The 72,089-nt window shown below is 39.0% G+C and overlaps 4 protein-coding genes across 4 annotated transcripts; 2 read left to right on the top strand and 2 right to left on the bottom strand.

Moving 5' to 3' along the window:
- Positions 1-19,390: 19,390 nt before the first annotated feature.
- LOC139708349 (spermatogenesis-associated protein 20-like) lies at positions 19,391-39,605 on the bottom strand. Its single transcript, XM_071620306.1, has 16 exons — positions 39,574-39,605; positions 38,723-38,867; positions 37,394-37,513; positions 36,864-36,928; positions 35,307-35,461; positions 34,450-34,593; positions 33,511-33,709; positions 27,865-27,995; positions 26,908-27,012; positions 25,371-25,445; positions 24,527-24,736; positions 23,762-23,954; positions 22,978-23,146; positions 21,990-22,198; positions 21,248-21,447; positions 19,391-20,287 (listed from the first exon to the last, which is right to left on the bottom strand). The coding sequence occupies exons 2-16, from the start codon at positions 38,830-38,832 to the stop codon at positions 20,036-20,038; spliced, it is 2,337 nt and encodes a 778-aa protein (XP_071476407.1). The 5' UTR covers positions 38,833-38,867; positions 39,574-39,605; the 3' UTR covers positions 19,391-20,035.
- On the top strand, positions 28,742-30,253 carry LOC139708354 (uncharacterized). The gene is given in 4 exon segments (XM_071620312.1): positions 28,742-28,760; positions 29,363-29,671; positions 29,674-29,957; positions 29,960-30,253. Coding segments are annotated over 4 exon segments (906 nt in total).
- Positions 39,606-41,890: 2,285 nt separating the features above from the next.
- On the top strand, positions 41,891-45,650 carry LOC139708348 (THUMP domain-containing protein 1-like). The gene is made up of 5 exons (XM_071620305.1): positions 41,891-42,005; positions 42,607-42,739; positions 43,352-43,488; positions 43,971-44,198; positions 44,699-45,650. Exons 1-5 carry the CDS (start codon positions 41,901-41,903, stop codon positions 45,263-45,265), a joined length of 1,170 nt encoding a protein of 389 aa, XP_071476406.1. The 5' UTR covers positions 41,891-41,900; the 3' UTR covers positions 45,266-45,650.
- A 7,673-nt stretch (positions 45,651-53,323) lies between these two features.
- Positions 53,324-69,026, bottom strand: LOC139708347 (methionine-R-sulfoxide reductase B1-A-like). Its single transcript, XM_071620304.1, has 4 exons — positions 68,698-69,026; positions 60,756-60,898; positions 54,363-54,501; positions 53,324-53,754 (listed from the first exon to the last, which is right to left on the bottom strand). The coding sequence occupies exons 1-4, from the start codon at positions 68,750-68,752 to the stop codon at positions 53,723-53,725; spliced, it is 369 nt and encodes a 122-aa protein (XP_071476405.1). The 5' UTR covers positions 68,753-69,026; the 3' UTR covers positions 53,324-53,722.
- Positions 69,027-72,089: the final 3,063 nt, after the last annotated feature.

Raw genomic sequence — 72,089 nt, 5'->3', positions numbered from 1 at the left:
GGCAGACTTGCTGGGAGCATGACGACGACGAATCTGAGATCAAAATATATCATCAGTGAAAAGACATATTCAAGTTATACACTACTTGACCTGTTATCATATTACTTTTTATTCCTTTATCATTTCATTAGTTTATCACTATCATTTACAAGAAAGTGTTCATCATGCAGTAATGTCAATATGAAGTCTGGAGATATCTATTTTTCCAGCATCAAGACAACACTTTATTTATAAATCGTTTGAACACTTTTTGTTAAATTCATAGGGGTATTATTTAACTTTACACACACGCCTCCGTTTTCAACGAGATGGAAAAGTTTTCACTAAGATCCCTCTATGTTTAGGGATTGTACTACATACTAGTAACCTACCTCTCCGGCAATCTGGGAACTCTCCTTTTCAACCCCATGGCCAGGTCCCGCTCCCACAAACTTTTGACCAATCAGAGGAAAGTCCCAGGACACACCCCCAGAGCTGACTCGGAAGGCGGACATGCTCTTACTTCGCCTGTTCAAACCAACCTCCTTTAAGCCGGCGTCCTTGACAGCTGGTCGGTCAATGGCCTTAGAAAGAGCAGGAGGAGGAGAAGGGGGAGGAGGAGGTGGTGATGGCGGAGGACACGTTGCCATGCAAGTCTCTTTGTTGCGAGGTCGAATCTTTTCATTAGAGGTTCTTGCGGAATTAACCTGTTTTGAGGTGTAAAAGTTTCAAAAAGCAGGTATCACTTTCATGTAAAGAAGAAAAAACTTACTTTTCCTTGCATCATGTGCATGGTGCCGAGAAATATGGCAATGCAAATAACAGCACCGTACAATCAGCGATATCCAAAGAGGAATAATGGTCATATCATTAAAGCTTCATCCACTCTCGAATGTGCCATTAATTTTGAGGTGGATTTGAAAATAAGCATAATAATACACCTATGCTTGCTTTCCTATCAAGCTGAGCAGGATGACATTGATCATGCTGCATAAGAAAGAAACTATCAGCGGTAAAAACAACGTAACAATATATATAGATGTTTCTAATTGATACGTTTTATTTTAGGGAAAAGGTTTCAGATATACGTTACCGTTTATCTTCTAACTTTTTTTTAATGGGGGGGGGGTATGGAGGTGGTAGTTAATGCGTTATAAATATGACGTGAATGCCGCATGAATATCATTGCAAAAATCTCACCTCTACTTGGATCTGATATCTCAAAGACTCGAGTCTCGTCAGTTGATGTGCATCTCTCGAAGCCTTCCATTCGATGTAGGCGTCGGAAAGCTTGTAGTTTCGCGCTGTCCCGAGCGCGGACAGCTCATCCTCAAACAGGTGGAAGGAAACGCCCCCAGCGGTCACCTTGAAATTCGACAGACTCTTGTCCTTGTCTGCCGACAATGGACATTTTGCTTCATCCTCTGAGGCCTTGGTCACCTTCACCTGTAAAGTGATGAGGAGTAATTCCATCAAATATTAGTATATGTAATATGTACCGTATTATTGAAATGTGAAGGGGTTTCACAATGAAAGCTTAGTGATTGAATAAATCGTGACCCCCTTCACAAAGAAAATGGAATTAGTTACAAGTTTGATTTACAATGTTTTTAGCAAAATATAAGGATAAAACAAATCAATATGAAGATACGTTACAAAAAAAAACGAAAATAAGGAAGTAATATAAATGAAAAAAAAATAAAACTCTTTTTGATAGAAAAATGGAAAGACATGTACATGTGGCATAATCAGTAGACACCAACAGACACATTGTTTGTCACCAGTCAAAAACAGTGAGTCTGATGCCTCAAATCACATTCCATTCTAGATGTATGCAAAGGAAAATTTCATCGCACGCGTACCTCTGGTTTCAAGGGATCCCCCACTCTCTTCTGACTGCAAATCGATGCCATTCTAGGTGGCGCCCTTTTCAGCCTCTGTCCAGGTTCGAAGATATCGAACGCCATTCCTCCGGAGCGGACCTTAATTGGAGACACGCCTCCAGACTCTCGACCGTGAATCTCGGCCATTGTCTCGAGTGCTTTTGCCGGGGTTTCGCTGGCGAGCTGCACCGGAAGAAGGTATCTTGAAGTAGAGAGGGTGTCAAGCGAAGCTCCAAGCATGTCTGTCCGCTCCAACGGTAACACGTGACACGTCTGAGAAGAGTGCTCACACCAGTCGCTGTTGTCAGTCTGAGAGGAGGCCTGAGAAAGATAATTTTCCAGAGTTTAGCGTAAAATGGTTTCACCTCCATGGTTGAGGCAATTATAAGTCTCTCATTATCTATCTATACCATATTATAGTAAACAAAGTTTACATGGTAGGAACATGTATATTTTCATCGAGTTTTGGTAATGATCACGTATGAAGTGAAAAACAATTATTTCCACGGCGTTTTTAGGTTTCAGTTTTTCACATATACGCTCGGGTATACATGGGAGATTAATTCGGGGCTTATATTTACGTCGATGAAGGGCAGTTGTCAATCAGTTGCAATAAAAAGCATCTCGACGGAAGGATTTCATGAATTTGAAAAACAGTGACATTGTCCTTACGTCCAGATAAATGGCAGCTGATGTAGTTTTCGAAGCATCTGGAGGAGAGCGCGAGAAGACGGTCAAGTCTGCCTGGGTGGATTGATCCTTGCTTCTACTGGTCTCCACCACTGAGGATGGCTGGGGATGCAGTTTTAAAACAAGGAAGAAATAGGCACATTTGTCTCTCTCATATTCATTGAAGGTAATATAAATTACGTTAATGGTTTTCTTTCAAAAGTTTATATCATGATAATCCCCACAGCACTAAATAGTGTTTGACAAGTTCTAGTAACTAATGTTCATTTGTTGTTCCATTCCTTGTTGTATATATAAGTCTATAAAATGAGCAGCATATACGTATAGGCAAAACACTCTAAGAAGCTGTGTTCAATCTGCAGAATCCGTTTGAATGATGTGAACACTTAAAATTGCGCTTTAAAACTGTTCTCATGTAGACGTCCACATGTGGCGGCTATATATACCAACCAGGAAAGTTTCAAACGATTTATTCACTCTACGAATCACTCCATCTTCTCTACTGACGCACATCCATTATGTGACTACGGCCTAACTTGCTAAGTACTCTCGAAACTGAGGAGACTGACATTTAGACTCAGTCGATTCCACCTTGTCGTGGCAGAACGCAAAATAATCTGATTTGAATGAAGCGATTACCTTGTCATAACTGACGTCCTGTAAAAGTCTCTCATCCATGGATCTTTGGACCAGCTGCAGGCCAGTCAAGGTTTTGATGACTACCCGGATTATTTGATCCTCCTTCGCTGCGCTGGTCTCCGTCTGGGACGCCTCCTGTCAAATTTATCATTTGGTGAGGTTAACGGGATGTCACAGTTTCAGTTGAGATGTGTTTTTTAAGGATTTTTTTGTATGGACATAATGAGAAACCTCATGAAATATGAAAGACCATATAGTTCTAAGAGGAACTCAAAGTTTATTTAATGAAAATTGGCTTTGAAATGGCTGCAATGTCCAAAACAAAGTGACCCTGATAAAAGCTGGGACCTACCTTTCATTAGGATCGCTTTGTTTTATTTTGTTTTTTGATATCTCAGCCATTTCAAACCGATTTTCAGCAAGTAAACTTTTAATTCCTCTTAGAATCTTAGACTTCTTAACATTTCATAAAGTGGTTTCTAAATAACTCGCAAAAAGTTAAAAGCTGAATTCTCACCTCAACAATTCTATACCATAACTTAAGCATGTGCCGTTTGATAAATTCTGCTCAACTACAATTATCATGAATCTACCAATCACAGAATGTGCATCCTATTCTATATCAATCTGATGGCGTAAGACACGCGTCTGTTATGCGCATGTACTCCATATTTGAGAAGAAGCTATTCGAGGTGAGGCAGCTCACAGTCATGTAAGAACTTTTTCCATGCACATACCATGACCTACGAATGTAGATATCGACGGAGTAAGCAATCAACATTATGGTTCATTACTTCCATATTTACGTGGTGCAGTTGGCGTGGGTAAATGTTAGCACACCTGTTTAAATGATTTGAACGTGTGGGTTTTTTTTTTTCAACGTATGCGCCATAAAATCTAAAGAAGTCAATCAGAATTTCTACATCTATTAGGTAGGAGCAAATGTGAAGAGACAAGATTGGCGCTTCAATATGGACATTTTGCAGGAGTGAGAATTTACTATATTCCACGAAGAGTTGTCTCAGGTTCAGATAGGGCATATACCCCCAAACCTTATAGTTGCGAGTATAAAACAGCCAATTAACAAATCGTCATTATTGACGAAAAAACATGCTTCCAGGATAACACTGACATGAAAACAGATACAAAAAAGTAGACAATATACTTGACTCTACCTCTTTGAAGAACCTGGGAATGCAAGTCTTGCAAGGATCCGCTCGCTGGTAATGTGGTTCCTGGCAATGTGCGAGGACTGTGTCTGAGATAAGATTGATATTCAATCCCCGCCCCTTCGAGACCTCGATCTTCTCGGTCGATCTGATGGCGTCAACCTTGAGGGTGCGGCTGACCACGCCCTTGTCCTCCGGTGCCACAGCCTTGCTGGATGGTTTCCGGCGGAAGTCCTTCTGCAGCTCTTCGGCGAGCTTTCCGATCTCCTCGATGTTCCGGAGAACGGAATCCGTCTGTCTGGTGGCTCGCTCCCGCAAAGCTGTGAACGAATCTGACGATGGTGACGGAAATAGGAATCATTTGAAACATTAAATGCAACTCAATCCCTGCATTCTTTATGCGTTCAATCAAAAGAGGTTCGGCGATATAATAATATGTTGCCTAACAGATACAAATCAAAACCTAATGTGTAGTTCATTTAAAACACGTCATAATATTATTCTATACAAGAGTCCGCGAAGTCAAGATAGGGAGGTATCGATTGTGTTTAGTTTACTTTCTCTTCAAATCATTCGTTGGACTACGTAACGCTACGCGTCTTTTTTTTTTTTTTTTTTTTTAGATTTACAAACCTTCATTGTGATTAATGTTTGTTTCATTCCAAGTAATTTTTGACAGCTTCTATTGAGTGCTATGATATGAAGTTTCTACATGATGACGAAACATGGACGGACAAATTAGACTCAAAACAGTGGCGGATCCATGGGGGGGGGGGGACCTGAAGAGCACCCGCGCGCCCCCTTTAATATTGTTTTCTTCTTGTTTAGATTAAAGTATGTATGAAATTGCACGAGAACAGGGCAGATTGCGTGGAAGCTTTTTTTTCTTTTTGCTTGTCAGCTGATGAAACCCAGAAGTCGCTCCCTTGCTTTGCGCTCCCCTCTCCCCTTTTACAGAATTCCTGGATCCGTCCCTGCGGAAGAGATTATCATTATGTATGTCACTTTGCGTTCTACCTTTCACTACAGAAGTGGCATGAGACGGGGGATTAGTTGGTCTTGGTCTGTTGATGAAGTCATCAATGCTCCAAGATGAACTCTCCTCTGTTGGGGGGACTCCCTCTGGACCCTCCGTCTTCGACACGTCCAGTACTGGGGCACCGAGTGCTGGGTCCGGTACCTGACCGGGCAAGTAAAACTTGACACCGGCCTCTGGACGAGCTGGATTACCATATTCTGAAGCGATAATGAAAAAAAAGGGGGGAGACATACAGATTACTATTACTTCTCCAATGAAAATAATGATAATAATAATGATAATAATAATGACAATAATAATAATAATAATAATAATAATTATTATTATTATTATTATCATCATCATCATTATTATCATCATCATTATCATTATCATTGTCAGCAGTATCATCTTTATTACTCACACTCGTTCCCTAAAGAAGTTAAAGTATTTTTTTTTTATGGGGCATTTTTATTTTGCTGGTTAGTTGGTTGGTTTTCTTTTACATATGCTGCTCTGATACAGCCAGAATGGGTCTTTCGCAAGTACTCTGTACATTATGCTAAATGCTTTGATCGAGAGTCATTATGAGAAATCATATCACCTACCAATGACATGGAAGGAATTCTCAGTAGCGTCTGATCTTAGCACGCTGGATGTGTGCGTGAAGTTTCCGCGGCGAACGCCTTCTGAACCAGCCCAAGCCTCGTACACCTCTGGCGCCTCTCCGGGCCTTTCATTGGTGGAAAGTTTTTCCGGCCGACCAATGACGGTTGAGGTTATAGCCGGGCTGTCAGAGGAGCAAGGTGCGGTTCCGCGCCGAGCTTCAGAGATCTTGTCGCTCAGTGTCAGGAAGTACGCACACTCGTGGTATGTTTCACTCATACCAGTGGGGCTGGACGTGAACCAGGCTGGGTCAACCTGAATAATCATGCATAACATGAATATTCATATTCATATAACAAAGTTTGCTCGGGTCCATCCCAACATTGTACGTTTTGTTTTTCTTTGAATCTGAACCGATAACAAACATATGTTATTGGAAATAAGATTTCGTTTGAATTCAATTGAATTGAACTGAATAAAGGATAGAGAAAGAGTGTGTGTGGGTGTGTGGGTGTGTGGGTGACAGAGACAGACAGACAGACAGACAGACAGACAGGCAGACACAGAGAGATACAAACAGCTGAATTTTACTTTTCCATTTCTCTCGCGTCCCTGCCAAGACGTGATTAGGGACCAATAGCTAGCTGCGTGTCTGCATGCATTTGATAAACTCAGGTGCAATTTTTCTTCAGCGTAAATGTTAGGTAGAAGTGCAAATAAGACAAACTTAGCCCCAGAATATGGTTGAGCTGGTGAAAGTCTGTAATTTCAGGAATATTTGGAGGGCTATGGTAACATTTTATAGCGGAGAAATTGCCATTTCTGTTCTCACAACTCCGGAAGCCAATGAAGAAATATATCGCGCGCGCAACACACACACACACACACACACACACATACACACACACACACACACACACAAGCAAACAAACAACAAACTAATTAATTTATATTCAGACAACAAAACATGAAAGGAAATGGTAAAGAAGAAGAAAGCAGGACAAGCTGAAATCAAATCTTAGCAACGTTCTACAAATATTCCCGTCATATTGCTGCATGCAGACTAAACCATAACATAAGTCACAAGAAAAAAAAAGTTATTATAGCCTATAGCAAGTGAAACAAAAATAACTTAGATCACCCTAAGGAAGCATCCATGAATTTAAATATATGGTGAAGTTCCCTAATTACGACTTCAGTATAACCACTGGTGTTATAGAAATAAAAAAAAAAACCCAAACAAACCTTTAAAGCAAAGACAAACAAAAACTACGTCATTAAAAAAACCAGCTTTAATATTTGCATAAACCACAACAGCAAACAGGTACAATAAAAATATTTCATCTGAGTTTGATATTCATTTCAGTATTTGTGTTCGCATGTACATCCGACAAACATTTCATAAACAAGCATTGTTTGTCATCAAGATTTCCAACCATGTACTATATTTCAGACTTATTGAATTAAGTTCTATTTCTATCAAATTTGTTTGTCAATGTCGTGTACTCTTAACCATTTACAAGTATTCATTATTTCTATTCATTCGTTCATATATTTTGTATCAAACTTTATGATTTTTATTTCTTGCAAATTGTTAGCAATACTATTTATTAAATGTATCATTTGGATATGTATTTCTTGCAGACTGTTAGTAATACGATCTATTAAAGGTATACAGTGTACTTCGAATTTGTGATCACCTTTTATTGGGTGGAAATAAACCACAATTGAATTGAATTCAATTGAATTGAACTTACCCGATTTCTCCGCCTTGTAAACAGGCGACTGGTTCGCCGTGCTTGTTGTCTGTCAGCACTACGCGGCCCACTGAAAAACGAGGAAACTTTGGACAATTTTCCACCCATATTGATAACAATATGCTGTTTCAAACTCAAAATCAGTGAAAACTCTGATGACTCAGTAGTAACACACTGTTTTCTCGATGAACGCTATCGGTGAAAATGATCACTATAGTACGCACAACGGGTCTACTGTTGTAATTGGTGTTGTTAAGCGCAGGTGAATGCGCGCAAGGTATCTTTGACGTCATGAATAGCTGCGCGCGAGGTGTATATGATGTCATTAATGGTTGCGCGTTCTCTTATGGTAACCTTTTATAATCTGACATACATATGAAGAGTTTTATCGCAAAACGAGCTAATTCCATCCTTGTTGAGATATTTGTGATTAAAGCTGCCAAAAAAGAGAGAAAATAATAAAATATGGATTGTTTTTTTCTTTATCATAACTTCTAGAATATTCCTTATGTTACAAGTGAGGTATCACAGGAAAGGTTTTAGGTTGCTCTGTCTGACGATGAACATACTTTAAAGTGTTTAAAACGGCGCTTAGCCCATTTTGCGATGAAATTCTTTCATATACTAACGATGTTCTCTAGCATAATGAATACTGGTACATAATATATCTGTATGCAGGGATCTCGCCAGCGTATATCACCCTTGTCGGCCCCGACAAGCGTGCGGTTTGAAGAAGCAATTGCCGACAAGGGTAAAACTTGCCGACAAGGGTAACACCACGCGTGAACTTGCCGACAAGGGTAACTTGCTTGACGAGCTAAGTTCGGACCAATTTCTCGCCTTTTTCAGTCTTTATTATCCGGCTAGAAAAGAAGCTAGATGTTGAAAGCAGCTGCAGTTTACATACTTATACAAGCGCAAAAATTTACCCACGCAGTCACCAACAACGCGGCTCAACAGAGCGACGTACAAGCCGATACCAGGGAGGTCTCACCTCCCTGCTGATACACAACACATCACATACTTGCTCACTCACATGCGCTCTGATTTGGGATCCACACACACATGCACAAGCACCCAGCCGGCCACTTATCCAGCCGCCTGCGTGTACAACGCTACAGTGTATTGTGAGAGGGAGAGAGAGGACGGGAAGAGAGGGTCGGAGGCCGAGCGAGGCTGAGGAAGGCTGACACGTGCTCGCTTGTTGTCACGCTTGTTGTCGGGTTACGCAAAAAACAAACGATATTAAATGCATGCCCCCCTCCGCCAAAGGTTGTATTTTTTTTTTTTTTGGCTGCTTTGGTTTGTTTGTTAGTTTGTCTGCCTGTCTGTCTCTCTATTCGCAAAATAAGTCAAAATTTGGGAACAGATTAGGATGAAATTTTCAGGAACAGTTGGTTGGTAAAATGGCGCAAGGAATAGATGATTAAATTTTGATAGTGAGCAGGATTTATAATACCACCGAAATTCACCGCCAGGATCCAGGATCTTTAGACTGTTTCGTATATTTGAAAGGATTCGTATCAATTCTTTAGGAAGCTGGCCATCGGCAATGACGCAAAATTAGATGCGTTCAAAGCATTGCCGCAGAGAGAAAATTAACTCCATTTTTCGTTAAAAAAAAGAAAAGAAAAAAAGAACGTGCGATGGAGTAAGCAAATGCAAATTGTTATTAAGGTTTTGGTAGTTTCAGTGGGTTATTTTTTTTAAATCTAAAAAGCCATGCGTTCCATTTTAGCCTTTTCAATTTCTATGGATTTGTAAACGTCATTCGTGAATATTCCATTTTCCTTCTCCGGGCCGAAATTTATAGTAATTCTGTCATGATGGTCTTTCAAGTTCAACGTATACGTAATGCTCCACGTGCTTCTGGCTTGGTTTGTTAAAAGGTGGGTTAGGGGGCCTTCATGGGCAGAAAATAAATGATGATCATTCATCCATGTTCCCAGTTGGTTTACATGCTATGTACACGCTGTTTACGACCACTGAAGCAAGGTGGCAGTACGCGCGACATTCTTTATCTGACACCTGGCTTTCGTGGAAATATCATGGAAATTTCCACAAGCCATGATATCAAGTTTCCCCACTGCTTGAGGTCGTGCTTTTTTTTATTATTCTTCATTACGAACATCAATTTGTTCAACTTGAAAAGTGTAGATAATTTGCTTTGAGGGGTGTTTCTTTCTTTTTTTTTCATTGCAGCATCGGTAACATTTTGTTTTGTTCATCGTCCGTGCATGGCAGGGGTTCATGGGAGGAGAACGATAGGAATGACTGGGGAGAAAATAAACTGCAAAGAAGGAAGCATCTTTTGAGCGAGCTGTCTTTGTTTTTCTCTACACCAGCATCAGTTATCGCCACCAGGATTCATTTTTTTTTCGTTACTCCGCCAGATTAATGATAAAATGATGCTAGATTCTTTATTCTGAAGTTAATCCAAGAATGATTAAGAAAAAATGTCCGTTCATTTCACGACGAAATCAGTTTTGTTATTTCGAACGTTCTGCCAGTGAAATTTCGGAATAAAACGACGGCACAAAACAGCGTGTTTTCGTACTCTAAGGGTCTGTTATTCCGACAGAAGTAGTAATGATGAAATAATAAATTGTAGATTCTTTATTCTGAAAGTTCGTTAACCGAAAATTGAATAAAGAAAAATGTCCGTAAATTTCAAAACGAAATCAGTGCGTCATTTCAAACGTTTTGCCAGTGAAATTTTGGAATAAAACGACTGCCCCAAAACAGTTGCAGTTTTCTTACTCTGAGGGTTCGTTACTCCGACAGATTAATGATAAAATAATGCTAGATTCCCTATTCTGAAGGTTCCTTAATCCAAAAAATGATTAGAAAAAATGTCCGTTCATTTCACAACGAAATCAGTTTTGTTATTTCGAACGTTTCTGTCAGTGAAATTTCGGAATAAAACGACGGCACAAAACAGCGTGTTTTCGTACTCTATAAGGGTCTGTTATTCCGACAGAAGTAGTAATGATGAAATAATAATAGATTCTTTATTCTGAAGGTTCGTTAACCGAAAATTGAATAAAGAAAAATGTCCGTAAATTTCAAAACGAAATCAGTGCGTCATTTCGAACGTTTTGCCAGTGAAATTTGGAATAAAACTGCCCAAAAACAGTTGCACTTTTCTTACTCTTAGGGTTCGTTACTCCGACAGATTAATGAAAAAATAATACTATATTCCTTATTCTGAAGGTTCGTTAATCCAAAAATGATTTTAAAAAATGTCCGTTCATTTCACAATGAAATCAGTTTTGTTATTTCGAACGTTTCCGTCATTGAAATTTCAGAATAAAACGACGGCCCCAAAACGGTTACAGTTTTCTTTTACTCTGAAGGTTCGTTACTGCGAAAGAATAACGATATAATACTTTAGATTCTTAATTCTGAACGATCGTTAATCGGAAAACGATAAAGAAGAAATGAAAACGGTTACAGTTTTCTTACCCTCAGGGTTCGTTACTCCGAAAGAATAATGGCAAAATAATACTCTACATTCTTAATTCTGAATGATCGTTAATAGAAAAATTATAAAGGAGAAAATATTCGTTTATATCCAAACGAAATCAGTTTTGTTATTTCGAATGTTCTGCCATTTCGGAATACAACAACGGCCCCAAAAGGGTGTTTTCTTATTCTGAAGGTTTGTTATTCTGAAACAATAACGATGATAGATGATAGATTCCTTTCTGAAGGTTCGTTGATCGGAAAATAATAAAGAAAAAATGCTTGTTAATCTTCGAACGAAATCAGTTTTATTTTGAACATTCATCTGTAGTACCGACCTTTGGTGTTGTTGTTGTTTTCGATTACAAACCTTCGAAGTACTCAGTAATGAATCGTTTCATTTTTTAAACCTTCGGAATAATGACCATCATTACATTTTTGTATGATATCTCTTTGATGTCACGGCCAAACTACCGCAGTATACCCAGAAATGAAAGTGCAACGATGTCCCGAAAGTTCTCGATCGCTTCTCGCGCATCTGCATGCAATAGGCCTACCACGTGGTCGAGCAGACGGCGAGAAAGCAACACGGCGCGCGTTGTTGCGATGCAGAGGCGGCTAATTATTATAACAGTGAAACAGGAAAGGCCTAAAAGAAATCGGAACCTCCACCATCGGCACCTACTTCTCTTTCATTTATTATTTAGGAACTGCCGCTAACAAACTAAAGGTATGGAGTTTCTGCATTGTTTCTGTGAGAATATGCCCCTCACAACGTTCATTGCATCTCCGTGAAAATGTCGCATTTAGTGGCATTTTAGCGGCGATTTATCTGTGTTGTATCGAGAATTAGCGAAGGCTTCCGCGCTTCGCGCGGGAGGGGGAACCCCCCTCCCGTACCCACCCCCAGAACAGCGTGCATAAATGCCGACAAGCGTGAAGAAATTCCTGGCGAGAACCCTGGTATGTTTCGTTCACAGCAATTGAAATAATGTATTATCGCAAGTATAAGGGGTGCGGGACTGGGATTTAAAAAAAAAAAGTGGGGGAGGGGGGACTATACAAACAAAAGCAAGAAAGACCAATGACTTTTGCCGTCAACAGGGGGAGGTACACTAGCGGGCGGAAGGTGCAGTAACCCATGACCCAACCAACCTCAAGCACTACCTCCCCCCCCCCCCCCCCTCCACACACACGTACACACAAACACGCCAAAAACAAACAAGAAAAAAACCACACAAACACAAAGTAAAATGTTCCGCTGCCCATGTGTACATTTCACGTAGGTAATTAGCAGATTCGAGTAGTAATCAGAACATGAAGATAATGCACAATCTTGTTTCAAAGAATTTCGTTGCGTAATATATCCTTGCATTCAAATCTTCTCAAACCATGTCAGTGTCCTGCCGATTATTTAAGACATCATGTTCTTGTGGTGATTTAAAAGAAACATGATTTGATCAATTTTAATAACTTATCTTCTGAATCGCTACGACGTAGCAGGTATTCTGAACAACTCACAATTAATGGTTCATGTTTTCAATGTCATTTCAACACCAAGAAAATTAGGCAAACTTTCACAGTCTAAAGATTCTCGCGTATGTATCAGTTATCACATGATTTCTCCTGTCAGGGGTACAATGGGTTTTCCAATAATGGGTCAGGGGTTTTTCAAGCAAACTACGGCAAACAAGCAAGCAGACAGATTCACACATAATCACATACACACAGACACTCATGACCAGGCAATTCCATGCTCGGTTTTTTTTTTTTTTTTTTTTTTTTTTGTCTTTTTAATGAATCCAGTATACTTCTTGAAATTAATACAGTCCACTGGTTTGGTTGAACTGAACTGAAAGATTTATTGGCAGTCAAAGTGTACATACTACATGATTTCATGGCAGAGGTTACATAAAAAAAAAATGCCAGCCTGTACAGCTTGCTACTAAAACATAGCATGATCAACTATTTGCTGTTGCACCTCTTTTTTCTATTAGTTATCTCCCTCTAGAATAAAACGGAAGAAGCAACACAATAATCTTTGTGAAAAATCTTTGTGAAAACAATAATGGCAAGTGCTGTAGGACTTTTGCTGCATATCTTAATTCTATATTAGTAGCCAATTACCCTTTAACATTGAGATTTAAACAGATTTTGCAGGAAGATTAATCTAAAGAACTAAAAAAAAAAAAAAAGGTCAACACATACAGTGTAGTAGGGACAATGGCTTCCGGTAGCGGAAAATAGCAGTCAAAATTTTGATTCCTTTTTTTTTTTTAAAGATTTGATTCCATTTTTTTATTCTTCTGACACCTGTAAGCATCTTCTCTGTTGCTATGAGGGAAAAAGAAAGCTTACACAGTATGTGCAACATTCACCAATTATTAATCAATAATGAGGGAAATGGTAACTTTTCAAGCTAGCATTTCAAGTTGAAAAATGAGATAGAGAGAGAGCAGCATCAATCAATGAAATCTTGAATACTAGTGACATCATGACATGCTGAAGGACTGGTGGGGCATGATTTCCTTCCAAACTGGCTCAAAAAAATATACAAGAATAATGCTTAACGGCATAATTTACCATTTGCAGATGAAACAAAAACCCAGCATTATTGCTTTAAAATAGCTCTAAAATGTGAGTTAGGGATACAAATAACCGCTGTAAAAATTTGAATCCCTATAATCGATGTTAAGTATTGTTAAATACACAAAATGTGAACAATATTTATAATAAAAATGTTTCCAGACTAAACTGTCTACAGTTATGGTTTATTGAGAAAAATACTGATATCTCCTTATATTTTAGGCACTATTGCAAAAATTTTATATGGTAGGATGTTTTGTGATACAACAGACCTACACATATGCATGAAATGTGATATCTTGAATATTTTTGAAATCACTGCTCCCAAAGGTCAACAGGACCTTTAATGTATTAAGTTTCCTTTCATGTCATAGAAGGCATAACAAAATATAAAAACATATGAAATAAAATAATATTGTGTAATAGCCTGCTGTTTCATGCCACAAGAGTTCCTCTGTCAAACTTCAGTGATCTGGATTTGTCTGATTGATTTAAAACAAACCAATGTCAGTCTAGAAGACAATGATGACACAGTACAAAGGAGTAATACAGTATGTATGCTTTGCATGTTAACACCAAGTCACACTCATTTCAATTCAAGCAACTTTACATGCACAAAGACAAATCAAATCTAAGCATGTTTGATATTACCTCTGTGGAGAGCACAAACAATTCTTCCAGCCTGTCTTGCAATATCTTAGACCTCACTGAAAAGCAATGATTATCCTACTACAATCGGTAAGTGTCCAGTTTGATATACTTGACATCAGGCATCATATTTCTTTCCATCAGTGTGCTCTACTTACAACGGCACCCATAAATGGCATACAAAAGGCGTACATAAAAAGCCAAAATGCGTTCACAAAAAACACCAAGATTCATGGTTTTCATAGTCATGTATCAAATACTGCACAAAGTACAAACAACAAATTAAGAAAAAAAAAACAAACAAAAGAGTATAGATGACCCTACATGTTTTTCTTTTGCCATAGCACCAATTCATTCTAATCAAGGTATATGATGTATTTGTGCTTAAAAGAACACACACATTTATATATACATATATATTTTTTGTGTGTGCAAAATTTCTTTACTTGGCTGCAATAATGATGGTGCCTCTCTAAAATCCAATTTTCCTCAACACATAGCTTGGAATAGGGAAGAAAAACAAAGCCCCTTTAAAATCATTTTCTAAAGGTGAACTATTGGGGTCCCTCGTCCTGTGGATATTACATACGTACGCATAACAAACATACTGACATCTGTCATGCCTTTCTTCACACTTGCGCTGCCACAAATTGATTGATTGATTGATTGATTGATTTAATTATTTTCCACTTTGTGTTGACACAAAACATAACTGAATTACAATGATTTTTACATTACGATATCTTATTTTTCATGATGTAACAGTCAAAACTTTAGCAACAAAAGGTGATCCAAAATAGATAGTAGAACAAAAGTGGAAGGACCTAAAATTAAGAGCATTATCAAGCATCATTGAATATCACAGACCAAGCACTAATGTTGAGAACGGTAAGACCTGCAACTCATATATTTCATATAATGTCAATCAAGCATTTTCAAATTTGTCACTTTTAATATCGCCTTCATACCGACAAATGATTCACTGTCTAGAAAGTCTTCCCGCAGAAAAGGTATTCTCTGTGTTCAATGTCATTGTGAGTGGAATCCATGATACAACCTTTATATGATTTATTACAAAAGTAGATCTAATTTATCACTTAACTGACACACACTGAAACCATGGAACTGAGAATACTGAAATTGTGGAACATCATTTCAAGCCAATATAATCATTGAATATAATACTCACAGACAAAGCATCTTTTTCAGATGGAAAATTTCAGATTTTCAAAATTTCAACATTTTAGAATTTTCAGATGGAAAGATGTCTTTATGGATTGTAAAATGAGACTCACAAGAATTCTGTGTCTTGTATGTACATTAACAAAAGTTACAGCTCTCATCTGTATAAAAGTCATTTATTAAAATATCTATTAAAATGTAAAATCAAATATGCTTTAGCCCAGTCAAATGATCAAATCACTGAACACACTTCTACGTGACTAACTTTCCACTGATTCAAAGAGGTATCAATACATATTGAAATCACAGAGTCTTGATTCTAGGAATTGAAAATGAAAGCCACAATAAAATTCTGTAATTTGTAGACAGTGCGACAGAGAAATACATTCTTGCATGGTAAAGCCAGTCTATGAAATCAAATTTCACAATGAGCTAGACATAGCAAATAAGAACATAATGGCATCAAACTAATGCTGCTTACTGGCAACTCAGCAACTAATGATGAGTAGTGTATGTATCAATCTGGATATATATTCATTACACCCCAGACATATGTGTTTGACTCTTCTTCAGTTACTGCATTTTTGATCTGCAGCAAATATCTGCCTCATTGTCACTTATACTGGTTTGCAGTGTGTCACACAGTTAACTGTATGAACAAATATATACACCGTATGGACAAATATATACACGGTAGTACCTTCACACAGACATATCATACTTAAAGGGACTGTACAATACTGGTTGAGGTGAGGATTCAGGTTTCTAACATTCCCAAGTGAGATAATGAGAAACCTCTTATGAAATATGAAAGAGCATGTCATTTTAAGTAGGATTCAATGTTTATTTGATGAAAATTGGTTTTCAAATGGCTGAGATATCAAAAAAAAAAAAATGATAACAATAAAAGGCGACAGGCCATGCCTTTTATTAGGATCTCTTTCTTTCACCTTGTTTTTGGATATCTCAGCCATTTCAAAACCGATTTTCATCAAATAAACTTTTGATACCCCTTAGAATTGCATGCTCATTGACATCTCATAGAGTGGTTTCTGAATATCTTGCAAAACATTAAAAGCTAAAGCCTCACATCAACCAGAACTGTACAGTCCCTTTAAAGGAACAAGTTTTACACAAACTCTAATATCATTGTACGAGTCTTGTTTCTTAATAAGAAAATGTTCCCTTTTCTTTATCTCTGCAAAAGTGGAACTTTGAAGAGTCATCAAACAAGGATCACAAAACTACTGATACTACGACTGAAACTTGACGATATCTCACAGAATATGAGGGGTTGGCTAGCTTTGCATTCCACATGTCACTAGTATACACATTCTTCAACACAGACATCACAATTTTCATGATGACATTTTATTCCATGAATTAAACACATCCATTGATTCATTCAAATCATCACTGGCTATTGGGCAGCAGCTCAATAGTCTAGTGGTTCCTATGTCTGTCTAGCAATTAGGAGGTCATGGGTTTAAATCCCATCCCAGTATGTACGCCAATGATTTTTTTTTAATCACACTACTGACGAAAATCTCAATAATCAGTGTTCATTTCCGTCGATGAAAGGGCACTTTGTCAATCAGTTGCAATCCATTTCATTTGTTTTCCAACTCTCTCATCTTTGACTTTTAGTAACATAGGAGAGTTGTCACATCTTACTGGATGGCATTAGTGGACCAGATAGAAACTGTACAAAACTGAAAACATAAGCAAGCTTTTAATAATAAATTGAAAAAAAAAAAAGTCATTTGCACGGGTCACTTGACAAATGGGTATAATCTGAAACATCAAACACCAAAATGCATGTATCACCTTCCAGCTCACATTGGTTCAACAGCTCCACATTACCTCTCCTTAAAATGGCCAATGAGACAACTTTAATGCTGGGAAAGGCAAGGCCATGGTACAGAGGATGGTTGCCAGGCAACCCATCTCTTTCCTCTGTCAGTGGAAATAAAGCAAGAGGGAAAGGGCGGTCCCAAGACAAACTTTGCATGATCATACCAGGAAGTCACACTGGCAAAAATCCTCAAGTTCTTGACAAGTCATTGGAAGGGGACCTTCCTTGTGGCTAAAGAGATTTCCAGCAAAAAATGGGCCACCTCTCATGGTTCAAGTCATTCTTTGTTCTCACCACAGCCTACCAACAAGCCAAGTAAATCAAAGAAGACCAAAAAATGCACAGAAGTCCTGTTGGCTCTAAGAAGAGCAGGAAGAAAGCCAAGACCTGGGATTTGTTGACAAGCATCCATACCTTTGGAATTTGAAAACTAAGAATGTCAAAAATTAGGCTAGGAAGAACAAGTTCTGGAAGAAAAAAAGCCAGTAAGCTTGGCTTCGATGATAATATCTGATAGATATTTTCAGTAAATGTCAGAATTGTCTTTCATCATTGCAATTTGTTCACTGTCTTGTCTTGTCTGGACTTGTCTCGTCATCAGACATGTCAATGCTGTCCTGCAAGATATGGCTGCTGCATGAGTAATAAATATGCAGTGCTGGCAAAATTTATCAGAAACATACACATTTCAATAAATGTACTACGTCTCATACACTGTATGTTTTTAAAAAAGTGTGATTTAACTTTAACATAGCTATCAAAACTTGTTATTTCACTCAATCTATCAGGTTTAGCAGTACCTGCTTGTTTGAAACAGTCATCTTTTTCAGATGATTTCAATGCGCACTTGTAGTTTGCACACATCTGTGAATTCTTCATATGAAATGGTGGACCAGCACTCAATGGATAATTGCACGCTGTACAAGTGAATGAATATACACATCAAAATGCCATACATCATGATATGAACAAGAAACTCGTAGTTTGTAAACCACCTTGACATATATACATTTGTACATAAATGTTATGTGCAGTTCATTACCAAACTGCAGTCACCATATGGCATGATAGATTGACACGAGTAATTATTGTAACTTCTATTTTTCATGATTTGCAAATTTACCCTGTTATTTTTTCTTTGAATATATACATTCAATGGTGATTTACTGTAGGTAGCAGCAGTGACTAATGAAGCCTCTATTCAATACCCCATACATTCAGCTTGCTTGGAATGCAAAATCAAAAGACAGAACATGATAAAGAGGATGAAACAGAACCATCTATTGAAGAGTATCTTTCTCACTCTGCAGCTGTCACCAAATATCACAGAATCATCAGTCAATCAGAATGAACGCACATGCAGCAAAGCATCACTATACTTCAAGTCAGTGAAACAACCACAGATCATTCGAAGAAAACCACTGTTGATGATGAACACAGAGTCCTTATTTCATGAAACTTGAAATCATCGTAAGCAGTGGTATCATCAGCTACTAGAGCGGCAACTGAAAATACACATGGAACTCAGAAGAGAAGTTTGATGTAGAAAAGAACCCTCCACTATTACAAGGCGGAGCATGCCACTTCTACATGAGAAGGACCATGCAGTTGCCATGACTGCTGCAATGAATAATCTTCACGAGGAAACAGACAATGCAGCAGAGTACACCACTACCAGTAATGCTGGAGGAAAAATGCACACGTTGGTGAACGCAATGCATCAGAGATGCCTGATGATGGCTTGATGCTTGAGCTAAACACACAATCGATCACTCACTGCATGGAGCAGCTGAAAAGACAATCTGTCCTTGTCGTCATGGAGCTGTATGGTCTCTGACAGCGGAAGTTCACACATCAAGAGTAATATAGGAATATAGAAACTTTTAGCATTTAGCATACTACATGTAAGCCATAAGGATCATATACAATATCTATGAATAGTATTGCATAAGTCTTTGCATGTGAACTGTTCTTAACTTTCTCTAGCATACATTAATGAAAGAAATGCAAAAGGTAGTCACATGGCAATGCCTTCTCTATGTATCTCGTACATATTCATATATACACCTGTACTGAAATGATGGGTTTACAATATGAAATGGACAGAATTTGAGCTTTAATTATGTTGTCACAGTTGAGGGCAATGATGGTGGCAAAATGCATTGCACGTAAAGCAAACCTCCACTTATCAATGGTCATTGTCTATGCCAGCAGGCATAAAAAGATGACCTCAAAATGGTCCAAAAAATTTGAGCATGATGCATATCATGAATGCACGGAATATTTATTGACTTATTTCCCATTGTATTGCTTATATCGATGTTTTGTCTCATGTTTCGCGCACAAATTTTCTGAGTAGTTTGACGTTTTTCAAATTTTGCGCGTTTTTCAACATGTTTGGTTACATTTTATTTTGAGCGTGTCACAAATTCTTGAGGATGTTGCATAGCATGTTGCTAGCTTTTGAGGATGTTGCACAAGAAATTGAGCATGTTGCAGTGACATGCTCAAACCCCTCTTGGACCACCCTGTGACTGTCACGATGTTCACTTTCATGTTCAGTCCTTCAGCACTGTCTCCAGTTCGGCCACGCCCACCGCTGGAAGCTGACACTGGTAGTTCTCGCACACGTAGGCTGTCGCTTTTCCGTCGATGCACTTGAGAGACTTGAGGATGTCCAGGCGCGAGGCAAGGTAGGAGTCGTCGTTGCCGTCGGCGACGATGAGCACCTTGTTGGGAAGGTAGTGGGAGTGGACGCACCTCAGCATCTCCTTGGCGTCATCTGCTGACGGATCACCACAAACTATGATCTAATGGGGGATGAAGGCAAGACAGCAGCAGAAAAGAAGGAAAAATTAAATATTCGATAAACTCATACGCAAAGGGGGAAAAGGGTGTGGAAAATAGGAAAGGGAAAGAATTCTGAAATCTCTGCATTTCACACACATGAAATCTCTAATAACATTTATCAGCCGACTCAATCGACATCAAAGGAATGATTTCATGCTTTAGCGTAGAGTTCATAGAGCAGCTTCTTAAGCGAAATTAACATACTTTTTCTTTCAAAGCAGAAAAAACTGTATCTAAATTTCGATAGCTATACCTTTATTTATTTCTCTTTGTTTGACTAAGTTGTAGTATTGTGTCTGAAATATCTGCAAACATTCTTCATTATCATCACATAGCTCATGGAAAAGCTGGAAGATATTCCTGTGTTCCAACTGATCCTAGCTCTTTAGAAAATGATTCATAACTTCAGTCAGTGGTACAGTGTAAATTCCTGTCACTTTTTGTTTTTTAATATCGATAAGAATGTAGTCTCTAAAAATGTACACACTGCACTTAATCTTTGACCGCAGACATCTGTTTCGTCTAATCCATGGTCACTTTCAATTCAATTCAATTCAATTCGATTCAATTCAATTCAATTCAATTCAATTCAATTCAATTCAATTCGATTCAATTCAATTCAATTCAATTCAATTCAATTCAATTCGATTCAATTCAATTCAATTCAATTCAATTCAATTCAATAGTTTGTTTATTTCCATCATCAAAAAAGAAAACGAAAGCATGATTCAAAGCGGTACAAGTTGTCGATTTGTCTTCCATTCATTTGATAAAGACTTTTTCCAATACAATATAAAGTATATGCCTGAATGATGTCATAAAAAAAGAAACAAGTGTAATAGATAAAGAGTTGTGACATGACTTTTCTACTGAACAATGTTTTAAGGTGTCTGTGTCAATCCGACTTGATCCTTCCCTACCTGTTTGGCGGTGCTCCTGAGGAAGACCAGAGCTGCAGCCATCTCAGGCAGAGCCACAGGAATCTTCTCCAGCCGCTCCCTGAAGACGGAGAAGAGCTTCACGGCCCTCTCCTGGTACTCTGGCCTGTTGAGGAAGTGGGATAGCCTCAGGAGATTCATGGCAGCCACGGAGTTGGCACTGGGCTCGGCTCCGTCTTGGTCTGTGGAGGTGGGGGCAAGATGCGGATGCAGAGAAAGAATAAAGATATTGTATGTATTTTATTGTGGGTGAAGTGACTATGTTTTAGTCAAGATAAAGACGGGAAATATTACTGCAGATGCAATTACTGCATATATATTCTCCGAGTAACCGGAAGTGTACAATACTGAAAATGTGACTCCATGTGACCTCTGCATGTTGTGCCAGAGTGTGTAAAATCACTTCATTCATTTGCATGTAGAGTACGGCCAGCGCATCGACCTGACCGCTAATAACGAAATGTTTATTGTAAAAACAGAAACATCTGCGACATGAAACTTTCTTGAATTGGAGCCAACAGCTGTTTTTAAGGAATGAAAGTTGCAGATATTTGCGACTGGCATTCAACATGTGGTGTGGACAAAAATAATTTTCACATGCATTTTACTTTCATGAATCTTGGCTCCTTGTAAATTTCGTGACAGTTTCATGCAAGCCAAAATTTCTGGTTTTACAGTAAATTAAAATGCAACAGGGAGAATTTGAAAGCCTAATTCATCTCACCCTCTTTGAGTCTGAGCAGAATGGACGAGTCCTTGTCTGTGGTGGAGAAGTAGGCTCCGTTGTCCGAGTCCCAGAGGAGCGTGTCCACTTTCTCCTGCAGCTGACCGGCCCATTCCAGCCACTGCTGGTCATAGCTGGCCTCATAGAGGTCAAGCAGGCCCCTGATCAAGAAGCAGTAGTCATCAACAAACCCCTCGATTGGAGTTTGGCTGGTGGTCAGTCGGAGAGAGAGAGAGAAAAGAAAAAGAGAGTTCATTGCTACAGCACTTTGCACTGAAATCTATGTTCAGGTTGATCATGTGAAATCTGGTTTTCCTGGAGAAAATGAAAATCACGCAACAAGTTTTTGTTCTTCTCAGTTGAAGGTGTTGGGCTCCATATGAAAAGAAAGTGCCTCATTTTCATCAACTGAACCATAAATATTTAAATACTTTGTCTCCGATAAACTCAAAGACTTCAAACAAGAACTATAAGGGGAACCATCTCTTACAATTTATGAAGCACACATGCCACAAAATGATCATCATCTTCATTATCATTGCTTTTATCAAATTTAAGTCTAAATTAATGAAGTGACACTACTATCTTAATCTGGGGTGGGTTATGACCTGATGTAAATGTCTCCCTTTGCAGCAGCATCACTTTATCCATTCACTACAATGTAAAATGGCAGAAAATGAATAATTTCAGTCCCAATTTTTAACTTCCACAGTATTTTGTGGGTTCAAAAACATGAAGATAGACATTTATGTGACTGTCCACAGAGGTAACACTGCCTCGTACAAGCATGTAGATCAGCAGTCCATCTTATTAGGATTTTGCCCATTGTTGCAAGTTGCAATAAGTGAAGTTGTTGCACCAACAACACACATACTTGTGACTGATTGGTTGTTTTCTGGCTGCTGTCATAGTAACTAAGATTATTTCAACATCTAATTACTGCATAACATCGAGATGAAATGGGCGGTCACTGTCGGAGGAGACTCACATCTGGCTGATGTTGCCATCTGCACCCCTGTAGCAGCTCCTGAGTAGACAGCCTGTGGCCGGGTCAAAGAGGTGGTCCCTGATGAAGGTCACAGCCTTGACCGCCCTCTCTGTGTACTCTGACCGTTGCAGCACTTGACCAGCACGGGCAAAGCCAGACACCATCAAACCTGTCGGCAGAGATGCCCCAAATTTACTAACTACACTGTATTACCTTTTTTAAAACCTATATTCCCCCCATGAGAGCTGCATCTTAAAACTCCACTGACGCTTTTTCCAGTGTCGTGCATCCACACATAACAGAACTAGGTAAAAAAAAGGTTTGTAGTAATAAGCATGCTCTAAATGTTTGAAATGTGATCAGCTGGTAGCTATATATTCAAGCAAGTTAAGCAATACGTTTTTCATCATATTGATGAGCGACTAACCCCGTTATTCTATGTGCAATGAGAAATTCACAATTCTATATTGTGAGGTGGCACAGTGATATAATAACAATTCTGACAAGAAATTCAAATATGATCTACCAAATTCACAGCATGGTTCTGGTCAGATTTTGGCAAAATTTATAAAATTGGAATAGCCCGAATGCATTTCAACTTCGATAAAATAATATGTTATTGAGTATGTTTACACCTAAAAAAATCGAACAGGACATAGGCTGAAAATGCCATCTTTTTCCTTAAGTGTGCCATTAGGCCTTAGCCTGTTTGTAAAACATTTTCTTGTCAGGAGGACTATCAAAACTTTGGAAAAAGACATTTAGAGAAAATCATTCCCCTTACCATTCCAAGCTGTCAGCATCTTGTCGTCAAGGTGCGGTCGAGGGCGCTTCAGCCGTTCGGCGTGCAGAATGGCTCTGGCTCTCTCCAGGGCTTTCTCTGTGTCAGCTTCGCTGATCTTGTGCTGTGTTGCTGTAGTTTCCAGAGACCCTCTGCATATCAGGACATTTTGGTCCTTTAGCTCACCATGCGGATCCTGGAATTAACAGGATATAAATTATATGAAAGTGTATTTAATAAGAGACCTGCAAGTCTATCACTCACCTGAGCATGAGCAGCCCACTTTACCTTGATGACACTCTGTTTGAGGCAAACTCTTTTAAAAATCTTGAGATTTGGGGATTGCTGCATTCAGAGACAAAAACATGCAGGGAAATCTAGTGAAATTAGCATCTTTCTCTCAAAGATCAACACAATGGATGCCATTAAAATGTCACCCTACCTCATGTTATAACATCTTAAACATTGAAAAAGAAATTTTAAATGTCACTAAAACAAATATAATCACCTAAACCAACCTTGGTAAGAACAAATACTTCACATATATGGCAATAGCTTAAACCATATGACTTTGATTAAAAAACTACATTTTAGTTGGAAGTGCTACACAGCCCCTATAAATGCTTACACAAAGACATGAAAAGGAATAGATATACACATTACATATACCGGTACATGTATTTGTGCCAACCATTTTAAAAGTTACAAATCTGCATAAATTTGCATACATTATGGGCATCTGTAATCATCATCATCATCAACCATCACCTGATCAAAGTCAACATTTCCTCCTGCTTTCACTCCATAGTGTGATCTAAAGACATCAGCCAGAGTGACCGGGCCGGACTCCTCCACAGTCTCACTCAGCAGGGTTCCAATCTCCTCGTCGGTCCACACGCAGAAAGCACCCTCTTTCTTGTGCTTCGCATCGTGGGTGGGAAGTGAGTCCGCATCCTCGGCGCTGTAAAATCCTCCGGCCTATCAACATGAATGATGGAAACTTTACGACTTTGCAAAGCCTGTGGGAGTTTACTGACAGACGGGTGATTCATGACAATTTACAGTGAATCACATTCTAGCGCTCACCCTCAAACATAAACAGAATTTTCATTTGCTTAATCACTCAAAGGAAATCCTATTTCTCAGGCCCTATCTTAAGTAGCTACCACAGTACATTAATCAAACCTTCATAGATGTTTACTCAGCTATCATATTCAAGTTAAATCAGATATCAAAATAGGATGATGGCAAGAATTTCCAAAGTCAAACTAAACACATCCGACTAAAGTAATAGCTATTACGTAGCACAGCTAGACACGCACACACAAAAATCCTTACTCAAAGGTCCAAATTTTTGCACACAGGACTTCAGTAAGAATCTACTTTGGCAGCCTGTCTTAACATGTGGTCCTCATATCAATGTGTCTGCGAAGTTCAACCATAAGAATAAAAGTGACATTTGTAAAAGTTTTCATTCCCTATCATATATCTCCAACTTGAATTTGGTCAACCCAAAGGCAAAGAATTGTAGGCTAACTTCAGACTGAATGCATCATTTTCTTCCATGACCCTTGGAGAGATGATGTAATGAATGATCAAACAATGTGCAAACCTGGTCACTGAGGTCTCTGTTGACATATTCCAGAATGTCTCTAGCCACGTCAGCAAACACTTCTTCCTTGGTGATCTGATAAAAGAAGCATATTGGTTAAAAAAAAAAAATAATAATAATTTGGAAACAATCACTATGATGAGATTGAGTGGCTCCGACTAACAATTTGTTGCACAAGCAAAGATGAGCATACAGAACAATGAGAGAAATATTCAAAAAATTTTTGTGCAAGAAATGAGCTGTATTACACATATTACTGCACGTTATGTTGAAAGAAAATGTGTGGTTTTTTTTTAAATTTCATCCTTTAAGTGCCCAGGGACTTAGCTGAACTTGCAAAGCTTTTTCCATCAGGATTCAGTAATTGCTTTATTCTTGACCTAGATGTTAAGTTAGCAAGCCCACTCAGGTTTAGCACAGTTCCTTTAGTATGACAGGAATGCAATAGGTATCAGGGGGATTAGGTGATCTCAATTCATTGACAATCAGTTTCCTCAAACCTAAATCAAATGGCAAGAAAGCACTCCAGTGTGCAAGCCACAATTGGCAAACAGAGCACAGTAGAGCCAAGGTTAAGTCAGCAAAATAAGCTTGCAGATGCATTGGAAATATGATGACACAGATGATATTTACCTCCGCCAAGGGAGGAGGTTATGTTTTTGTTACCGTTGGTTTGTTTGTTAGTTAGTTAGTTTGTTTTTTTGTTTGTCTGTGCGCAAAATAACTCAAAAAGTTGTGCATGGATTTAGATGAAACTTGCAGCAAAGGTTGAGAATGACACAAGGAACGGATGATTAAATTTTGGTAGTGATCCGGAAATTTTTATGGGTTTTATGAAGGATTTTCGATATTTCGCCAAGTAGGGTCAATGAACTTGGGAGTTCAAGCTGCGCATTTTTGAAGTTTTCATGCGCGCACTAAAGTGCGTGCTCTAGTTTCTGCTGGGGTGAGGCGCGCCGCGAATCTGAGGGTTTTTGACGTAACAAAGACTTCTATATTGGGAAATCGTGCGATTTTTCAGTGGGTGGAAATCACTGATCTCTATGGAAGAGCAAGATCATCAGACGAGTGGAAAGTAACTACTTGGCAGAGGTCTGCGCTCTCGGAGTGCTTTTCTAGTTATGATATTGGATGACAGTTGCAGAACATTGATCATAGTGATAACTAACATGTAACAAAAGCTGAAGACAATTTGATAAGGGAAATTTGACAGGAACTATGAAGAAATAAACAACATAGATTTGTGTGTATATGTAGAAATGAAGCCTAAGAAAGTCAATGAGCTAAAAAGAGTCCAACAAGTGCTTTCAAATGACTAGGTCAATCACAACATTTCTCATAACTGCTGGCCTCAAATTAGTTGAAGATCCAAAAGAGATAGAAATATGCTGTGAATGGATTTATTTGACATACATATTTGAGCATGGTATAGATTAGAAACATATATCCTTTGATCTGGATAGATTCAAGTTTTGGTGACGTTGAGTGTACGATAAAAAAATGACTGGTTGGAGTGGAGAATTTAGTAGCTATGTACCTGATGTGCATCAAGGAAAGCAACGGCTAGCTGTCCCTGATCGTAAAGCATCTTCTCAAAGTGGGGGACATGCCAGAACCTGTCTGTAGAGTACCTGTGAAAACCCTGCAAAAGACAGAGCTGAGCATTTATCTCGTGCCTCATTGGTAGAGTACATCAGTCAATGAGATGTTCCTTTGCTATTAATGCTATGAGCATGATTACTGCATTATATACCAGTAGTCTCTTTACCATTACTACCACAAACACAAGAAGGATATGAAGATTTGGGACTTCATGGTCATACACAAGGAACACACTAGTCATCTTATGTTGCTATCTACATGCATCATCTGTCGGACCACGGAGAATAATCTAAATGACAACATTTCCTCATCAGCTTTCAGTGAAAAACACATGACAGGAATAATGGAAATGATGAGAATATTGCAGAGTTTGTCTGATATCAGGGTAAATCTATCAAACTTCTACTTACTCACATTCAGAGAGAGAGAAATAAAAAAGATGTGATACAACAAAGTTCTGTGAGGACTTTAAAAAAACAAGGTTATAATATCAAGTCTCAAGTTCACCATAATTGGTTCACAATATGACTAAAGTAACATCTTTCCACATAGCTGCGGAAGTTTTAGATCAAATATATACAGATGAACAAAATCAACTGAACATACTGGACAACACAAGGCTAAGTGGGATGAACTCTATTGGGGTATAATTTTCTCTTTGGTATCTGAAATTTACATGTGCAACTGCAATGTAGTTTTTGTGAGCATTACTTCTTCAAACCTTACCTCAAAATATGAGATTGATTCAATATTCACAACTGGCAACAACTATGAATTAGAGGGACACAATTCAATGCCCTACTGACTTCTTACAGAAAATAACAATACTCTTGGCATGTTTTGGCCAGTAAAAAAGGAATATTTGATACACAGAGAAAATTAGTCGAATTACCTGACTGACATGATCATGGATTCCTCCTTTAGTCATCATCGTCAGTGTGTGTACACACATCTCCAAAGCCTTCTGACCCTCTGGGCTGTCTCGCTTTGTTGAATACAGTCGGAACAAGAAGTTGAAATTCACTTCATGTCGAGAACCATTTACACAAGGGTGCCGGGAAGGAACAAAAGACACAATTACATCGTTTGAGGAATGGTCTTTCTTTTTTTCTTTTTTTTTTAGGTGAAAATCAACATCATCAGCTTGTTGCACATCATCTCATTATGCCAGGGACTTCATGTAAATATCTACAATTTTCCTGTGCCATTACTGTTAATAGATAGAATATCATGACCTCATTTCACTTCACTGTTGATTTCTGATTTTAGATAAGTTTGACATCTTTCTTGTACACAAATCCCACAAAAGAGCTCTAAAGCCTCTGATTTAACTCATCCCATTTGAGACTAAGAAATCTCCACAGCCTCTGTGCAGGATTGACCAGGTACCTGTATAGGGTGTGCAAAAACATACAACAGGTAATTTAGGGGCCCCTGCATGTAGGAGAGTTCCAAATCATGCTAATCAAGCGGTTGGCTGCTACTCAGAAAAATAATTCCAGAAAAGCGTAGCTAAAAATGAACAAACAAACTAGCCAACAAACAAGTGTTAGCTCTCGATGCGGCAAAATTGAAGTAGGCAGAGGAAGAACAAATGGCTGGAAACCCATGTGAAGAACTATGCCCTACCACAAAAAAAAAAAAATAAAATAAACAAACAAACACAACCAGCTTTACTGCACTGTTCTCTGGCAGTTTAAGGATCAAGTCCAGCCAGCTCATAATTCACAAGTGCTCTAGTAAGCCTGGTTATTTACCCATAGAACACGATGAGTCATCCAGCCATGGGTATCATCCTCCTGCACTAAGTACATGCGACATAAAGACAACCTGCCAGTCCTTTAAAGACAGGTACTGTATGGAGTCACCTATCAAGTGACATATGCTTGTTGACTTGTTGTTTGAAAGATTGTAGACCATCATTTTTCCTACTCCGAGTCTTACTGTAAATATTTAAACTAAGAAATGACAGATGAGTAAAGATGCACAAAAGGATATACTCTGTCAAAGTCTAAATACAACATTGAGGAGATTGATGAGACAAAACCCAATAAAAAGATACTGGTGATGTGATATATAGTGCCGAACGATAAGTGTTCCAGCAAAATATCTCTGGTTACAGAGATTAGGTTAGGATCATGATTGGTTTTGGTTTAGAAAAGGCTGAGGATGAATTTTAGGGTTTAGCAATTACTGCTCATCCTTTTCTTAATGACAACTTCAACACCCCACATCTCCATAACTTTGGAGTCTTTTATTAGTGTAATTAATGTTGCAAATTGATGTTGATTTTCTTTTCTCCCTTCCTTTCTTTTTTCCTTGTAAGATATGAGGAAGGAATAACAACTTAATATAGCTAGAATCATTTTCTTGCTATTGGACGGGAGTAGCAACAGCAGTCCTGCAAGACAAGAGCAATCAACTAACTGGCTTATTCTTTCAAGATACAGAGAAGCATCAAGTCTATCAGGCCTATCAGGAACTTCTCTGCATAGATGCAACATACAAACTGAACAACCTCTGGATGCCCCTCTTCCTGATTCTTGTGGAAGATGGAGGTGGGAAAAGTGAGTTAGCAACTACAGCAATCCTTGCAAATGAAAACAGAGAGAGCTTGAAATGGTTGTTTGAAAGTTTCAAGAAGCACGATGAACACTGGCCACAAACAGTGAACATTGTGAGTGACAAAGACATGAATGAATGCAGGCAATAGCAGATGCTTTCCCTCAAGCAAACATGCATGTTTATTTGTTTCACATGCTGCATACCTTCCAAAGGGAGGTGGTGGAAGGGAAGCTTGGTATCACCAACGGACAGACAATGACAGCACTGAGGATACTGCAGAAAATGGCACAGAGCAGGAGTAAAGACGAGTACCATGAAAATCTAACATTTCTAGAGGAATCATGCCTGTCTTCTGTCGCACAGTATGTCAAGGTAAACTGGGATCCCATCAGGGAAAAATGGGTCCTTGGTATGAAGAGTATACCTACACTCTCCTTAATAAAACTAACAACCGCCTGGAGTGTTTGAATCAGAAACTGAAGAGTGTTGTAGGTCGCTACAGCACACTCCCAGAATTCATATCGAGATTCTTTGTGTTAGTGCATTCTTTGAGAGGAGAGCGAGACCAAGATGCAGCAGACATTGTTCATAGGAGGAAGGAGGTGAAGCTGCCAGGGGATGCACCAGAAAGGAAATACTCTGATGTTCTCACCCCTTATGCAGCCTCATTAGTGTATCAGTAACTCAGCATCAAGATTGGCCAAACTTCTACATGATTCTGGGGGACAATGGAGATGGGAAAAGTGTTTAGCAGCTGCAGCAATCCTCGCAAATGAAAACAGAGAGAGCTTGAAATGGCTGTTTGACAGTTTCAAGAAGCACGATGAACACCGGCCACAAATAGTGAACATCATGAATGACAAAGACATGAATAAATGTGGGCAATAGCAGATGCTTTCCCTCAAGCAAACATGTATGTTTGTTTGTTTCACACGTTGCATACCTTCCAAAGGGAGGTGGTGGAAGGGAAGTTGGGTATCACCAATGGACAAAGAATGACAGCACTGAGGATACTGCAGAAAATGGCACAGAGCAGGAGTAAAGACGAGTATCAGAAAAATCTAACATTTCTAGAGGAATCATGTCCATCTGCTGTCACACAGTATGTCAAGGCAAACTGGGATCCCATAAGGAAAGAATGGGTCCTTGGTATGAAGAGTACCTACGCACTCCTTGATAACACTGAAAACCACCTGGAGTGTTTGAATCAGAAACTGAAGAGTGTTGTAGGACGCTACAGCACACTCCCACAATTCATATTGAGATTCTTCATGTTGGTGCATTCTTTGAGAGGAGAGCGAGACCAAGATGCAGCAGACATTGTTCATAAGAGGAAGGAGGTGAAGCTACCAGGGAATGCACCAGAAAGGAAATACTCTGATGTTTTCACCCCCTATGCAGTCTCATTAGTGCATCAGCAACTCAGTATCAAGATTGGCCAAACTTCTACATGATTCTGGGGGAAGATGGAGATGGGAAAGGTGAGTTAGCAACTGCAGCAATCCTTGCAAATGAAAACAGAGAGAGCTTGAAATGGTTGTTTGAAAGTTTCAAGAAGCACAATGAACACCGGCCACAAACAGTGAACATCATGAGTGAAAAAGACATGAATGAACGTGGGGTTTTGGAAGATGGCTTCCCTCAAGCCAGTATGGACATTTGCTTGTTTCACACACTGCGCACATTCCAATGGGAGGTGGTGGAAGGGAAGCTGGCTATCAACAATGGACAGAGAATGACAGCACTGAGGATACTGCAGAAAATGGCATACAGCAGGAGTAAAGAAGAGTACCAGAAAAATCTAACACTTCTTGAGGAATCATGTCTGTCTGCTGTCACACAGAATGTCTAGGCAAACTGGGATCCCATCAGGGAAGAATGGGTCCTTGGTATGAGGAATACCTACACACTCCTTAATAACACTAACAACCGCCTGGAGCATTTGAATCAGAGACTGACGAGTGTTGTAGGACGCTACAGCACACTACCACAAATTCATATCGAGATTCTTTGTGTTATCGCATTCTTTAAGAGAAGAGCAAGACCAAGATGCAGCAGACATTGTTCATAAGAGGAAGCCAAACAATGCAGCAGAAAGGAAATACTTTGATGTTCTCACCTCTTATGCAGCCTCATTAAAGCATCAGCATCAACGTTGGCAAAGCTTCCCTGTGTAAGATAATAAACTGACTACATCCCACTTCAACCATGTGTCAACCAGAAGATGAAATGCTTTTTAAAGCTAGCAAAAGTAGCATGCTACAATCAACAGTCCTGTTACAGTCATTGAAAAATATCACGACTGTGGACAAGGCACACCACCTTGAAGATATGCAGGCAAAGGACTGTAAGGAAGCCTATGAAACTTACATCAATAACATCATATGCCCTGACCTCTGGTCAGATCCGAAGTGGTTCTGGAGTCACACCTCTTGCAAATGCCATGACAACAATGGAGTTGCCCCCTTCAAAGACCACCCAGAGCGACCTTCACTGGAGACACAGACAGAGCAACCTACAGACTGAACAACCAATCTTGCCAAGTATTCAACCAGGCGAAAGACTCCAACAACATTCCAAATCTTGGACCCAGCTCATTTCCACCAATACCAAATATCCAAGTATCTGTTGACGATGTGACCAAGCTGCTAGAGAAAATTAATCCTCACAAATCTGCAGGCCCTGATACCATCCATGCTTGACTCCTGAAAGAGCTGCTGGCAGATAGTCTTGGACAAGCACTTAGGATCATCTACCAAGACTCAATACATACATGGGTCATGGATTGTAACAGACATCAAGAAATCTGCTCTGGTGACGTCTGTATTCAAGAAGGGTGATAGGTAGAAGGCAGCAGCTATCATCCAATATTCCTGACAGTCATATGTTGTAAACTGCTGGGACATATGTACTCATAATTCCATTATGCGTCACCTTTACTCACAGCATACTCATTGATGTCAAGCACAGGTTTCATAAGGCCCGTCCTAACAAAAACACAGCTTATCACTGCTGTTGAGGACATTGCCCACAACTCAGACTACAGTCTACAAATGAAGGTTATATTGCTTGACTTAGCAAAGGCTTTTGATAAAGTATCCCATGCTCATATCCTCCATAAGTTGAAGTTCTATGGCATCTATGGCAGTCCCCTAACATGGATTGGCAACTTCCTACAAGGTACAGTACAGAAGGCAGTCCTCACGAGTCATCAGACCAACTACTTGTAACACCTGGGGTGCCACTGGGCACAGTGCTAGGCCCTATGCTCTTTCTTACTTATACGTAAATGACTTACTGGACTGTATATCTGAAGGTATTTGAGTCAGGCTGTTTGCATACGATTGCATAGTACACAGAGTCATAAAAAATGATATGGATGCCAAGCAGTTCAAAAAGGACCTCAACTCACTACAGTGATTGGAGCAAAAGTGGTTGAAAGAGTTTCACACAGAAAAGTGCAACATCCTTTACAGGTGTCATAACTTTCTTGTTTCCTCATACTCAATCAACAATCAACCCCCAAAACAAGTCTCCTCAGCCAAATATCTAGGAGTGGAACTCACCGACAAGCTATCATGGAATGAGGACATAGACAGCACTACCAACAAAGGGCTGAGAGCACTTGTTTCCTGTATCAAAACATAAACAAGTGTCCTGGAGACATCAAATTGATGTGCTATATCACACTTGTCTGACCTATCTTGGAACATGCCAGCTGAGTGTGGGATTCCAACAAGATGTAAACGACAGTTTTAGTAGTCATAGCAAGTATGGCTATGGTGGAGTCATTTCAATGTAGTGTTGCATGATACACCAACAATCACTTTTTGAGTGAAAGAAGTATCACCGCCATGCTGACAGACCTTAAATGGGATACCCTACAGATCTGGAGACTTTCACAGTCACTTGCTGTCTTGTTTGGTAGTTGTACACACCAGTTTCAGTAATCATCTCAAGTATGCGTACATACCTGGCTGTGGAAACTTGGGAGCACCGCCAAAGCCTCCATACTGATCATCAAAGCTGTCATTGAGCTGCTTGTAGCACTTGTCCATGACCTCTGACCCCAGGGGTGAAGGGTCACTGGATGACTTCATCTGGACAGCACTCTGTAGGGCCTCCAGAATCTTGTTGCTCTGCTGTTCCAACGCTGACTTGTTGTTTCTCCACTGCAGTCAAGGATACACTTCAAATTATTCTAAAACAACGACATAATTCCTGTAACCTGATTGGTCGATTTCTCATCATGTGGCCTGGCCCCAGTTTGCCTTGACAGGAGCTGACAACATTCTCATCCCATTGTGAACTGAACATGCAAGATAATCTAATGTGTAGGTGAATTCACTGTAGCAATACATAGTAATGGAATGAGAAGTATTATTCATTTCAGGAGAAATTTTAGTGATCTCCCATCTTTGAGACAATATACTGTGCATTGGACTTAAAAATTTTCAGTAAATGTTGTTGAATATTGGATGACTTGCAAGATTTGTGAAAGTTAAAACACCACAAAATATACTGCATATACAGTAACCTTTAATGCGCTGTTACAAAAAGCATGATCAAAAGAGCACTTGAATAATGCAGTATGATTCTATATAGCTGAAGGACAAGACACATCACTTGCTTTGACTGTGCAGTGATAGCGTATGAAATATGGTAGGCTCATTTGGTATGAAATAATCTATAATCATAAATATGGCCACTGTTTGCTTCAAATAAGTCTGAAGACACGACTATTCATTACTGGTGATCACGCTGATATTTTGAAAGCAGGAAGTAGGTACAGGTACGAAAGGTAAAATTTATTACACTGATAAGTGAACAACCTTGATGCTTATTTTTGTTTCAAACAGAATACACATTGCAAGTTATGACTTTAGAAAATGTTTTCTTTTGCACTGCTCACCTGCCTTGCAATGGTCTGTAGGATGGTGCCAAAGCCAGGACGGCCAAAGCGATCATGGGGAGGGAAGTATGTGCCCCCCATGAGAGGTTTGAGGTCAGGGGTCAACCAGACGCTCATTGGCCACCCACCTCCTCCAGCCGTAGCCTACAGAGAAAAATGATAATATATCATACTACATACATAATATACGACATTTCTTCAAGTTGGAAATACGTCGCTTTACGAAAATTTGTGAAAACCTTGTAAGTGTGAGAAAGGTCCACTTGGCATCAGCAAGGACTATTTCTAGATGGTCTCGGGCATCATGTAAGTTTGTTAGCAATGGGAGACAGGGACATTTTGTAGATTTTTTTTTTTTTTTTGAGGCATTTCTTAATCAAGTGTGGAAGTTTCTCACATGTGTAAACTTTTGAATGAAACTTTTCTTGGAATAGTTTGCAGGTTGTAACACTGGTGTAAGCTTTGAATAATGTGAGTGTCATTCTGGACTTAGTGAAGAACTGATGTTTGGTTACAACAGCTTTTCAGCTTGGTTGCAATAAGAGAACTTACAAATACCAAGACTTTGCAACATTGAAATATATCAAACTTTGGATCACCGTTTCCATGTCAACCTGCAATTCTTCTTTAGAATAATTCAGGTGGCCTAAATTTCTTCCTCATTGAAAACAAGGATAATGACAGCAGAAAGAGAGGGCAAGTGCAAGGTCAACAAAGGTAAGAAATCCAACTGAGTGACAAAGGAAGATCTTAACCCTTCGTTGTGCTTTGAATGCCCATTGGCAAAGAAAAACCCCATAGAGTTGTACATACTGTCAAATGTCCCTGGCACAAAAAGGGTTAAATCTTGTCCTTACCTGAATGAAAGTCATGTAGACCCGGTCCACATCGGGCCTCTCCTCTCGGTCCACCTTGATGCTGACATAGTGCTCATTCATCAGCTTGCCTATGTCCTTGTTTTCAAAGGACTCTCGCTCCATCACATGACACCAGTGACAAGTGGAGTAACCAACTACGCATATCAAAAAAAAAATCAACAACATGTGGCATTAATTCAATGCCCATGTAAGTACGAGAGCAATAGGTGATGCATCCATAATAATAATGACAAATAATGCACAATTTGGGGTTATGCTGTCAAGGTTCCTAATAAGCTTGGACACCTCAAAAGAATGAAAACAAGGAAAAGTAGCAATTACGCGGTGCGTAAAATATGTCCCCGCCGGAAGTAGCATTTAGTAGCAAAATGTACAATATAGGTAAAAAGATCAAGGTCAAAGGTGAAAGAAGTCAAGGGTCAAAATTCTATGTAGAAGTTTTGAAGCCCTCACCTAGTGCCATCACATAAAGCAAACGGAATCAAAATCGGGTTAGAAATGGCGAAGGAGTAGCATTTTGTAGCCAATGTACAATATAGGTTAAAAAAATCAAGGTCAAAGGTCAAAGAAGTCAAAGGTCAAAATTCTGTGTGGAAGTTTTGAAGCCCTCACCTAGTGCCATCACATAAAGCAAACGGAATCGAAATCGGGTTAGAAATGGCGAAGGAGTAGCATTTGGTAGCAAAATGTACAATACAGGTCAAAAATCAAGGTCAAAGGTCAAAGAAGTCAAAGGTCAAAATTCTGTGTAGAAATTTTGAAGCCCTCACTTAGTGCCATCACTTAAAGCAAACGGAATTGAAATCGGGTAACAAATGGCGAAGGAGTAGCATTTTGTAGCAAAATGTAAAATATAGGTAAAAAATCAAGGTCAAAGGTCAAAGAAGTCAAAGGTCAAAATTCTGTGTAGAAGTTCTGAAGCCCTCACCTAGTGCCATCATATAAAGCAAACGGAATCAAAATCGGGTTAGAAATGGCGAAGGAGTAGCATTTTGAAGCAAAATGTACAATATAGGTCAAAGGTCACAACTGAAATTCTGTATAGAAGTTTCAAAGCTCCCATGTAGTGCTATCATATAAAGCAAACTGAATCAAAATCGGGTTAGAAATGGCGAAGGAGTAGCATTTTGAACATTTTGATCACACACGGACGCACGGACAGACGGACACACGGACACACGGACACACAGACACACACACGTACGGAGCCCGTTTCATAGTCCCCTGCTCGAACTCGTTCGGCGGGGACAAAAAGGTAAGAGAAAAAGTGAAGTAAAAATATCAGACATAAGTGGGAAGACTAGAAACTGAGGAAATGGATTTCACATCCAATCACATGCACTTTTTGATAATAACAAGGATCGAGTATGCCTACGAACAAAAAGTATGTAAATTTTGTATAAAGTAACATTATTCTAGGACTTTGAGTATTCATGCCTTGCTTAACCAGCTCTGCATGCATGACAGAGAACATTGTCAAAGATGGATAATTTAGACGCACATGAAGAGGTGACACTACGAGAATGAGGTGCTCACCTGACAAGAATATCAATTTATTTTCAGCCTTGGCCTTGTCAAAAGCTTCCTGACCCCATGGAAACCTGTTGAGAAGAAAGAAAATAACAATAACAACAGCACTCAGAAGTCAATGAAGAGTCCACAGACCATCTGCTCACAAAACATAAATAAAAGATATTAGACTATCTTGTAATATGGGAAACATGTTCAAAATGTGAGCATCATTTCTCTCTTTTTTTCTTAAGAATACAAAATATAGAATCAGTATGAAAATCAAATTGAAACACTTCCAATAGGATAACATAAAGAAATCTTTCCTTGTCATTTTCCTTAGTCTATCCTAAATTTATGCTTTACTTTTTATTTTTCTGTTTTTGTTTATTTTGAGCTGGATTGATCGGCTCAATGGCCTTAATTACGGAACCACAAAGGACATGACATCTCAGCATATTTCTGTTTATTGCTCTTTGTGACAATAATGTGTGATAATCGTCTTCATAAATACAATGAAAAGTGTTGAAAGGAATTTAGAAGACAGCAGTCTTTACCAATCAACAGGATTGCTGGCATGCTGTAGCAGATAGGGAGACTTCTCCTGGGCCAGTCTGTTACTGAATACCTGTGCATCGCCCTCACTGCCGCCTGATGCCATTCTGGTGTGCCACAGACTGGGAGGGAGGGAAGAGGGAATAGATTAAAGGGTGTGTACAGTTCTGGTCGAGGTGAGGATTTAGCTTTTAACGTTTTGCGAGATATTCAGAAACCAATCTATGAGATGCCAAAGAGCATGCAATTCTAAAGGGTATCAAAAGTTTATTCCATGAAAATCGGTTTTGAAATGGCTGAGATATCCAAAAACAATGTGAAACAAAGAGATTCTAATAAAGTTGTGGCATGTCGCCTTTTATTATTATCACTTTTTTGGATATCTCAGCCATTTGAAAACCAATTTTCATCAAATAAACGTTGAATCCTTCTTAAAATTACATGCTCTTTCATATTACACAAGAGGTTTCTCATTATCTCACTTAAGAACGTTCAAAACATGAATCCCCACCTCAACCAGTACTGTACAGTCCCTTTAAGGAGGGGCACAGTTGATATTATTGCTTGTTCTGTCGGTATTAAAGCAAGGAGTTGAGATCCAGGGGGCAATAATATCAATGATGACGCAAACGAAAGCAATCTATATCTGTTTTATATACCCAATAGCAAATACATAAAATATGTATAAAAAGTAAATTTACTTCATCAATAGCAATCTCACTAGCCAATTCACATATCAGGCACTGCCTCAGATGTTTGCTAGTGTAGCACTGGACACATATCGCGCTATGGAAGCCAAGCATTTGCAGCTCATACATGTCCACATACATGACCCTAAATATAAACAAATATAGGGAAGTTTAGAGCTATGAAGGCCATTTCATACCATACAGAGGCAGTTGTGTACTATAAGGGTGTGTGTAGGCAATTGTTGAATTTATGCACCCAAATTTGACCAATCAGAATCGAGGCTTCATCAAATGAGGTATATAAACATAACATATATCTAGTGAGACAGTGAGAGCTAGAGAGAAAGAATATTCAAATGTTGTCATACAGATGTGGCAGACAAGAATACATCTGGGCCCATCTTATAAAACCTGTGATTGATGATTCAAATCAATCACAAATCTCTTGAAAGCTGCAAACAATTGCAACCTACAGTATGTTTGATTGATTGCAGTTCTCCATCTTGATTTCAATCATAACTTTTTTGTAAGATGGATTTGCATTAAATCGTAAAGTTGTGATTGATTGGAATCAATCACAAGTCTTTATAAGACGGGGCCTAGTTGTATCAAGTATGTCATCACTGACAATGGAAATCTCACAGTGTCTTTGTTGGACGAGTGTGCTTCAGCTGGGAGTGGTGAAGAGTCTTCTGCAGTTGTGAACACAGCCTCACTGCCTTCAGACCCTGACTGGCTAGATGTCTAAACATTGAAAGATTGAAATCTCCTACCACCTAGCAATTGTCTGGTGAAAAAGAAAACACACACATGTGCACAGAAGATATTATGAGGCACATAGTCATTACAGCATTGAGAGTATAGACCCTTTCATCTTTAAAATATTGTACAGTGCATATCCAAAAAAAAAAAAAAAAGAAAAAAGAAAGAAAAGGTACCTCGTAATCCAACTTTGAAAGTCTATACTTCTTAATTGTCATGAGGGGAGAGGGTAAATGTCATTATGAGCTAGCCCGACTAGACGCTTCGAATGGTGTTGAATGGTGTGTCTCCGTGCACCAGCACACTTGTGTAGTCTACTGTACTAGTAGGGTTACAGCGACAAGGAAGGCTGGGTATGAGCAGGAGACCCCCCCCCCCCCCCCCCCCCCATTCACATGAGCAGATTTCCTGCAGCTGCACAAGCTACTTCTAGATCCAGTCCCTGAACTGAATTTGACCAAAGGGTCACGTGCACACTAAAAATTCTGCAGTAAAACTTACAGCACCAATAGTTATACATGGGACCACGTACTTAAACTCTCTGCCTTTCATTCCTCTCAACCGTACCACGTACACCAGTCGCAACACCTATAATAAAGGTCGAAAGCTCGAATAAGCATCATAAAATATAGACTGACAGGACGTGTGATCTGAACAGACCATATACATCTCATAAAGTGTCCTGTGACTACGGAAATGAACGATAATTGGTTCACACTTTGATCAATTACCTGACGCTCCTTCAACAATGAACACAGCAGCATTGACCTAGTCCCACATGTGCTAAACGGTGTAGCTCGGATCGACGCTCAGGCAAGTCTTTTTGTACAGTCAAGTTGGGTACGCATGCATGCATGCAGCGCAGTAGACTAAACGTTAGTGGATGAAAACTCGTAGTGCACGTTGTACTGTAGATGGGCCTGTGGGTCTCTCCCCCTCAACTTTCTTGACCACAGATATCCAAGACGAACGAAAACGTACAAAGCTGTTCCAGAAAGTAGTACTAACAGTTAGTACAGTAGTAGAAGGTAAATGTTCATTTTGTTGTGAAATGAAGTAGAAAAGACTACGTAACTACGTTACCGGTCATGCGTAGCCGTAGAGTAAAGTAGAGAGTGAGTGTTTCACCATGTTCACAAAATCAAAAAAAAAAAAAAAAAAAAAAATGTATTTGTACAACTAAGGAGGTTCAAGAGAATGGAGTCACAACCGTCTTATTTCCTTTGCTAGATGTTCGATGCCGCCGCTCAAAAATATTTGAAGCATGTGCCGAACAGGATCTGCCATAGGAAGACAATTGACTCATGTCTCATTTCATAATCACCAGCCGCAGCCACTACGGCTGTTCAAATCCAAACTTAAAACTTATCTGTTCCTTTCATACTGAGGACTGTAATTGCTGTATGTCATTATTATTGGATCAATATTGTATTTTTAATTGGTATATGTTGTATTCTTTTGTTTTTGTTTACCATTTTCTTATTTGTTGAAATGTTTGAATATGACACTGTGTATATGCATGTAAATATATGATATCTTTTAATTTTTGAAGCGCCATGAGCACTGAAAAGTGGACCTGTGCGCTATACAAGTAGCCACTATTATTATTATTATTACTGTTATTATTAATTAAGGAAGATATATGTCTTTGTGATGGTACCGGTAATTACTTTTCGCTATCCCTTTTTATAAAAGGTAGGTGGTACAGGCACGAGGATGCGCGAATAAGAATTGCGCAAAAAAAGCTGAAATAAAGATGAAAATTACTCGACTGGGCATACCCAAGCACTAATCTGATATATATATCAATAAAGAATTATACTTGAAGATTATTCCATATCAGTTTTATTTGTGGAAATTAAGTGGAAAAGTGATAAAACCGGCTTTCCAGGATGGTACCAGTACAGTTTTAAAAAATTTCACATGATACAGCTCTGATTTACACTTCTGCACAAATTTCTGCAAGGATCGACTTTTGTTTTACATGCTTTTATCATTAAGTGAAATTTCATTTTATTTAATAAATAGATACCCGGTAAGCAAAATATGGCCAAAATGAATCTTCAGATTGCTCAGCAAGACGGTGGCGTCGAACATCGATCATCAAAGGCACAAATGCACCTGTGGAATTCTTTTGTACATCAATACAAAATGACAACTGTTTGAATAATCATAGTCAGTTGGAACTCCAGCTATGAAACCTCCTTGGTCTGACTTCCTAATGAAAATGAAAATTTTGGGGACTTTTTTCATGCATCCATTTAAATATGCAAGATCATGATGACTGAATGAGTTACAAAGGATTTTTTTTTAATTCTTTATCTGTAATAACAATCTAAAGGCAATTTTAATAACTTTGAGTGGGTGCTGATGTGATGAAAGGGTAAGTAATAATGCTACTTGTAGGCCCTAATTTAATGACACTAACATAACAACAACAACACAACAACAACAAAAACCAAAGGCAAACAAACCATAATTTTAAGGCGATCTTTATTTTTAACATTGAGATTGACTTACCGTTATCTTGTGAAACACCACCCAGCCAGGGTCTGTTAACATTAGATGTAGACCAGGCCTATAGTCTATAGACCTTGTCCTGTAATGAATTATTATTTAGAATGATATGTTACTAGGGTAGATGATAACTTGTATCACAGAAAAGGCAAAATATTATACAATCAACATCTCGACTTAGCTAGAATTTAAAATGTCCCGAGATCATATAATTTTCAAAGTGAAAATGAATGAATGAATTTAGACTCTACTTATTTAACTCCTGCTAGATTGCCCTGTGACATGTTTTTCTTGTTGTTGTTGTTGTTGTTGTTTTGTTCTCCTTTAAATGCAGAATATGTGACTGTAATTGCACTTTGTTACTATTAGGTGAATTAGGTTTAGTCTGTTACGTCTTGCATGAACTGCTGTGCTACATTACAAACATTGTTTTCACCCATTTCTATCACTTCCAATATTTCATTTTCCTCCTGTGTAGGTTCAGATTAAACACTCAGTATTTGCCAACAACACCGGTTCTCCAGCCCAGCAGGTACACACAATGGACAAAGGCAAATCATGGGGGAAGAAGAAAAATAAGTCCTACTACCGAAAGTGTGGTAAAAATATCTCCAAGAAAGATAACCTGCTTCAAGTCGGTATGACGGTAAGCCATTAAAATCCACACATTCTCTGGCACATACTATGAGTTCACAAGTGACAGGATTTTGATCTCAGTCTCACAGAGTTCTATTGTAACAAGAGGATGGTGGGAGTAGTCATGCTAATAGTTATGATGAAAGTGTTGATGGTGCACACATTTTAAGATGGAATATTCAGGAGTTTGAGTTCAGGATTGGGACATCATTAGTAGAGGTTTTTTTTTTTTTTTTTCTTTTCTGAGATTGGACATTTGACTTAACAAATAAGAAAGTGTTTGAACAGTATAAATAATACTGGTATGTCTTCTGCCCTCAGTATTTAGCAAGTCCAAGTTATTATCAAGTCAAAGTAATCAACTTCAGCTTATGGACCCCTTTTTCTTTAATCACAACCAGTGATATGAGACTTTTTATACTTGATTTTTTTTTTCATCTGTCACAATCGGCTGCAACAATGACCATGTCTGTTACAATTGGCATTTGTGCAAAACATCATCATGCATGCACCTAGTATTTGATTTTGAGCTGTGCATCTGCATATATGTGTATGTGTTTACTTTGCTATTATTTTATTCGGTGTTTTGATTTATGTCAATCTTTCTTCAGGGAGTTCTCATCACTTGCTCTGGATTTGAGGCCAAATGTGTCAAAGAGTCATACAATCTTCTCAATGAATATGCAGATCGGCTGTATGGACCTGAAAAGGCAACTGAAGAAGAAGAGGCTAACCAGAGTTGTGGTAAATCGTGATCAATTTTACATCGACCTACCTTGCAACTCTTCAGATGAGTGTGCACAGACTTATACTGAACATGCCACAAGTTTTGATGAGCACAAATTCAACCCTTGACCGTGTCTGTGAAAGGAATGCGCACTGAATCATAGTTTTGCTGAAAATATCCTCTGTTTTCATGGGAAAAGTTTAGGCAGTGACAGTCAGTGGGATCAGCATGCATTGCATACTGATCAATTAGGCTGTAATTTACGACATCAGTGTGCTACCAGTTTTGTTACAAATTTGATTGTAGTTTCATCTTGATAAGATACCTTGAATTATCAGCATGCATATTTTCATTACCATGTATTTTTTATGGGCTAACATCTCTTGATTTCACAATGATGTCACAATATCATCTACCGACAAGATTGAGAAATGTAGAACATTGAGAACATTAAGCAGCATAATATACATTAAGTCACTGTACTCTGTCAGAACAAAACAACAACAACAAAAATCATCTTAAAGCATGCAGTGGCGCTATAGGTAATGAAATCTGCAGGAAAACTGAAAGCAAATTGATTTTTATCTTTATTTATTTATTTGTTTATTTATTTATTTATTTTCATGTAGAAGAAGACAGTGATGAAGACATAGCAGAGTCCTTGAGGAAAGAAGTGAGTGAACTCAACCAGCAGTACGGCAAGAAGGACAGACGTTTCAAGTCTATTCGCACTGGAGCCAAGAATGTGATTTTTATTCAGACAAAGGTCGGTATTTGTATGACTTGCAAGATATTCACACTAATTGTCTAATTCAAGTTTGTTCAGAAAGCAAAATTATGTCTTGAGCCAAAGGTATTCTACTTTGATATAATAACGTCTAATACTATCAGGTGACAAGGTAGAAATTGCAAAGTAAGAAGAGAGAATTGAATAACCTCCACATGACCACTTGAAAAAGCTGTGTGATAATCTTTTATTGATTACACTAAACTTTAGAACTGCTATCTTTGCTAAAAATAAGTTGCAAGAACAGCTCTCTGCATTCAAAAGAAATGGATTTCACAATCTTTGTAAAGTTGTATGGCACTGAAGATTCGTTTTAAGTACATGTAGTTTTATGAGTCAAAAAATATAAAAAGCAACAACATAGGGCCTAGTTAAATGCCCTTGCACAGACAGTGGGCAGAGAATCGGTGGAGACAAAATGTTCTCATACGAGCGGATGGTATATATTGGCACACGAACAGGGCATAGATCCACATGAAGTGGTGTACAGTCTGCTGGCAGACCTAGAGAAGAGCAAGACCCACAAGGCGCGGCAGATCCAGCGCATGCTTCCCGTCTCCCACACCTGCAGGCCGTTTGAGGAGAAGATCGAGGCTACAGCAAAAGACATGCTCTATCCCTTCTTCCACGGCCCCGATGCAAAGGACTCCACCTTCTGCGTGATGGTCAAGTCAAGGAACAACAATAGTGTAAGTTGAAACTTTTGTTTCCCGTGGATAAGATGTCACTTCTTTAATAGTTACTACCTTACTGAGGAATGTAACCCTTCTAATATGAAATCAAAGTATCTTAACCCGTTGAAGACTAGTCCCGAGTACGCTTGGGCAGATGTCTATGGGAAATGTGTGTTATGATAAAATCAGCTCATCCTCAGTGCGTTAGAAAGGCAGCTAAGAACAACAGTGTAAACAAATGTGTATTTGTTTTCATATTGTAACATGGACCAATTAAGGTAGACTTTTTTTGATACCTCCAGATAGAAACGCCTTCTAGACTTATTTTGAATTGAAATTATCAGATGAAGAAGAATTTACAGAAGTTTCGTAATGTCTCCAAATGAAAGGCATCAGACATCTCAGTGTAAAACTGCAAATGATTTGTGTGTCATGCTGATTTCATCATAGCTTTGAAGAAGAGTTAGATACTAATTTGCTGAGGTCAATTTTACTGCACAATCTGACCTCAATAGCTGTCGAGGAATAATGTCATCCGTGTGCTGGCATCCATGGCGATGGAGGGAAGCCTGCACCAGCACAAAGTCAACTTTGACAACCCGGACCTCACCATCATGGTCGACGTCGTCGGCAAGGTCTGCTGCCTCTCTGTGCTGCGAGACTACCAGCGATTCAAGAAGTTCAACCTCTACCTCATCGCCAAGGGAACAGAGGAGTCGGCAGCAAATGGGAAGAGGAAGAGGGAGGATGAGAATGTACTGGAAGAAGACGAGGAAGGGAAGAGCGGTGTGGATGAAGAAATGAGCAAGAGGTTACGAGCAGAGGAACCGGAGGAAAAGGGCATGTCTCCCGTTGGACCTCCTGCAGAACCATTACCGGTGTCAAGCACTCCGCCCACGGCACCCCCTGAAGCAGTATCTTCCGCTCAGTCACACCCATCAGATGAGACATCGTGCCCAACAAACAGTAGTGAGCCACCTGTGGACTCCACCCCCATATTAGCCCCTGAGGCAGATGCCTCCTCCGAGCCAAGATCAGAACCATCAAATCAAAATGATGCAGTAATAGGAGAAAGGGACTGACGCAGTGACAGAATAAGGAAATAATCAGACCATGGATGATGAAGATCACGAGCGAGTTTTGTCTCAAAAGGCAAAGCAAACTTTTGTGGACAAAAGGAAGAACAAATAGTAAACTGTTTCCCCAAGCTGCCTTCAGACAGAAATTGAAATCACGACTATATCTCCATCTTGTTGAATTCTGAAGTGAAAAGATATTTCTTGGTATGTACAGACATGAGTATGTTTATCCTACAAGGTGCTCCCATCACAGCGACATGTTTATAAGGAAATTTTGTTACAACACTGTTAAAATTCAGCATCTATATTTATCCTCACTAATACTATGATGCAAAATTCCCTTCAGTCATGACGAAATTTCGACATAACAAAAGAAAAAACTATTGGTCGTGAGGACTTCGTTATAACAAGAGTTCACCTGTACTGGTTCAGTGAAATTGGAAATGTGACATAGTGCTGAAATATTATTTTTTCATGAAAATCATCAATGTACACTCAACATATTTTCTAGGTCGTTTGGAGTTCTGTTAGACAGGAAGGGATAGCCTATGAAGCTTTGGAACAATTCCCTCAAAATAAACATGCATTGTCATTAGGCGATGCATTCCAGTGTTGGTTTATGTCAATTGTGCTTTGTGTCTGCTGCAACAACCATGACACAGGATTGAAACATTTTCTTTTTCCTTAAGTCAAAAGGCTTGAGCATAGCTGAAAGCTCTAATAAGTTATTGAAAGTGCGCTACAATATTGTGAGTACAGTGCTTATCAGGGAAAGGTAATTGACCTTTTGACCTTTGCCCTTACCAGACTTCATCCATGATCAAACATGACCACCATCTTTTCTATAGGTGATGTACCTGTAGTGTGAGTTTTGTGGTCATAGCTCAAAGCTGTGGAATGATATTGAGGGTACACTGCAATACTGTATGACGCTAATCAGGGAAAGTTCATTGACCTTTTTGACATTGTTAGCAATTTTAGGTTATGTTCCTGTGGTGGGGTAAAAAGTCATATCTCAAAGCTCACCAAATGTTTGACGATGCTGCCATTGTAGCTGCGAACCACAGAATACATGTACATTCTTTGTAGTGATGCCTATGTCCGGCTTCCACAAGAAGTGAAATTTTGGAGAAATCTCTTTATTTTCTTTTTGTACTATTGTTAACCTACTGTGATATTATGGACTGTTGTAACCTCTTATCAAGCCATGCTGCCACATGGATTTAGCCAAAACTTTGAAAATTAATTATATTTCAGTGGATTGTCCGACTTCCTGAAACTTCCCTCCTTTGTTCTTGTGAGAATTTTGCATTCGCTGAATCCCCTATGTATTTGGAGTAAATTCTATGGAAATTCTCCATGTTTGTGATGGATGGTATGAATGCTTTGTTTAATCACACTCAACACACACACACACATACACACACAGGCACATTGACAAGCAAATTTTACAAAACTTCTTTCAGTACATAATACTGACAAAAATCACAATTTCTTCCATTTCTTCACTCTTTATTGCAGTAATCCTCACTAGGTAGCACACCACTATTCCAAGTTATCTACTTTTACTTTTAATATTTACAACACATTTGCACCTTCTTAAATCACAATAACCAGTACTGACATCAACATTCCTGACATATCCAATACTAATTGACAACATTCAGAGTAATTCTTGAATTCACCTTTTATCTTGACGTGAAAGTCATGTTAAAGTGCATTTTTAAATGGCATAACCACTTCCAACAAAATAATAATGCTTTTTTTTTCTGAAAATTTGATCATGCTGGGATTTGGAGTCAAATGCTGTCAGGACGTGGATTCAAACGTATGTGTTCTGTCAGCTGCCACGTAATGGACATTGTATTATAAAGCACTGTGTGTGGAAGAAGTACAAGTGATTTGTAAATATACTGATGAAGGTGTCATAAAGATGAATGTTACCCACTGCACATACAGATAGAAACATTTTCTTCCTAACAATATTTGAGAAAAGACAGGACATCGTTATCATGGTACAGAACACTGATCATCAGCATCAAATGATTTATGAGGTTCATCACAAGTCACATTCTGTAGCTGTCAAAGACACTGACTGAATTTAGACACACCTGTGGGTGTGCTAACAAAATCCTTGACCTAGGTCACATTTGCAAGGTAATTACTAAAGAGATGAAAATGATATTGTGCATGGACTTTGACAAGATATCTTCATGAGACAGTGGGAAACAATCTGCTCCACCAGAAACTTTTTAGACATAAACCCAGACGTCCACATGCTTAGAACTTTCACAATACTACAAATTATTTTCTATATAGTGGAGGAATAAAATGGCATGTCTGAATGAAATCTGTATAGCACAACATGCACATTCAGTTTTCATTTCCCATAAGACAATGGCTTATTGACAGCTAACATTGTTAGCAACACAGAATCACTGTTTAGATTATTTCCTTTACACCCCTCCTCATTTTCAAAGAAGACATTGAAAGTATGTCATGAATCAATGGACAAACCTATTATGCCATCAGCCAGACAGCACTTATGACCACTCTTTTATATATTTTTGAAATATTTTATTGCCACTCTGAGCAGATGAACCATAAATAACATAAGAACACATATATAAATATAAAAGTTGCAAGTCTGGTGTGAATGACCATGATGAAAGAATTATTATTTGAAAGTTGATGGGTGTGAGAATGGACACATATTATTATTATTATTATTATTATTTAACTTTTTAAATCTGCCTTCTGTAAATGGACGTTAAAATGCACAGAAAGCCGTATTGTTTATAGCATTAAAAAAAAACCCCACATCTACCGGTAATCACCCCAAGTATCATACACTACACAGCATCACATCAGCTTATCCAGTATCCACATGTTTATGAAATACCTCCACAAAGTATGACATTCAGAGATAAAAAATGTGCATGCATGTCATATCCATCAAAATCGGTACAAATTAGAACTGTAATCCACAGAAACAAATTTTCTCTGGCTTAAAAGAGGTACTGTGTACAACATATATTTAGCAAGTGTAACTTTTTGATTATCGGACTTGCCAACAATGTCGTGATGGTTAAAACTTGTGATCATGGAGTACAGTAATGTACAGAGACATGTACATGTGCACGTCACATTCATGTTGATACAGTATTAGAGATCATTATTTCACTTGTCATAAAATTTGCAAATGGCATCTGACTCGCTTCACTGGCGAAAATAATAATGTCACGAAATATATGGTGTATACAGTAATGTACAATGGCCCGGCCAGACTGATGTAGAGTGCACTCCCCTTACAACGAACACGGTAATAACGAAATTCCGGTTACAACGAAGTAAAAATTCAGGCTGCAACGTTATCCACTCTTTGTTGTTGTTGTTGTTTTGTTTTTTTTTGTTCGGTTATAACAAAATTTTGATATAACGAAAGAAAACTGACAGTCCAGAGGACTTTGTTATAATGGGAGTCCACTGTAGTATCCTAGCAGGACATACAGTACTGTTTACTTCCTCTCTCATATTGCCACATACCAAACAACTGTTCTGGACACCACCTAATCTATGGCAAAATAAGAACTCCAGCACACTGCAAAGACTTACTGAGGTATCAACAACAAAAACAACATAGGAACATAGCCATTCCTATTGGTTAAGACATTAAAAAATATGCTCTACTCAGCATAATTGACACACACTCCACTAGCAACAAGATAGCTGTGGACACAGCCTTATCTAAGATAGCTGTGGACACAGCCTTATCTAAGATAGCTGTGGACACAGCCTTATCTATATTGCGAAGTAAAGAAATCCAGCACACTGCAGAGTTTTTGTGGTAACAACCAAAAAGAACATAAACTTTCCTATTGCTGACAGCTGACTGCTCTACTAAGCATTCAATGTATCTGTCACACACTCCACTATCAAAAAGGCAACCAATTTAATCACACACCTGTAAAGCACTGAAAGCGAAGAGCTAAGACCTTCACACTGCAATTCAAACTTACTATAAACATGATCACTACGGAACGAGAATAATCTACACCATTTTCGCTCGGCTACATAGTCAACAAGTTTGACAAGTGTGTAACTACTAGTATTAGTCCTACACCTCAGAATTTGGATGTCTGCATCTGAAAACCCGATTTGGGCCCTTAGAAAGAAATCTGCAACAAGCTCAAAATGAGATCATAATACAAGGTATGTAAAATATTCTATTCATGACCATCATCTTACTCCAAGCGTTATACAGTAATGCCCATAGCTGAACCATCACCAAGTTGCTGTAATACAGTCTGAATATCCTGTAGCTGGAAAAAAAAAATCAAATGAGGGGATTTTCATAAAGAATATAAAATGACTGGTCTGTTCAAAAGTACCTTCCAACAAAGTTCCACTCTTCATTATTTTGTGCCCAAATTCACAGTCTAGGAACACCCTGAAACTTAAACAAGCCGAGTTTTACTGAAACATGTTGCTGTGGTGTTTCTAACCAGCCCATTGAGTTTGAATTCCAATTCCATGGCATATTTGACTGCATTCACACTTGACAGCCAATTTTCTCAAAAAGCTATGATTACCTTGTGGCTGGCTTTCATGCCATTTCTGTGATGAGTTTTTTAAAAATAAGTTATACATAAATAATCAATATATCTTTGGATAGCTTGCAGTCGGGAGAATACATGTAATTTCAAGATGCCAAAATCAACAATTATAACATATTAGTGGTATAATCAGGTGCATGGTGGCTGGTCAAACATTTTCTTCCTGTTTGTAAACTGGAAGACACCTATTAAAGTTTCTACAATACAGAATAAGCAAGATATCCTTCCGCACCCTTCTCTACACGGCCTGGTGAAGTTTCAACATTTTTCATCAGCTAAGACCCAGAAGGACGTAAACATTGTCAAAACGATGTCAACACTTCACAGACTAAATGGAGTTACACCATCCTGGCTCTCAGCAGACAATAGTACTTGCACTCCAGTTCTTGTTTTGAGTAGATTTGTTGGAAATTTTGTTGTTCTCTTTTTTTTTTATCAGTGGCCTATTACCTGCTAAAACAATGACCAATTCATATAGTCTTATTCAAAACTATTTATGGTAGTCCTATATTCAGCCACATGTGCTTTAAAACAACAATGTAGGTATATTTTTGTTTTCAATCCTTGCAGCAAGTACTGTATATCGGTTTACAAGCGAGTATAACATACACAACGCACATAATTTCAACTTGTTGATACGTATTGGAGGGATTTTGCATAGTACCACAGTGTTGACAGCTCAGTGGTGGGTAGATATTATTTATCTGCCAATAAAAAAAATCCCTGCACTTGTATCACTACACAATGTTTGTCTGAGAAGTTACATTCTGCACCTCAAAGTAACATCCCGAAATACCCGATGAAGTCATATAGGCCTACTCAAAAAGTACCTTTAGGAGTGTAACAGACCTCTAAACCTTTTTAAAATTGCAAAGAAGAGTAACATTTGTACAAATGAATCTTATAAGATATATTTCTGTGTACTGGACAGTTGTGCCAAAATAACAGTCATACTATGCATTCTTATAAAACGAGATAAAAATAAAATATTTGTACATTATCACATCTCAAATGCTGACAATCAAAGAGGAAAATTATCGGCCTCAGGTTATCGTGGATATTAATCTGTGGCCGAACATCAAAACTGCAGCTGCCCAGAAAGCTTTCACTGTAGTATATCATAAATGCCAAGCGATGCAGATTATTGCATGTAACCCATGATAAACTAAGGATAATCATTTCCTCATTAGCTGGAGCACAACAGAATCCACTGGTTCCGGTGCTATTCATATAAATATACACTTTGTGCTCTGCAAACAACATTCTATATAAAAAAAATAAAAACAAAAAAACAAAAAACAAAACAAAACATAAACAAAACCACAAAACAAGTTGCATTTTTCTGCAATTGTGGCCACATAGAGCACACCCAACTTAAATACCTTGCTCTTCATTTTTTTTTCAGTTTATGTTAAATGTATTGAAATCTGAAAAAAAAACTAACATTACTCTAATCCATAAAAATATCATTCATACAACTCTGATAGAAGTAGGGTCTATCCATCAGCTATTAAATACTAGTACCATATAAGAATACTTGTCTATCCATTGCAAAACTATCCATCTATGTTAGAATGGCACAGTTATCATACTCTCATTAATACCTCCAACACTTTGCACATGAAAATGGTAAAGAAAAAATAGTACTGCAAAAGACATGGCAAAGTGTTTCAACACCTCATTATCAATTACGCAATATTGCAAAGGCCAATACTTCACACATTATCGTGCTAATGCAGTGCACAAGATGGAAATCTAGTTCACAGCACTGTCTTGACCAAGCAGACTACACTATGAAATTGGCAACATATACCTGTATGGGATCTTGTGCATCAAGTTACATACCTCAATACCAATGGTACCAATTTTTGATTTGGTACTGCTCTAATGCACAAGCTATCCACTAGTATGTATAACCTGCAATGTTGTACACAACATCCTTTGGAAGGCCAATCTTGCACCAAAAGCTCAACTAGACATGATAAAAAAAAGCTAGTCTAATGGCAAGAGGGACTAATTAAGAGCTTGAAAATAAGAAGTGTACTTAAGTTGGGTATGCTACTATGGCTGTTTTTAAAAACAAAGTCATATATTGAAGTGGACATACCACTTCAAAGCCGATCACCAAAGTCAATTGCATCTCTTCAAAATCTTGCCTGGGTCTTTGCAGGGAGCTGGTTCAGCCACTTTAATATGGTGCAGAAAAATCTAAGTGGACATAAAGGTTTTCCAAGAAAGTCTGCAGAACATGTGTGATCTTACCATCAATGCTGCAACCTTTTTTTAATACAAATTTAATTGCACCACGTCATCCAACGCATGAAACTGCTCTCTGGACGTTCTTGGAAAATCTTCAGTCTCTTCACAAATTCATCTTTACAAGAAGTCAGATGCTTCACCAACAAAGAAACAAAAACAAATATGCAACATTAGCTTCCACACCAGCTTGTAGTATTACAAGTGGGGGCATTTCTATACATATTGTCATAAGTATTTCCCCAAAACATTTTTATGTTCGTATCTTTGTACTTGTTCAGCAGAGTGTAAAATTCACACAGAGTTTGCACACCCTGACTTGGTTCTCATTAACAGCAGTCTTCAACACGGTTTTCTTGGACAGGAAAGCTACCGTTTGTCCTGAGAATATCAGATTGTTGAAGATAGTACAAAGCTAAATGGGCTAGTTTATTGCTATTGAAAATAAAGTGGACAATATGATGTTTAGTACTGCTGTTTGTCCTGGAAAGGTGGGTTACTGTAAACACAATTTGTACACAATCATGTATATATGTACAGTGTATATGTATGTATACTTGTATTCATGTAGCTGATGTAATCTTTTGGTAATGCTGCAATGCTAAGACGAGTTCTGTATAAGTAATATGAGTGTAGTCGTAACATATTCCTGAGTTTTGAACAATTCAACCATAGAGGAATGCAGCCATAGTATGCCAAAGACTTCAGCCCTACAGCATATCCTGGACTGGAAATTCTCAAACAAGAATCACTTCTCAAACTGGAGACTACGAAATGTTGACAAATGTGTGTGAAACACACATCATGAGTGAAAAGAACCTTGCAGGCAGGGGTTGTAAAACAAGCACTGCAATGCCTGCAACTATGTATTGTGGATAGTGTATGATGCATGAAATGCAGTAGTTAAAGGACAAGTCCACCTTCATATGCACGTGGATTGAGTGAAGGCAACAACACTAGTACAGCACATCAGTGAAAGTTTAGGGAAAATCGGACGATCCGTTCAAAAGTTGTGAATTTTTAAAGCATCTACGCAGTCATGCCTGGATGAGAAGACTACTACAGTGCATGATGTCACATGCGTACAACGATGTAAGGAAAATAAAAAAAGAATTTCACAAAACTTTACTTTTTTAATAAAGTGCAAGTCCAAGTTTCCTCAAACTCTCACTGATGTGTTCTCCTAATATAGCTGCATTCACTCAACCCACATGTCTATGAAGGTGAACTCGTCCTTTAATGTGATCACGATCAGTGGTTCATGCATCTATTATGTATCATCGCAGCCCAAAGCTTTGTTTGTTTTTGTTTTATTCAAAACCAAATTCAAACAGTGAAAATGCATTTCTACACAGATTACATAATGTTTGAGAAGGAGAAATTCAGACCCAAGCAGGAGGACTACAAATTAAAGACTTAAAAAAAAGAGAGTAAAAGCCTTTGCTGATCATAGCTGCTCTGTGAGTCTATGAAAGATGCTGGTAAGGACCGGACGTGAAGCAACCGTCGCATGAAAGACTGATCTGCTCCCAAAGACGAGACGACCGACAGATTATGAAGGCAATTGGTGAGGTGATCGGATCTAAGATCAGGACCCGCAATCCTGCCCGTTCTGAACAACTGGAAACAGAACAATCAAAAGAAAATCATAAAACCCAATAAAGGTGATGAAAAAAGTGCTGTTATTGGAGAGAAGTCAACTCGATTTATAAGAAATCTTACCAGAACTGTGTTATGAACTGTGTTATTTCAATAAACAAGCCAAAAGAAAGAAAAAAAAATATTCAAGTTCTTCTAGAACACACCATTTCATAGCAGAGAGAAAAAGAATATCCTTATGTAGGAGATAGGATTTACTAGCAAGATCAAACGATGTATTGCTTTAATGCAATTCATGCTAACAATGGCAATACTTTTGCACATAATAAGGCACATATACATTTTTGTTCATTGATGAAGCAGCTCTCAATGCTCACTACACACACTTAACCTGTTGAGAACAAGTCCCAAGTATTCTCGGCAAGTGTCTGTGGGGAAATGCATATCGTAGCAAAATCAGCCCATCCTCAACAGGTTAAAAAAAGGTAAAATCTAACTTTATCACTGCAGAACTGTCCCTCTGATAGAAAAAAATTTATTCCTTTGCTTTTTCAGAAAGAAAAATGACCATGCACTCACAAAAATTGTACGCATACTGTGGATAAACGGAATTTCACTTCCAACCATACCTGGTGCCTTGTTTCCCTTCGTCTTCCCTTTCTTGAATCTAAGGGAAGACGAGAATATTCAGAAGCGCGATGCCTCGCCGTCTGGACCTCCCCTCAAGAATTCATGACCAAGGCCATTGCCGCACTTCCCACATGAAACCTGTGTCAGAAGAACATTAAAAAGAACTCTGGTCATGACCTGTTCAGGATGACAGTTTCCATGGCAGCCTCACAATGTTGATATAATCTGGTTCAAATTTTCTCAAAATTATTAGAATTTATTAATGTATGAATACCAATGCACATACGGAGATTTCTATAAATTTCTTTTGATACATTGTACATGCTTATTAATGCTGTAGCACTGCCCTTACTTACATTATAAATTGCTGAATGTTAAAGGATCAAAGAATCATAAAGTTTAGTATTTTTCTGTGGTTCAACTCTCTTTGTTTGAAAATTCTCTTCAATTTTAATCTTTCACGGGACTTGGGGAGTGTATGACAGGAAAAATGACTGATAATTTTTTCCCCCTCAAACATACATGATAAATTTATAAGACTAAAACCTAACATCTTTTATCTTTACAAATTAATTGATACAAGAGGCTGGAAGACAGGCTACTTTATAATGACATGAACTGGAAGATGGGTAAGATCTCAATGTTGATCATTGTAAAGCCAAGCAGTAGAGAGTAAACACAAGGGATAAGAGGGTGAAGTACTGAAGAGGGAGACATTTACACAGAGGGACATGTTGAAGTATTGGGTGCGACATGGACAATCACAAACAAAACATGCATAATGTGTGCTACCAGAAATGCAGTCACAATGTATAATGTAATAGTGGAAAGAGATAACAAAGAATCTTATATTTATCAGAGCACTTCCAACATAGTACGGTCTGCTATGTCGAAATATTGGACCCCGTGAGATTTTCGTGCCAAAATTGATTTTTTTAGCTAACTTTGTCAATTTGGGGGTGCTGAATCCAAAAAACTTTGGTTCCATTTTTTTCAACCACGTCTTCAGCCGCCATTTTGGATTTCAAAATGGCCGCCATAGCAAACTGTATTTTGACCCAATTCTCATAATGTGAGCACCATAGAAGGTTCAAATTTGATGCAAAAATCATGTTTATGATGTCAGACATTCTGATACACCATTTCCTGATGTTGTATATTGTTTTAATACAATTTGAGGGCTGCCATCTTGAAATTCAAAATGGCCACCGTAGCTAAATGTATTTTTACCTGTGTCTCAGGTTGTAAGCACCATGAAAAGTATAAATTTGGGGCAAAAAGCATACTTATGATGTCAGACATGTTAATATATACATTTTTGTTTTAAATGATGGATCATTTTGGTTGGCGGCCATCTTGAAATTCAAAATGGCCACCATAGCAAGTGTAATTGGGCCTATATCTCATATCATATGCATTGTGTATAGGTTCTAATTTGGGGAAAACAGCATGCATATGCTATCAAACTTTCTGAAACATCTTTATCTGAAATGATGGTCCATTTTGATATTATAGGTGGCCATCTTGAAATTCAAAATGGCCGCCATACCAGAATGTATATTTTGACCCATATTTCATGTTGTAACCAATACAGAAAGTTCACATTTCGGGCATAAACTGGGCTCATGATGTTGAACATTCAGATGCACTTTGATCCCCTCCCTAAAATTGCAGATCATTTTTGAGGCTGCCATTTTATCATTCAAAATGACTGCTTTTCAGCTAATGGCAAGCAACTTTTTGGCATATCAATGTTTATGGTGGTGTACATTGTACATTCTTTTACAAACACACACACACATAATTATACATTCTGTAATAATGGATTATTCGCATTGGCTGCCACTCTTGAAATTCAAGATGGATTTCGACCCATATTTGGTGCTGTAAGATCTTTACCCTGCAAACTCAAGCATGCTGGAGCACTTTCATGTAGGACCTATGTGTAAGTCAATCACTTTAGTAAATAGTATTATTATTGCGTAAGCGGGACTGCTTCCAGTCGGTACACTGCCATGTTGAAATGCAAAATGGCTGCCATGGGAAACATTCCTTTAAGAGCTTGCATTTGAGTAAAACTTGTGAATTGGAAAAAGTGCCTCAATAACTGTCTGAATGACTAAATGCCCCCATTAAGACGATTTGGTTGTAGAGTTTAAATAAACAATATTAACCGTGTACTAAAAATTCATGGGATATTTACTTAGTTTATGTCTTCTAGGCTCATTCCCTGCATGTGTTTTTGAAGTCACAGCACTTGTATAGGGCTGTACAATGGGGAGAATTGGTTCTAAATTCTTCCAGAAACAATTGCATTTGCATTTCGTGCCACATGAACATGATAATGAATTCTGTGGCTACCGTTGGTGTAGGAAGCTCAAAGCACTTAATTGCACAGTTTATGCATAGGCCTATCCGCTGAAAATAACTACAATGTACCATATTATATTCCCCTGTAAGTAGAAGCACAAATTAGGTTGTGAAAGTTTACGAGGTTTGTTCTCTGGATGTGTTGTATCAAGACTCTATACAAGAGCAAAGCGGGAGATTGTCCAGGTTGAAGTCATCCACGCCCAACTTCTGGAAAGCATGGACTGTGTCATTGCACATTCTGCATGATTCAAGGCTTAGAGAATTCTTGATCCATCTGCTCTTTGAGACATCCTCAAATTTTCAACTTCAGCCTGCACCATGAAAGGCATGACCAAGCAGACCTTTGTTTTTTGCAACAATTTGCAGAACATAATCTCTCAACAATGTCAATTGTACTTTTATCTCCTTTTCCAGTGATGGAGTAGACAACATGCGATGCAGTATTAAAAGAGAAGCAAAGATCAATTAGGAGAATGAAAATGTCAGTGTCTATACGTAATAATCATCAATATCTCTGAAATTCCCTGTTGCTCTTGAAGTAGCATCTAATACATGCAATGGAATGAGGATATCTGATTCCTCGTTGTGACGGGTGACAGCTCCCATAGCATCTTCGATGAACCCTTTGTTTCTTTTTTTTTCCCCGTGATGTGGTATCTGTGTCAGATGGAATTGACTGCTCAGTATTTCAACTTTCAGGCTGATTATTTGGCTCAGTTTTGTGGGTTTCTAAGGCATGGGTATGAAAAACCTTTGTTAGTGAGAATGAGGAGAAGGCCATAAAATTATGAGATGAAGAGTGATTGTGGAATTACTTAGAACAGTAGAACTTATAACTTCCGATAATTGTATCGTAGTGTTATAAGAAGGTATTGGTCCTCTTAAGCTTAATAACTTTTGATCCAATCTTAAATGGTGTATTTCAATTGCAAGAGCTGAATGTCTGGCCTTTCTCATATTAGCCCAGATAGATTTTTTTTTATTCTTTCAGATACAAATTCTTCATACAGAACATGAAAACTTCCCTTTTCATCTCTTTCTAGAATATCCTCCTTGAACCTGATTGCCAAACACCATATTCATCAGTTTCAATGCAGTGACAATTTTTGAGATTACCCTTGTGTGATGGTGTTCTAAATCATTGAGGAATTTTGATGCATCGAAAGTGCCACAGAACTGAGCTATTATTGCTCCTTTGTAGTTTTAGAATCATTGGCGGTAAAGCAGTAAGCATCTTGGAAGTCTTGATAATTGAGGATGACCCACACAGGGCAATCAGGAAAAAACCTACTCATTGACATTCCTTATTCATTCTATGTTATTCCAGAAACACATCCAGCAATTATGAGCTTCCTGATGAGTTGTTTCATTTTGTGGTCAACAAACAAGCTTGTGAATGGGATGCCTGGTAGGGTGACCATGGCATTTCTTGCCATTGCGAGACTTTTCCTTGTTTGTCTTCATTCTCTCGAGGCAGCATCAAGTTTTTGAAGATCACCTTTAATCGTATCAATGCTTGCTTTTGTACAGATATTTAATAACTGGGATTGAATGTAACTTTTAACGAGGTTCCACGACACCAAATAGTGTATTGCCTGAGAGGCAAAAACAAATCACGTGTGTATTAAGCGCATAGCTGTAGCACACAGTACGCAAACCACATATACCTGGCTATTATGGGACGTGGGATGTAATGCTTACACGCTTGCCCACACCTATGGGAAGTGGTATAGGACCCCTCCCCTACCCCCCCCCCCCCCCCCCACCATATGCAGTTTTTGCCCCTCAGGATGGCTTGATGACGTCATTGGAACCTCGTCCTTACAGTCTGAATTTATGGTGGCCATTTTGAATTAAGAGCTGGCTGTTGTTCTGTGTGACCTGAAAATGAATTCGAATGAAAATGAATGTTTTCATGAAAAATGAAAACTAGGACAATTTTGGCAAATTTATCTAAGGCGCTTACCACAGTCTTATATGTTTTTATATGGCCACCATCTTGAATCTCAAGATGGTGGCGTATCTAATGATCCACAATAGGAAACAGCTGTACTGGAACGTTGGACACCACAAGCATGTACATTACTGAAAATTTGATGCTCCTTCAATAATTGCAACATGAGGTATGGGTAAAAACGCTATGGCGGCCATTTTGAATTTCAAGATGGCAGCCTATGAATTGTATCAAAACAATCCACAATATCAGAAAATGATATATCAGAGTGTTTGACATCACAACCATGCATTTTGCACCAAATTTGTACCTTCTACAATGCTCACTGTATGACATATGGTTCAAAATATTGTTTGCTATGGCGGCCATTTTGAAATTCAAGATGGCAGCCTACATAATGTATCAAAACAATCTACAATATCAGAAAAAGATATACCAGTGTGTTTGACATCTCAACCATGCATTTTGCACCAAATTTAAAGCTTCTACAATGCTCACTTAATGAGATATGGATAAAAATACAGTTTGCTATGGCAGCCATTTTGAAATTCAAAATGGCGGCTGAAGACGTGGTCGGAAAAAATGGAACCAAAGTTTTTTGGATTCAGCACCCCCAAATTGACTAAGTTAGCCAAAAAAATCAATTTTGGCACAAAAATCTCACGGGATTACATAGTAGCCTCTACTAACAGGGATTTGGACAGACTGTGATTCACTCATTCGCTCACAATATATTCATTAACGACAGTATTTTTTTCCACATAATGATATTCTACCTTATTTCCTTGTTAAACATTTTAGCTATTCTAGCAAATGATTTCAGGGTCAAAGATATGATATTCATTCATTACTGAATAATGCCCAGGAAGTTAAAAAAAAAACAACAACCACACACACAATAACTACTACTTGCTGTCATAGAATATGTCCACACTCCTTGCTATCTAGAGTAAGTAGGAATTTGAATAAATTTGCTAGGTAGAAAGATTTCCTAAAATTATGATATTTTTGCTAAATTTGATGTGGTTTATATGACCTTTGCTGGAGTGACAAATAGTTTGCACGCTTGATTTCTCCCTATGTTTAGAATTTCTTTTCTGCATTTATTAGCCTCTTAGCAAGATGTTCAGTGTTGGCTGTCTCCACACACCTATACCTTTCTCACATAGAGTAAAAGCGATATCATTGTACATGCTTGTCAGCTTGGTCAGTATCACAAAGACCTTTTTTTTTTTTTTTTTTTTTTTTTAAACAGCTGTATGTATGCATGGATGTCCACATATTCATCACTCATTTTGTATATGAGAAAATTTAAAAAGGATTTTGTTTGAAAAGCCTGATTTCAAGTTTACAAAGCCATTTGAAATGCAAACAAATGATCCCTCATTGTGTTCAACAGAATATAAATTCTGTTCGTAATCATAAACTGTATTTCACTCGAACTTTTCTATTCTGAATCAATGTGCTTCAAATCACCTGTATGAAGTGGTAAATAAATTATACCTATCATTACTATTATTATGATTATTATTACAATTTGTATAATAATAATAATAACAATAATAAGATAATATAATACTAATAATAGTAATAATTATAATAATAATAATAATAATAATAATAATAATAATAATAATAATATTATTATTATTATTATCATTATTATTATTATTATTATTATTATTATTATTATTATTATTATTGTTATTATTACTATCATCATCATTGTTATTCACTAGTATAATGGACTCAGTGCAAAGCAAAACCGGTACTCAAAACAATGCTGCTGCTGCTGCTGCTAATGTTGCAATTATTATTATCATTATTATTATTATTATCATTATTATTATTATTATTATTATTATTGTTATTATTACTATCATCATCATTGTTATTCACTAGTATTATGGACTCAGTGCAAAGCAAAACCGGTACTCAAAACAATGCTGCTGCTGCTGCTGCTAATGTTGCAAAAAGTAATGAAGATGACATTGAGATGAGATAATGGTAAATTAAGGATACTCGTTTATGAGATTCAAGCTTTGGTTAATGTATGATGACTTACTTTTAGAGCTCCCGGACTCTCAAATCGCTTACTGACACTGTCTGCCCTGACAGTCTGAGTGAAAGCCGGCCAAGGTGAGTTGTGCTTGAACTTGGTTCTACTAGAGAAGAGCTCATGTCCACACTCTGCACACACATAGACACCTGTGGAGAAAAACAACCATGTTAAAATACTCTGCAGTGCACCTTTCAACAACTAATACTCTGAAAATATCAAAGACACACAGAACACAATTCAAAGAGTTTGTGTTTCCTGCGCTTGTGGCTATTCAATCTAAAAAAAATGAGAGACAAATTGTAAAGTAGATTTAAAGAGTATTATGTGTTGCTATATTGATACGAATGTATTTGAAACAAGAAAAACATAATCATATACAGATAGCTGTAACTCTATATTATGCAGTGATGTGAAAGCTCATAATAAGTCCACAAACTCACTGTGAACATATTATGTATATTTACATCACAGATGTCATTATAAAACAGGCATAATTAGGCCCAAATTGGAATGTTGACCAGTATATATGTATAGAAGAAGAACTAGAAAAGAATAGAGAGGAAGAAGTTTGAGGGAAAAAAAGGGGAAAAAGAAGACGTGGAATACAAAAAGATAGATTTGACTCAAGAGGTGAGTTCAAATGGGGATTTCTCAACTCTCACAGTTCATTTTTTACTTAGCAGGAGTGAGATGTGCAATGAATAACTAACCCATAAGAGGTACAATGTATGACTCGACTAGTGAGACTTTGAGGTAATTTATTTCTTCTGTGAGCATTTACACTTCTTCCCTCTTCTTTTCTCAAATCTCTGTCAGCAACACTGGCACCCTGTTTGCATACACCCATTACAGTGGCGGATCCAGAGGGGGGCACACTGAGCGTGCACTCCTTCTTTATTTTTTGTTAAACAAAAGATATAAAAAGAAAAAATGGGGCAGTGCGCGCCTCCCTTTAATTTTGTAAAGGTGCCTCCCCTTTACAGAATTCCTAGACCCGCCCCTGCATTATATACATGTATGTAAGATTACAACGCAAACAGCAGTTAGGGATGTTCCCTATAAAGAGTTACTCTGAGGAGGAACTTATGTTGAAAGAAAATTGTGCCCCGCAATATCAACAACTTGGTGAAACCCTGTACAGAGAGAACAATTACTAGGAAATGTAACTCCGTGGATGAATGGTTGTACAGATTCAGGTGACATGACGTGCTATGTGTCTTTCTCATTATATCCTGGTCACATGACTATAGCATCTCCAATCTATTTATCTTCAACTGCTCTATACATGCTTTGTATGCATGATTTTAGCATAGATTTTGCTCACATTAGCACGAAGCTGAATGGCCCAATGACTACATTGTACCTTCATATCGAGGGAAGTCATGAACATTATCACTCCTAAATGGAGCAACATCAGTATGTTCCCTTTGTGAGACAGTATACAAATAATGAATGTTTATGAGTGCAATGGACAAAATATTTCATGAGGTGAAAGATGAAATGATCCATTCAACGAGGTGTAGCCAAGTTGAATGGATCAAACATTTCATCTTTCACCGAATGAAATATTCTGTCCATTCCGCGAATGAAAAACATTTATCATTTGTTTTATATAACGCCTAAAATAGATCCTTGTCATTTGATGTTTTACTAATTTAAAAACAGAGAGAGATCTGAGATCGCGAGAGTGCTCGCTGAGCGCTTTACGCTAGCGCGCTGTCGCATACACACACTGCAAACGCAAGCGTTTTACACGCGTAGTGTGACGGGCTCTCAGCGAGCGTGCAGTGGAGCAAATCGTATGGATCGAAAATTGCACAGCAAATGGAGCCACAATTGCATGGATGATGACGTCATAGTGAAATGGGCCGAATGATCAATGTCACACGACCAATCAAATGACAAGGATCTCTTCAGGCGTTATATAATACCTACTGGTAGTTACAGTTTGGGTACAATTTAAACAGGCAGTTGACCTCCCTGGTTTAATGCATGAAATGGACAGTACAAGGCAATCAAATTACAATCATGGACATGGAGCCACAGTGATCATATACGTATAAAACCTGTTACAGTGACTGAGCCTTTTCTTCCATTGCCCCCACATTGTTTGGAATAAACTTCCTTGTTAAATTCAGAAATCTCAAATCATTTGAAATTCTTCTCAAAACTTATCTTTTTGACCAGTTGTATTTTTTTTTAAATGAGGCGCACTAGGTTAGTTACAGTAGATATTCTTTATTGTATTTGAATGAACATTTTTTATTCATTTAAAACTGTTATTTTTGTTTTACATTGCCCTTGTGTTTACAAGTTTTCCTGTATATGCATCAGTGCGCTTAGAAAACACCTTCAAAGCATCATATAAATTCAATTAACCAGTACTATTACCTCCACCAAAGGAGGAGGTTATGTTTTTCATTACTGTGGTTTGTTCGTTTGTCCGTGTGCAAAATAACTCAAAAAGTTGTTAACGGATTTGAATGAAACTTGCAGGAAAGGTGAGAATGACACAAGGAACAGATGATAACATTTTGGAAGTGATCCACGAATTTGCATGGATTTTATGAAGGATTTTCAATATTTTGGCAGGTAGGGCCACTGAACTTGGGAGGTCAAGCTATGCATTTTTGAGGTTTTATATTCGCACTAAAAGTGCTATTCGAGTGTCTGCTTTTTAAGGCATGGCGCACTGCACACCTGAGGGTTGATGATGTGACAAAAGGCTTGAACTGTACAGTATTGGAAAACTGGGCAATTTTCAGCATGAGGTATACATTATGTATGGGTGGAAATCAGATCTCTCTATGGAAGAACAAGATCATTGGTGGAAAGTAGCTCCTTGGAGGAGGTCTGCGCTCTCATACCCCTTTCAGGTAATCGTGGATGCGGATAATAGGAGCAATAAGTCATAAAATTTTGATTACATGAACGGGAGAGGAGTAAAAAAGTCCGCATTATTTTGATGCTGCTATTATATCCGCATTATTGCGGCATGAGGAGTTGATCGAGAATGTCTACATGAACGTGTTTTACAACTAAATGCGGACTAACATTCCACAGTTCGGTCAAAGGTCACTCGATTTCCCGCACAACCGCTGAATGCTGAGCTTGAGCGAGAGCTGTGCATACACGTGAGTCCCGTCCCAAAGCCCCTCGCGAGCGCGCGCTTAAGGATATATCACCGGAAACATTACGTCATTATAGAGGCGTGCGCAGTAACCATGACAAATACTCCCGTCTTTCGCACCGTTATATGAACGGGCGCTCGTAAAAGTAGTGCGCACTTCATGGGATATATGAACGCGATTTTGATTACTTCATCCGCATTATTTGGATGCGGATAATTGAACCACGATAAAAGAAAGGGGTATCAGAGTGCTTCTCTCGTTTTTGATTGTTATCATTGTGTCCACAGGTCACTGTTCAATGAATGACTGATTAGGAGATTGACAATAATCTTGTCCTTTTTGTTCTATTCTGCTCATGAAGAGTTTACTGTGCTTTTGTTCCACCCTCTCTACTTGTACCGTATTCAAAAGACGTCACCTTGTAAGTTAAAGGGCTATATAGTTTTGGTTGAGACCTAACTTCAGGTTTTTAACATTTTTTGGGTGAGATAATGAGAAACCTCTAAATGAAATATGAAAGAGCATGTAATTCCAAGAGGAATTCAATGTTTATTTGATGAAAATTGGTTATGAAATGGCAGAGATACCCAAAACAGTGCAATACTAATAAAATGTGGGACCCACATTTCATTATGATCGCTTTGTTTTACTTTGTTTTTGGATGTCTCAGCCATTCCAAAACCGATTTTCATCAAATAGACTTTGAATTCCTTTTAGAATGGCATGCTCTGTACCATTTCATACAGTACTAAGTGGTTTCTTGGTATCTCACAAAAAGTTAAAAGCCAAATCCTCAGCTCCACCAATAACCTGTTCCTCCCGCAATTCTCTGAGCTCTAGCCTTCAATGCCCCCAAATGAGAATCTGTTTGCAGGTCGACAAGGAACGGACAGGTTGGTACTCGACCTGTGCGAAAGCAGTCAAGCGGTACGTGTTGCACCTTTCCATGGTCAACTACATGTGCCATTGAGCAATGAAAACATCTATCGGACTCAAGGTATGAATACAGCTTGCAGTGTTGGGCTCACAAACCTTTTTGTTATACACAAAAGACGCATCTGAATGGGGCCAGAGAAACTCTGAATCTACTGAGCTCAACCTTGATCACTGTACATCTCCATACAAGTTTCATAGCATAACAAGTGCACACTACACTGACAAAAGGGCAAATTCTGATATACAAATTGTACATGCAGTTTTCATTATATGTAGAAAGAAAACAAATACATTGTATTGATAATAAACACTCTAATCTTACCCTTCTTTCAAAGCCATTTTCTGGGCAGCATAACAGAAATAAACATGAATTTTGGCCATAAATGAAGGCACTCTTGTCTACATTTTGGAAACCTGCAGGGAATGTGGTGGTTGCGTGATTTGTGATGGGGTCGGGATCAGAAATGGAAGCTACATTGTATCACAGACTTACTGCCAACTTTCTCACATTTCGCAACATGATCACAGCAATTTTCTCTGATGTAACACAAATGTTAAGCTTGCAGAGACTCCAACCCTAAGCACCTTCTGATCTGGAGATTCTCCTGCCTGAAACCCCTAGCAAATGGGAGACTCCAACTTGATGTGCGCAAAGCGCATATCACGAGCACAAAGTTCCTTGCGGCCGGGGTCCAGGGCCCGCTTGGGCCCTAGAAGCTCTAACCATTAATGATTAGGGTTCTTGATGCTCTCTCGTGCTATCTAAAGGCTTATTTTTCAACATACGAAGAAAAAAAGTCAGAAATCATTTCAAACGGGAGACACAGAGCCAGGGCGGGAGAAATTAAATCTCAAACGGGAGAACGGGAGATTTTGCAAAAGTGGGCTTTCTGCGGGAGACCTCCCGTCGAAAGCGGGAGAGTTGGAGTCTCTGAGCTTGATAATCCTGCAGCGGAGAGCAAAGGCACGACACACGCTATCGCAGTCGCACAGTGTTCAATGTGTCAGCTATGCAGCTAGAAGCGCAGTGAGTGAGGCTGGCTTTTAGTGACTTTACCACTTGTCAAACGGCGTTCCATACAGTGAGCAAGAGAAGCTCGCCAGCTGCTCAGTGCGCAGTGGTTCATGGGATATCACCTTGGCCTATGGGGAATGAGGTACCGATAATATAGAGGGCCATACAGTGCTCAGTGGCCTTGTTCCTTGTGTACATCTTCACTGTGTACCAGGTACTACATTTATGGAGCTCCGAGACAGGTAGCTCAATTACAAAACATTAATGAGCAGTGAATGGAGGGGTGATTGATGTGATACAATGATATTGCCAGCATCACTGACACTACACTTAGTATATAGTACAAAGTAGGACAACAGAAATGTTAAAAAAAAACACGTTAGAAAATGCAGAAAATAAACATTTTCATACAAACTAACTAATGTTTTGTGATTTGCCCTTTGTTGAGTTATCCCAAGACCAAGACTGGTTCGACAACAACAACAAGGAGATCACCACCCTCCTCCAGGAGAAGAAAGAAGCCTTTACAGCCTGGCTCAATGACAAAGACTCCCAAGCGAAGCGTGACCGCCTCAAGAACATCAGAGGAAAGGTGCAGACCGAGCTGCGACAGATGAAAGACAAGTGGTGGGAGAACAAGGCTGCAGAACTACAGCAGTACGCAGACGAGCACAACTCAAAGAAATTCTTTGCCAGCCTGAAGGATGTGTATGGCTCCACGCCAAATGCAATGGCACCTGTGCGCTCTGCCAATGGAACCCTGCTTACTGAGAAAAGCAACATCATACAGCGTTGGAGCGAACACTTCAGCCAGCTACTAAACAGACCTTCTCAGATCGACCAGCAGGCCATTCAAGATATGCCACAGCGCCCAGTCCTGGCCTTCCTTGATGACCCCCCAATGTTGGCAGAAACCCTGAAGGCAATCAAGCAACTACATGCGGGGAAAGCACCTGGTCCTGACGGAATACCCCCAGAGATCTTCAGAGAGGGAGGTGCAGCCATTGCCATCAAGCTGACCGAGCTGATACAGCAATTCTGGGAAGAAGGATCGGTGCCGCAGGACTTCAAGGATGCCAACATTGTGCATCTGTACAAGAACAAAGGGGACAGAGCTTCATGTGACAACCACCGGGGCATATCACTATTGAGCATCGCAGGAAAGATTATGGCCCGTGTTGTTCTGAACCGCATCTCACACCATCTGCTGGACGACGTGGTCTCCGAGAGCCAGTGTGGATTTAGGAGCAACAGGGGGACAATAGACATGATCTTCGCATTACGGCAGCTACAAGAGAAGTGCCGAGAACAAAACCAGAACTTATACATCCTCTTCGTAGATCTGACGAAGGCTTTTGACACTGTCAGCCGTGAGGGTCTGTGGGCTATCTTGACAAAGCTGGGCTGCCCTCCTAAGTTTGTCAGGATCATCCAGTCCTTTCATGATGGCATGATGGCTCGCATTGTGGCAAACGGAGATATCTCTGACCCATTCCCAGTCTCCAATGGTGTAAAGCAAGGCTGTGTGATGGCCGGCTCCTACACTCTTCAGCCTCATGTTTGCTACCATGCTCTTCTGTGCCCTCTCCAAGTGTGATGCTGGTGTCAGTATTCGGTACAGATGTGATGGCCGATTCTTTGACCTTAGACGTCTGAAGGCAAAGACCAAAGTCCTGAAGGCCCTTGTGAGAGACTTCCTGTTTGCAGACGATTGTGCGCTTGCAGCACTGAATGAACCAGACCTCTCAGAACTTGCCACTTGTTTTGCAGAAGCAGCAAAAGCCTTTGGACTGACCATCAGCCTGCAAAAAACAGAAGTGATGCTCCAGCCTGCACCTGGCCTGTCACCTCCTGAGCCTCAGATCGAGATCGAGGGCACAAAACTGAACAACGTGGAGAGCTTCACATACCTGGGAAGCTGCCTGTCTTCAAACTGCAGCATGGACAAGGAAGTCTCCAAGAGGCTCGCAAAAGCAGGAACTTCGTTTGGCAGACTTTGGACACGTGTGTGGGGTGAACGAGGCATCAGGCTTTCTACCAAGCTGGCAGTCTACAAGGCAGTCGTCGTCACATCCCTGCTCTATGGCTGTGAGACATGGACGCTGTATAGGAGGCAAAACCGTGCACTTGACCAGTTCCACCTCCGCTGCCTGCGACGAATCATGGGAATTTCCTGGCAGGATAGAGTCTCAAACACTGAGGTGCTTCGCAGAGCCAAAATGTCTGGGATCGAGGCCCTCATCATGAAGGCCCAGCTCCGATGGGTCGGACATGTTGTCCGAATGGATGATACTCGTCTACCAAAGATGATCTTCTTCTCCGAGCTGGCTTCTGGAGCAAGGAGCATTGGAAGGCCCCTGAAGCGGTACAAAGACAGTCTGAAAACTTCCCTTGTTGTCTGTGGCATCTCAGCCCGTGACTGGCAGTCGCTTGCCTCTGACCGCACCGTCTGGCGCCCAGCTCCAAAGGGGTGCAAGACTGTTTGAGGAGAAGCGCCTCAGGAGCTTGGACCAGAAGCGAAAAGCCCGCAAAGAGAGGATCACGGACCCTACTTCTGCTGTGGCATGCCCAACATGTGGCCGCGTCTGTGCGTCCGCCTTTGGGCTCCGCTCCCACCTCCGGCGTCACTGACGTCATTGTCGAACCCGACAGACTTCCATTATTATTATTATTATTATTATTATTATTAAGTCAGATAGTTTGAAAATGCAACAACAACGTACAACAACATCGCAACAACAACAAAAGTTTGAAAATGCAATAAGCCAATAATAATATCTTTATATCCAAGTCTCATGTAAATGAGGTTAGCCTTGTTTGCGTGTGACTCTACTGTTAATAAATGTACAAGATATGTACTCACCATCTTCAAAATGGTCTTTGTATTTTTCCCCACTGAACCACGAACAGAAGGACATGGTGTTTTCTTGTGTAAGCCGGCTGCACCGGCCTAGCGCAGAAGCGGCAAGTATGAATGCAATAACAACACACAGCAACACCAGCGGCTCGGCTGGATTTATGATTTATAAAATCTACCGATTGACTGGACGATTCAAATTGTCTTTCGCTGGATAAGGTTTGATTGACGTTCAGCACGTTTCTATCTCGATTCTTTCCATCCGCTTCACCAACAGGAGCTATTTCAATATACTGGTTTCGGGTGATAATGCCGCTGTTAATAGTTATGTTACTTGGAACCTCCGTACGATTATGCAAGTCACTCATTACCTACACCGTGGCGTACCCATACGTACGTATTACTACTGTACTAGTATGTAAATCGTGCTTACGTACAAGGCTGTATGTATCATACTAAAAGTGTATTGAACCCGGAACCGCGATGGATCGCATTCCACATCCCAGAAATATTGTTTGCCGTGAGTTAACCTCACTGGACAATAATACTAAATTCAAAATATCTGTGTATATGATTCAGATCACTGCTGCACATAATTTTGTGCCAGGTATGCGAGACACTATACTTTTTGATGGATGCAAAATTATCCATCTAAATGACTTTTTTTTTTTCACTATTGGTATTATTAACAATTCAGTGGGATAAATTTATTTTGTTTTGATTAATTTTGTTTCCTTTATGTTTACTGATTTATCCATCTATTATGATGATCAGTATTGTTTATTTATCTTTTAGGGTTGTAGGGGTGGGGCATCCTGACGGAGCTGGTTTGTTTTATTTACCGGTTCTCTCTCTTATAGGCCCTCTACTCTGCTTTCCTTTCGGGAGATAGGATACCATCTGCAAGCGCATGGTCCAGAGATCGTGGGGGTTTTCCCCTCAGTGCGACATGCTTCCCTGGAACAAAAGATCGGATAAGCCAGTTCGTAGTTAGCTCTATATGCACGTTGGTACAAATGACCTTTCTTTTTTTCTTAGTTGGTTAGGCACTTCACTCACATTCAAAGCAACGTAATGCATAACGGTAGGTTTGCCCGGTGTAACAATTTATGGAATTCGTGTTAAACAAAAATGATCTTGCACAGCGAGACCATGTGACCAGAATGGTCCGTCAAGCAACCTTCGGGGGAAGCATCCATTTCTTTGTATTGTATTGAATGCATTAAAATCCTGTTTATATTCGTAATGCCAAATACCAGGTTTGCAGTCAGGTGGATGTAAGGCTAATGGCGAGTATCATGTACAAGGATTGCATGAATAATCATTATATCCTACAGATGCTTATCTCCGTGAATTTAAAAACCATCATGCGCTTTGGTACCAATGACCTTTTTCTGCTCATGCGCAAAGTGGAACTATTATACGAACTGGCTTATTCAAAGGCGTTCCACAAGGATGCTACTCTCTATGTTCTCAGACCTCACCAGGACATCATTCACCCTCCTCGGCTCCTCTCTCCCTCTCTCCCTCCCTCCCTCCCTCCATCTCACTCGCCATTTTTAGCAATCTATATCTGTCTATATTATGTCTATATGTTTATCTGATATAGTATCTGTCTCTACCTTCCTCTTCCTCTGCATGACTGTGCATGCGTCTGTCCATGCACACCAATTATGGACGTCATGAGGTTGTGAAACAAATGATTAGTATACAGTAGGCCTACAAAGAGTTCCCTCATAATGACATGTGTGCATATAATATGCATGTATTATATACTGCCCTATATTAAGATTGAGTCCGTGTATTAGTTATCATAAACTTATCTTGGTGCTATAATGTTTGGTACCAGTATTTATAGTTACGACTCCATTACGTCTCCCCCCCCCCCAACTCTCTCTCTCTCTCCCTCTGTCACACACGTGTGTGTGTGACAGAGTGCACAAACACACACATCTAATTATATATATATAATATATATGCATATATATGTGTATATTTTGTATACCCATACAGACACACAAACAAACAAACACACGCATGAACCTTGCGTCATGAGGCTTATTTAGGAATACGTCATGTACTCCAATAAATTGATTAAAGATATCGTCATCCCCCCTCACCCGACAAGGAGCTTCTGCATATTTAGTATTGAATTTCAATCATTCAGCGCACGCTTTTGATAGAATGTTTGGGAAATTTTCAATCCAAATAGTGATAAGGCGATACACTCTTAAAAATATCTAGTCATTTTGTGACTAGATTTTTGGTTCATATTTTTTCAACTAAATTCTAGTTATTTTGACTAGAATTCTATCAACTTTCAAGCAAATTTGACTACAATCGAGTCAATCGTTTGTACGCTTTAGCTAGAACCGTCTTGTCAACACTTCTTTGAAACGTGATTGGCTCTTGTCTGCGCGCTTCACGCAAAGAGCTAGATGGCGGCGCGCGCAGAGAGCAAAAGCATACTCGATCGCACGATCCGTGAGGAGTGTGTATGCTGAGCGTATATGTAACGCATCTGTACCTAGCGAGCGCCACGTACAGTACGTACGTTATAGTACGTACTTGATCAAAATGGAGTTTGTGGATGACAAGCTTTCTGAGTGGGGCCTCGACAAATTTATCAAAAATTTTGAGGGTAAGTGCTGTATTTATTTTGTAGCATATTTTAAATTGTGTTTAGAAGCTTGTAGTGTACAGCTTCATATTAGGTATTGATTCAGTATTATCTAAAAAGATAATTCGCTAAAATTGGGCGAGCTCGGGGGAGAGCTGCTGCTGCCTTGGGCCTATCAAGTTGCCTTAAATTGTTCGCGCCTAGCCTAAATGTGTAAAACGTGCTGCATGAACCGTTGCGTTGTTGGGCGGGAATGATTAGCAGCGTAAACATCGGTGAACATTGCAAAAACAAAAATCCCCCCAAAATCGGCTTTGTGACAAATATGGTTTCAAGCAATTGTAAGATATGCTGTTACAATATTGGGAGGTCTTTACTAATTTGGTTAGAGACGATTACGGTGATGTAGAAACCTAATCAGATTTACCGCACTTCACCACCTTTCAATTAGCAGAAAGTTCACTTTTCGAATGAATTCACAAACAACCGCGCACTCGCAAGTCACAGGCGAACGAGCCGATCTCCGTCATTTTAGGGGGCTTAATTCATTTTGGCTCAACCCTGTCAGTCCCTACCCGTCCTCTTTCCTTCGGTCCAAGATCTATTTGGCACCTAGTTCTAACTGCACTTGGTACAATGGTAGCCTATAGACCGGTGATCTATCTATCGAGTCTCTGTACTGTAGTGTAGACCTAGACCTATCTACCAGTACCAGTAGTACCAGACAAAAGGTCTAGCCTTCATGTAGAAGAACTCTAGTAGATCTATAGTACCGGTA

Source organism: Diadema antillarum, unplaced genomic scaffold (assembly GCF_040938485.1).
Source record: "Diadema antillarum isolate AM-2024a unplaced genomic scaffold, OU_Dant_1.0 seq00001328_RagTag, whole genome shotgun sequence".
NCBI lineage: Eukaryota > Metazoa > Echinodermata > Echinoidea > Diadematoida > Diadematidae > Diadema > Diadema antillarum.
This window is presented reverse-complemented; position numbering and strand designations above follow the sequence as displayed.

Excerpts from the sequence above, each read along its gene's own strand:
- LOC139708349 (XM_071620306.1), bottom strand. The coding sequence starts at position 38,832 with ATGTTTAGACATCTAGCCAGTCAGGGTCTGAAGGCAGTGAGGCTGTGT. Across the intron at positions 34,594-35,306 it reads TCTACATGACTTTCATTCAG|GCTACGGCTGGAGGAGGTGG; the intron begins GTAAGGACAAGA and ends TTTTCTCTGTAG. Across the intron at positions 20,288-21,247 it reads TCAGGAGCACCGCCAAACAG|ATCATAGTTTGTGGTGATCC; the intron begins GTAGGGAAGGAT and ends ATCCCCCATTAG.
- LOC139708348 (XM_071620305.1), top strand. The coding sequence starts at position 41,901 with ATGGACAAAGGCAAATCATGGGGGAAGAAGAAAAATAAGTCCTACTAC. Across the intron at positions 42,740-43,351 it reads AGAGGCTAACCAGAGTTGTG|AAGAAGACAGTGATGAAGAC; the intron begins GTAAATCGTGAT and ends ATTTTCATGTAG. Across the intron at positions 43,489-43,970 it reads TGATTTTTATTCAGACAAAG|GGCATAGATCCACATGAAGT; the intron begins GTCGGTATTTGT and ends GCACACGAACAG.